Here is a 72,089-nt window from a genome sequence, read left to right as displayed (position 1 = left end):
ATTTTGTCTGGTACTAGTACTGCAACACCTGCTTTTTTCTCCCTGTTGTTTGCATGAAATATTTTTTTCTATCCCTTGACTTTTAGTCTGTGCATGTCTTTGGGTTTGAGGTGAGTCTCTTGTAAGCAGCATATAGATGGGTCTTGCTTTTTTATCCATTCTATTATTCTGTGACTTTTGATTGGTGCATTCAGTCCATTTACATTTAGGTTGATTATTGAAAGATATGTACTTATTGCCATTGCAGGCTTTAGATTCATGGTTAACAGAGGTTCAAGGTTAGCTTCTTTACTATCTTTCTGTCCAACTTAACTCACTTATTGAGCTATTATAAATACTGTCTTATGATTCTTTATTTCTCTCCCTACTAATTCCTCCTCCTCCAGTCTTTATATATTGGGTGTTTTATTCTGTGCACTTTTGTGTATCCCTTGACTGCTTTTGTGGGTAATAGATTTTATTTTTTGCCTTTAGTTAGTATTTGGTTGGTTTGCTTTCTTTGCTGTGATTTTATTTTCTCTGGTGACATCTATTTAGCCTTAGGAGTGCTCCCATCTAGAGCAGTCCCTCTAAAATACCCTGTAGAGGTGGTTTGTGGGAGGCAAATTCCCTCAACTTTGGTTGTCTGGGAATTATTTATTCCCTCCTTCATATTTAAATGAAAATTGTGCTGGGTACAGTATTCTTGGTTCAAGCCCCTTTTGTTTCATTGCATTAAATATATCATGCCATTCTCTTCTGGCCTGTAAGGTTTCTGTTGAGAAATCTGATGATAGCCTGATGGCTTTTCCTTTGTAGGTGACCTTTTTTCTCTCTCTAGCTGCCTTTAAAACTCTGTCCTTGTCCTTGATCTTTCCCATTTTAATTATTATGTGTCTTGATGTTGTTCTCTTTGGGTCCCTTCTGTTGGGAATTCTGTGTACTTCTGTGGTCTGAAAGACTATTTCCTCCCTCAGTTTGGGGAAGTTTTCATCAGTTATTTCTTCAAATACACTTTCTATCCCTTTTCCTCTCTCTTCTTCTTCTGGTACCCCTATAATGTGGATATTGTTCTGTTTTGATTGGTCACACAGTTCTCTTAATATTGTTTCATTCCTGGAGAACCTTTTATCTCTCTCTGCGTCAGCTTCTATGAGTTTCTGTTCTCTTGTTTCTATCCATCCATTTCCTCTTGCATCTCATCCATTCTGCTTTTAAATCCTTCCAGAGTTTGTTTTATTTCTGTATTCTCCCTCCTTAGCTTGTCCATCAGCGTGGTTATGACCTTAATATTAAATTCTTTTTCAGGATGATTGGTTAGGTCTATCTCCCCAGGTTCCTTTTCAGGGGAGACTGTCTGGGTTAATCTGTTCTGCATGAAATTCTTCTGCCTTTTCATGGCAATAGAGATAGTCGTGGGTAGTTCACACGTGTCAGCTAGGAGAATGTCACTTCTTGCTAGTTTGTGACCTTCCTCTCCTGGGAGAACGGTGTCCTCTAGTGGCCTTTGATGGGAAGTTGTGCACAGACGGGGTTTCTGATTCTTGCCCAGCCTCTGTGAAGGAAGCTCTGCACCCGGTTGCTGTGGGCGTGGCCGCTCTGAGGCTGCCGCTCCACTGTGGCAGGGCCACGCCAGAGCGGGAATGAGCAGGAGGCTGTTTATTACTGTGAGGGGCCTCGGAGCTGTGCTTCCGCCTAGGGGGTTAGGGCACCTGGAGTTCCCCAGGATTCCCAGCTGCTAGGCTAAGTGTCCCAGGACGTTTCCATCCAGCTGTGGGGTCCTTGTCCCTTTAAGTCTTTCAAAAAGCACTCACTTTTCTTTGTCCCAGGGGCACTGGCTGTGGGCACCTGCTTGCAGGTTTTACTGTTCCATTTCCCTAGTATCCAGCACACCACACACTGTGTGTCTGTGCTCCGGTGCGGATGGCTAGGGCTGGGTATTTAGCAGTCTTGGTGTCCCTCTCCCTCCCTACTCTGACTTCTCTCCTCCTGCTGGGAGCTGGGGGGAGGGGCACTCGGGTCCCACCGGGCTGCGGCTCGTATCTTACCCTCTTTGCGAGGTGCCAGGTTCTCACAGGTGTAGATGTAGTCTGGCTGTTGTCCTATATCTTCTGGTCTCTCTTTTTGGAATAGTTGCATTTGTTGTATTTTCAAAAATATGTATGTTTTGGGGAGGAGATTTGTGCTGCTCTACTCACGCTGCCATTTTGGCTCCTACCATAACATTTTGTGTCCCTTCCTTCATATTTTGAGATTTCCTTTTTCCCCTCTTCCCATAATTAATCTGTTAATCTCCTAAATTTTCTCAGGTTGTTTTTGTTTTGCTTCCCTTTTTCTCTCCTGCATTTTGCTATAACCTTTGTCCTCTGTTCTTATAAGGAAATATCCTCCTTACACATTATGTCTTGTCTTTTTCCATGTTTTACAAGAATTTCCAAATTCACTAGCTCTACCCTTTACATAGTTCCATCTGTAAATATTGGAGGTGTTGCAGTCATGAAGAACCTCACAGAGGACACCTTCCTTCATAAAGCGGCCTAGGCATGATTTTTTCTCTATATGTTGTTAAAAGCATTATTACCCTACATTTGATATTCTAGCTTTGATTTGAATGACTTAATAATCCTATATTTTCTTATCTCTACTTAGTGGTTAATCAAATTCTATCATGATTTCTTTTTTACCACATGGCCTTTATGTAGTCAGTGATTAAATAATATGAGGTAATTTGGAAATTAACTTGGTAATACAATAAACACAGAAACACTTGTGCATTTGTGTACATACTTTTGAATAATCTATCTTTACCTTCATCTTCTGTTGATTATTTTTTCACTGCATAATGAAAAGTGCCTCTGTTGAAGGTCACCTGTGCTATTCATTGGCTGATACTTTTTTAACATAAACTAATTTAGACATAATAAACATCTATATACTGTGTCATCCTATCATTTATAAACATTCATCACACATTTTTTTTGAACCCTGAACTATATAGACATCCTGGAGAAAAACACTGAGCAAAAAGAGAAATAACCATGTCCTCTACTAGAAGAAATAGATAACAGTGAAAGAACAGACCATACAAACATATAATCTTTAACATGATAACTAGTAAAAAGGGTGGCATAGGGTATATGAAGCACCAAGAACATATAAAGATTGAGCTAAATTAAATGAACCTTAGGAAAGGCTTCCCTGATCGAGAGAAGATTAAAGTGTTGTAGGAAGAATAGATGGTACTAAATGAGGAACTGTCTCAAGCATTTAAAAAAATGTGGGCTCTGTGTAATTTTAATTTATCTTATTTTAGATTCTAAAAATTATTGCTACCAAGAATTGGGTCCTTTTTCCTTTTTCTAACCTTATTAGCTTTCATATATATAAATAAACTCATATTAGTTCAAATAATTTTCACTTGATTAATGCAGAATTTTTCTTAACTATACTATTTTTATTTTTATTATGCTATACCACAGTGATGATATTATGCAGTCTATTTTAGTTTCCTATTTCTGCATAACAAATTACCATAAAATAGTGACTTAAAACAGCAGACATTCATTATCTCAGTTTCAGTAGGTCAGAAACCCTACTGCTCAGGCCCACCAGGGTAACCCCGCTTATTACTAACCCAAGGTCAACTGATTAGTAATCGAATCATGGGATTGATACCCCATTGTATTCACAGGTCTGGCCTACACATAATGAGAAGAAATTATGCAAGGTGTGTCCTCCAAGGGAAAGGAAACTTGGAGGCCATGTTGGGATTCTGTAACCACAGATCGTCTTTACACTCCAGTTTTAATAGGAAAGCCACAGTATAACATGAGTTCTTGGCTTAAAATGAATAGCTTTCATTATGTTGGGAAATACCTATGTTTATTTTTTGTAAAGGCTTTTATTAATCTAAAATATATTTGCATTTTATTAAATGCATTTTGTCATTTTTAGAGATGATGACATATTTTTTCCCTATTTTACCTTTTAATTTTATATGTTGTAATGATTTTAAAAAGTAATTTGGTAAATTATTTTAACTATCTTTGGTAAGGGTTTTGTTGTAGTATTTTTTAGGAGTCTGAATCAGTGTGTATACATTTTCTATAGTTTTCTGGGTTTTCTTATATTTTAAGCTCTTGATTACTCTTATTTGATAAAATTGAGAAACCTTCCATTTTTCTCATATTTATAAACAAGTTAAATACTATTCCTATATATCTATACATGATCTTTTCAAATTTTAAGTATCTTCTTTATCTTTTGTTCTATTTTCTCATTTTAATTTTAGGTATATGCATTTTCTTTCTTTTAAAGTTCCCAACATGTGCATCAATTATCTATGACCATATATCAATAACAAACAACCAAAAATCTCAGGGACACACAACAGTAAGCATTTGTTTGGCCCATGAGTCTGCACCTTTCAGGTTATCTGGGTTTGGCCCAGGTGATCCCATGTATACTCCCTTATGTGCCTGTGTTTAGCTGTGGGCCACTGAGGCAGGGTTGTACACATCTGGCAGTTTGGTTGGGTTTGTACACATTGGTTGGATATTGGCTGATCTAGAATGGTTTTAGCCAGGAAAAGTAGGGCGATTAAGCTTTGTTCTATGTGTCATTCATTCTCCAACAGGCTAGTCCAGGCCTGTTTTCATGGTCATGGCAAAGAGCAAGAGCAAGTAGCTATAATCAGGCAAGCATATCAAGCCTCCCTACATTGCACTCTCTAACTCCCATTGGCCAAAAGGAAACACATGGTCATTCCGAGCAATAGAGTGGAAAGCCCTGATAGTTTGCAGGGCAAGGGCTCAGAGATGAGCAGGGTAAAAAAACTGACACCATTAATGCAATTAATCTGCAACAGCCTACAGATCGAATGAGAATAATGGAAGCTCAATTTAAACATGCATAGTAACAGCCAAGCTGGACACTGATTTTAATTTACTCACTTAAGATTTAGAAGCCTATCTAATTCCTTTTAGAGACTGAAGTGAACTCAGATAAAATGAATTTTTCTTTGGCTTTTAGTCCCTTACTCAAAATCCTCATTGGTTCCCTGTCTTAGAGTAAAAGCCGAAGTTTTTTAATGGCCTCCATGTTTTTTATACGAATTATTCCTTGGTCATCTGTCTTACTTGTCTTCTACTTCTCATTTTGTCAAACTAATGTTTTTTTTCAATTCCTCCAAAATACCAAACATGTAGCACTGTATGACTTTTGCACTTGCCGTTGGCTCCTTTGGGAATGCCCTTACCCCACCATCAGCGACTTCAGGTTTCACTCAAAATACCTTTTTGGGAACATTGTCCATCACTACTTCTCTTGCTCTATTTTTATCCTTAACTTTTATGACAATCCAATATGCTATATACATTACTGATTTTTTTTGTTGTTGTGTGTCTACCACCACTATAAGTTCCATTAGGGAAGGGACTTCTCCCTATTTTGTTCACCACTGTACAGCTAAAGCACAGAAGGGTGCTGGAACATAGGTACTTAATATATCTATATATTTTTTGGTAAATGATGTGTCCACAACAGCATAAGTCAATGTGAGTTCTTTCATTTTGTTCAAGGTTTTGTAAAGCCTTCATATTTCTTCATGCAAGTTGTGATCCTACCTCAAATCCTGGCTATAGCTATCAAACAAAGCATGGTTTTGAGCAATTTCTGAAACAATATAAATGTTTTGCAAATACAGGACTCATATAAACATCATCATATTTCCTTGGGCATGGGGTCCTTTCCCAAATATAGTCTGTGTTGAGTTTTAATAAACTGCCTAAATAACTCTGCAGATGGCAGATACCTATTTCACAAATTTTCTGAATTAAAATTATTAAATTGGTATTATGACCCTCAATTATATTAAATCAAGAAGGCATTAAGACCTTCAAGCAACAGCAATTGAATTACATTCCAGGCACTCTGCTAGGCAGTGGAAATAAAAAATGAACAAAACATGTTTTCCACCCTCAGGTCTAGATCATATTACAGAATCTTTTTTATTTAAAGTAGCTTTATCTTGTGTAAAAACAAATGTAACACCTCGTTAAGATTAATATTAAAGTTATTATTTTACTTAATCATATTTCTCATCATCCATATTAATTATAGCTTGTTGGCTATTCTCATCCACTATATCCATTTCATTATAATAAAGGATTTTGCTCTTTTTTCCCCCCATATTATATGTGTTCTTTTCTTTCTTGTCATTTGTTATTGTCATCATTCTCCAGTTTCATTTGTCTCAGGGTTGATTTGAACACTATTGTGTGCTTTATTACCTTTTCTTCCTGAATGTCTCAACTTCTTCAACATTACATACCCCTTTTACATTTTTCAAGCCTTTACACTTTGACTTCCAGTCACATGTGCTTATCTCTGCTTCCTCCCGAATGACTAAGTTACACTAAAGAACATAAAATGGTATAAACCTACAAGGACAAAGATTATGGGAGAAGAGGCAGTTAGAAGGTAAATTTGGAAGCAAATGGAGAAGCGATAATGAATTCAGCCAGCTGGGAGTCCAAAATCCTCAGCTGCTTGGATAGGAGAATGCTGAAAATAAAGCGAGTTATTCCATGGCAAGGGACCTTTAAAGGCTTCAAGGCTTGGAGATATCAATTCCTGGGTGGGTGAGAGGAGTGAGTACAGGCTGAAAATAGGGTAATTATTTGCAAGTCATATGATCACTCCATAATCCCACCTAGCCAGTGAGTGCCCCTAGGCAGATAACCAAAGGTTCACACTCTTGAGAACTTTAGTAGGACAGAACTGGCATAGACCAGTGTGTTGGGAAACAGAGACAAGATATGTGACTGAAAATGGAGATTGCATTAAAGGTCTGAATTCCTAATTCCCATTGTTCTTAGAAGGACTGCAGCCAGGCTAAGTTTCCGCAAGCAGAAGTCTACTGATTCTTTTCTACAGAAACTGGATAACCACAGGTAAAAATACTAACCTGTGGGTGCCCCTGTTAAATATTTTAGTCCCTTCCTCTGCCCCCCGTCAATCACTAGACAGCGAAGCTCATGTCTCAGCAACCACGAACCTGCAGAGCTAACAATCACTCTTAAATATGAATAGAAACCTAGTACATTGTATTATTGCCAAAATATTCACTGGCCCTCTCCATGAAACCCCTTCCTTGGGAGGATAATTCATTTCATCCCATTGACAAAACCTTATTCATGTGATTTGGTTTGGTTAATGAAATATGAACAGAAGGGATGTATGTTCCCTCTGAGCTGAAGCTTTAGGAGCTACCACGTGGTTTCATTGTTTATATTTACCTCCTGTAGTCACACCAACAATTTCTTACACAGGGGATCAAGTAAATAGAGGAGAAAGATAGTATAAGAAAATTTTGATAATTGAAGAATATGAAATACTATATGAAAAATGCCTCTACAGTCCCCAGGACCATGGATAAAAGTAGATCCACACAGACACATCATGACATTTCAGAGCACCGTAAGTTAAAAGATAATATAGAATCTATAGTGTTCTAGATTAAAACAAACCATGATCACTATCACCACAGGTCATTTAACAACATTGAGAGGCAGGTTCAAGACAGACTTCACCACAGCAATACTGAAAGCTAGAAGACCATGGTAAAATGCCGTCAAAGTCCTTAGAGAAAATCTACTCCAGAATACACAGCCAAAATGTCGTTCAAAGAGAAAAATATACATTTCTTGGACCTGCAGGAATGCAGAAAACAGACCTTTGTATACTTTTCCTTAGATAATTAGTAAAAGATATCCTGCACAATGAGGCTTTAAGACAATACATGTGAGTCAGTAAACAAGGCATCAAAGTGGGAGTAAGGTGAATGAAAATCCAGATACCAGATGAAGAGCTGATTTAGAGAACCATCACACTGACTTGGAAAAGGTGGACAGAGAGCTCCAGGAAGGTTTCTGTGAAAATGGGAGCATTGAGATTCTTTCTTATTAGAGAAGAACTGGATGGTATTGCTGACAAAGCAGGTGGCAAAAAAAAATTGAAACCTAGCAAGTGAAAAATAAACATATATACAAAAAGGGATCTATATACTATGTTGCTATTTAGCTTTGGATTTATAGTACAAATGATATGTCTAGCTCATGGTAATGAACACTGATTTTTTTTTAACTAAAACTTTCATGTAACTATATTGGAATGGTAAAGATAGATAAATCGTGTCTATAATTTATTCAGATCAATTCATAATATATAAAATTCACAAGTCAATTAGAGTAGAAATAAATATTTTACATAGGATTAGAAACTTAAGTACTTAAACAAACAGACAAAACAGTTAAAAATGATTATCTTTAGACAGCAGAGTTAAGGAGTTGAATAGAGATGGCTTCATTTTATTACAAGCCTTTGAGTATTGTTGGATTTTTAAACTGTGCATATTCTTTTTTAATAAAAATATCCAAGACAAGACAAAATACCTCTTAAAACTTATAGTATGAGAAATTAATGCCTCTTAAAAACACTTAGATGCACATATGAAGTGTAAGATAGTTGGCCTATGTTTAACATTATGTGATGTAAAAAGTCCAAATTTACTTTTCTTAATAATCAATGTTTCAAAATGTATACAATTTTTTTGGATAATTCTTATGTTACTACTTGTCAGTTATCACTGAATTCATGTATAAACTGATTGGAAAGGTGTTCACTAGAGCACTATTTTGATTACAGAAAAACCATGCCTACTTGAAGCATGAGCAAATATGCCCAAGCTTTTTTTAGATATCTAATTGAAAATATTAATAAAATGATATGTGCTATGAAGGATAAATACCAGGAAAAAAATATGACACAATGGAAAAAGTCAACATTACAAATATATTTTGAACTAATCCAATGATGCAGTATGAATTTTACTGGAAACTAACAATAATAACAGCATACATGGCATATGACTAGTAACTATTGAACTCTCCAGTAAAAGCAGTTCTGAAAGACATCCAACTGATGATTTGTAAGAAAGCAAAAGAATTTATGATTGAGAATGGATTTGTCATGGAATATGTTACTATATTAGCAATGATGCATACTGAGGATTAAAATCAGATGGGACCATACAGAAAGTACTCAATCTGAAAACACAGATGTCTCTACTGAGATAATATGGACCTTCAGCCTGTGTTAAGAGCTGTTCAGAGAGCCCTGGGGGAACCAATCCAAGCTGTGGTTTCCCCTCACCAGTGACATTTAGCTCCCTACATTGGTGACTGTCTTCCCCATATAATGAACCTGCATGATGGCATACTATTTACAATTAGCTCCTTGTTCCTTGGTATCTAACAGAAGTCCAATAACCAGTATTAAATTTGAATGCCCAAGGGAACATTTCCATTTTAACAGTTCACAAAATTTAGCCTAGCAGAAGTGGAACTTTTGAAGACTGGAAAAAATATTTATCTGTCTTTGTTAGAAACCTTAATTTGTATGCTTTCAAGCAAATTCAGTTCAGTCCAGTGATTTGTTTGTCAAATTTAGATTTGATTACTCATTCCCAGGTCAAACTCCTAGCTCTAGTTTCTTCTACATTTCCTTGTGGGTTTTCGTGAAAGCTTGGAGAAAGGGGATGGGGGTAGAAATAAAAGGTATTCTTCGGGTTCCATCTGATTCTGAGTCCACCTCTGTCTTTGCAGGTCTGATTATCTCTCATGTTTGTTCTCACAATACATAGAACAACACTCAGTGTTGGCTTAGGTAGATGGCATTTCAGATCTATGACGTGAGCGACCCTGTGACTGTACAGCTAGTCTGCTTCCCCAGAAAGGGGTTCATACACACTCATCAGCAGCTATCTTCTTTTAATACCAGTCATTCTTTTCAGGCTAGTATATTAGCTCAAGCTCCTTGAAACATGGCTGTATCACACTAGGCTCACAAGCATGCCAAGGCGAACTCGGTCCTCCACCCAGTGTTTCTATCTAAACATTACAAATAGGCAAAAGTGCTATTTTCTGTGTAATTGCTATACACCAACTCTTCAAAAAAATTACTTACTTTTTTTATTGCTGAGTGGTATTCTCTGGTATGAATGGACTATGATTTGTTTAATCATACATTTGTAGAAGGATATCGGGGTTATTTACTGTTTTTGGCTATATGAAATAGAGCTCATATGAACATACATGTACAGGATTTTGTGTGAACACAAGTTTTCATTTCCCTGGGATAAACTCCTAGAGGTACAATTTCTGGGTTATAGAGTAGTTGCAGGGACTGTTAAAGCTGTTTTTAATAAGTGTTTTAAAAACTACTACACTGGCTGCTAGAGTGGCTATATAATTCTACATCTCTATACTCTCCTTGAATGAGAGATCCAGTTTCTGTGCACTCTGCAGCATTTGTTGTTGTGACTATATTTTATTTTAGCATTCTGATAAGTAGGCATGTAATGATTTCCATTGTGAATCTTAGTTGTATTTCCTTAATAGCTAATGATGGTGGAAACATTTTCATGTGCATTGCATCTGTATGTCTGTTATGGTGATCTGTTTGTTGCTCATAGTATTTCCTTATCCTTTTGACATCTTCAAGGTATGTTGGTAATCTGTGTCTTCTTTTTCCCTTGGCAATTTTGTTATGTTTGTTAGTTTGTCATTTCAAAAAGCAAGATTTTTTTTCATTGATTTTTATTATCTTTAAATTTTTCTTTTATTATTGTTTCTTTTATTATTCATGAATGTTTTAAAATATATCTTGTGTCCTTTTACTTTCAACCTACCTATAAGACTGTATTTGAAGTGAGATTCCTGAGTTTATTAACCCAGTCTGCTAATACCTGCCTTTTAAGTAATACATTTAGACTATTTACATATAATGTAATTATTGATATGTTAGAGTTTACACCTTCCATTTTATTTCTTGTTTCATGTTTGTTCTCTTTGTTTCTTATTTCTCTCTTTTTTTTCCCTGTATTCTGTGGTTTACATGAATAGTTTTAGAATTCTCTTGCCATTTACTAGCAATATTTTTGAGTGTATCTCTTTGGTTGTTCTAGGTATTATATCAATAATTTATCACAGTCCATGGGTATCAGTTTTTTACCAGTTATACTGAAGTATAGCAATATACCCTCCTTTACGTTCCATTCCCCATCTTTGTAATATGATTGTTTTAAGTATAACCATGATACACATTTAGAACCACACTGGAGAGTGTCAAAATTTCTGATTCAACTGTCACACATAATTTAGAAAAATTAAAAGGAGAAGTAATATATTTATTCATATTTTTACTCTTTTTTGTTATTGTTCCTTTTTATTGCAAATGTCCCAAGGATAATACCTCTTTATCATTTCATTTCTGTTTAGAGAACTTCCTTTGTACTCTGCTAAAGTGGGTTGGATAATGACAAATTCTTTTAGTTTAAGGTTTTTTGGGGAATATCTTAATTTCTCCTTTATTTCTGAAGGATATCTTCACTGCATGTGGAAATCTGAATCTGCAATTCTTTTTTTTTTCCCAGCGCTTGAAAAATTTCATGCTACTTTCTTCAGGTCTCCATGATTTCTGATCAGAAATATGTTGTTTCTCAAATTGTTTTCACCTATGGTAAAATAGTTCTCTCTTGCTGCTTTCAAGAGTTTTTCTTTAATTTGCCAAAGTGTGACAATGGTATATTTTGTGTGAATTTCTCTTTGTTTCTTTTGTTGGGAGGCCACTCAGCTTCTTGAATCTGTAAGTTTATGACTTTTGCTAAATTTAGAAAGTTTTCAGCCATTATTTCTTCAAGTAATTTTTTAGTTCTTTGCTTTTTCTCCTCCTCCCAGGACTCTGATGACATAAATGTTCAGTCTTTTGTAGAGAACTCTAGGTTCCTGAGGGTCTGTTTATTTTGTTTTTACTTTGTGTTCTCCCCTCTAATTTTTTACTCTATTGTTCTGACTGGGTAATTTCTATTGTTCTCTTCAAATTCACTTATTTTCTCTGTGCCCTGCAATCTACTATTAGACCCTTCCACTGAGTTTGTTTATTTCAGTTGTAGTTTTGAGTTCCAAATATTTGCTTTTTCTTTATATTTTCTATTTCTTTGCTGAGACTTTTTAAAAAATGTTTTTATAGTTGATTTTTATAACACTTTATGACAGCTGCTTTAAGATATCTGTCAGATAGTTCCAACATCTCTGTTTTCTTGGTGTTTGCATCCACTTGTCTTTTTTCATTGATATTTGCATTTTGCAATGATGAATAATTTTTATTGAAAACCTTATGAAGCTTGGGAGATTATCATAAGTAATATTTTACAATTATCATTTTTTCAGTATTATGTTATGAGACTTTGGATGTTATTTTTATACCCTCAGTTTTACCTAATTCCCTCTGACACTGATCTAGTAGAGGAAAGGAAAACACTGTCTCCTGTCAGGTAAGGTAGAAATCTATGTTCCACACTTGACCAACAGCTGATGAGGGAGAGCTCATTACTTCTGGGGAGGGATTCCTGCTAGGCCTCTGCTGAGACTGCCTCTAGGCTGGGGAGGGCAGTAGCCTTTTGTTGCTGCTCTCCATATGGCATCTACTGACACCATTGGGCTGTGGCCTAGTTAATGCTGGGTAGTGTTAAGTGTCCTACCTCTTCACTTGGCCTCCTTTGATATCACCTCAGCAGCAGAGGGAAAGGGTAGAGATGCCTTATTACTACTTCAAATGAATGAATATCTTGTGTCTTTACTCAGCCTTATTGCAACTTGGTGATGGTAGAAGTCTATTTTCCCACTCTGCCTTTGCTTGTAGGATGGGAGGTGGAGTCACAGCTTTTTCTGTGTCCTTTGGCTAGAGAAAGCAGTATTGTCTAAACATTTTCCATCTTTAGAAAGAGGCCAGATCTCCATTTACTTCCCTGGAGAGAATAGGCTGTTGTTGAAGCTTGTTTTATCTCTGTCTATTTCCATTTCCAGGTTGTCAGCTTCACCATATTGTTCCTTGGGGTCCGAGGTTCCTAACCAGTCTACCTTCTTCTCTCTACCTTTCAGAATGTATTAATCTGCTTGGGCTGCCATAGCAGAATACCACAGACTGACTGGCTTACACACAGAAATTTATTTCTTCACAGTTCTGGAAACTAGAAGTCTCAGATCAAGGTGCTGACAGGTTTGGTTTCTCTTGAGATCTCTCTCCTCGGCTTGCAGATGGCCATCTTCTCATGATGTCCTCACATGGGTGTTTCTCTGTGTGTATGTAGTACATCCCTGGTGTCTCTTCCTCTTCTTATAAGGACACCATTTTTATTTGATTAGGACCTCACTTTTATAATCTTGTTTAATTTTAATTACCTCTTTAAAGGCTCTGTCTCCAGTTATAGACATTGGCAGATTAGGGTTTTAATATATGAATTTGGGAGATGCAATTCAGTCCATAAATCTCTGCATTTTGAACCCTCCAAATTCATGTCCTTAACATGCAAACTATATTCACTCCCTTCCTAATATCCCCAAAAGTCTTAACCCATTCCTGCATCAATTCTAAATCCAGAGTCTCATCTAAATATCATCTACATTAGATATGGTTATGATGTGAGTTATGACTCACCATGAGGCAATTCCTCCCTACTTATGAACCTATGGAACTGGAAAAATTATGTGCTTCTAGAATACAGTGGTGGAACAGGCACAGTATAAACATTCCCATATTAAAAGGAGCCACCAGAAAAAAGAAAATGGTCCCAGGTCCCAGCAAGGCAAGTTCCATTAGAATCTAACGCTAGTGAATAGTTCTCTTTGGCTCCATGCTCTGCCCTGGGGCCACCAGAATGGCAGCCCTAACTTTTGTATGTTGTATGATTGAATACAAATAGGTGCTACAAAAATGTGTTGAATGGATGCTATGCATGTTCCTTAGAACAGCTCACATTCTACCAAGGGAATGCCCTGGAGAAACGAGGATACAGGATGTTATGGGTTATGTGTTGCTCTTCTTCCAGATGTTTGTCAGAAGAAAACAAATGATTAATTTTGCTTCCATTCTGCAGTTTGTTACTGTTGAAATACATATGTCAAACTTAATAGAGAAGAAGCTTGTGACATCTTTGTGAATGATATTTCAATTTCAAAAATCCCTTAGTGACTTCTTAGAGGATGTATTTAGAAGAAGGAAGGGAGGGAGGGGGGATGGGAGAAAGAGAGAAGAAGGAAGACAGAAAGGAAGAAAAGAGAAGAGAAGAAATAAATGGAAGTGAGAGAGAAGCTATTGCAAAAAGATGTCTTTTTTATGACATAATGAGAAAGAGTGTGAACCAAACCATAATCTTGGCTCATGTTGCAGACGGCTTCAACAAAGTTTTATAATCCTACATGTCAGCATTAGGATCTGTCCTGAATTCCTGGCTGAAAATCTGTTAATACTTAAAGAGTAAGGAAAGAAACTTACAATTTAAATAAATCTTAGTCATTTTTCTTCAGCACAGCTAGTCAAAGCTTGGAAATGTGTTGTGTTCTTTCTTAACAGATAATTTAGAAAGCTCAAATTTTCAGTATGTTGGACATTTCTAAATATATTATTTTTTAAGTGTAAGAAATTGAATACTCCTGCTGTATAGACTTCACAGTGTATCTGAATGAAGAATTTTCTGTCTAAATGGACTCCATTCAACAGAATTTTGTTCAGCTTCCTGAAAGCTGTGTCTGTATCATATCCCCTGCAACTGGTCCCTCTTGCATACAACAGCTTGTTTTGATGGCCCTGCTGGCATACCTCTTCCTCACTTCCAATTGTAATTTTTTTCCACACCTTAGAATCTTACGTCTTACAGAAGGATGTAGGTGGAGGCTTCTGTTGTGACATCATGATCTCAGTTATGCAAAATATGACATCTTACCTACTGTGTCAGACATGACTAGCTTCTCATTTGTTTCAGAATTGATCAGTATTGATTCCAAGCTACTATGGCCTCAAACCCTGATGTCACTTCACTTACTGGACATGTTTTCATACCTCTTCACTTAGACCCTATCAGCGAGGGGAAATTTTCTCCCTACTCCTCTTGGTTTTTTGGCTGGTCTAATAAATTAATATAGGATACATTAGCAAGAGAAAAAGAAATTTCATTACTTATGTACAAAGGCCCATGAGGATATGAGACCCAAAGACGTGACCGAAGCAGGGAACTTTTGTACCTTTTAGACAAAGAAACAATAAATTTGTGAAGAATTGACAAGACACAGAAACTTAGGCTTCCGTACTAATCAGTGAAGAAACTAAGCAGAGTTTGTTTACATAGCTTTCTTGGCCCTGAATTCCTTGTCTCTGCAGATAAGGATGTTTCTCTTCGTCCCGATGCAGGGAGAGTATCTTTCACATAACAGAATTATTTCCTGCTTTCATGGGGACTGGAAGGAGGGTCAGAGTATCCTTCTTACACCAGCTGTTTCTCAATTAACTTTAATTCAAAGTAATCATTATGCCAGTGTGGTGTATTCTGGGGCAGCCTGCCCTGAACCCCATCAACCACACTTCTGGCTGCAGCTGTAGAGATATACAATTGTTCAGTAGACTTAGAGCAATTGGCAGTGCTGACGCTCTCTGATTGCTGTATTGCCATACTTGGGTTAGCCTTTCCTATTATATCCCAAACAGGCAACGCACAGTTTTGACCTTCATCTTTTTGAAGAGTAGGAGGGGGGAAAGAAAGTCAAAAATTCTGCTGAATTTCATTTGCACAGTAACAGCCACTTTATGGTTTTTTCCAGAAGTTTATTTCTTGAGTTTTTATTTTGGTAAAATCATCCCACTTTCAGTTCAATATTATAATCCCAAAGAATGGAGAGTCCAGAAAGTCACTTTCATCTGTCATTGCTTTGTTTAGCCTTCATGGAGAATTGTAATTCCTGTAACTATTTTGATCTGTACTATCTCTATTTATTTATTTTTCTAGGCTTTTGCAAAAGACAAATGTGATTGTACTGTGAAAATGTTAACTATGATTTATACATGCATACCTGCTCTAATTACACCCCGATAAGCATTGGAGATTTGAGCTCTCCCTCAGTTCTGTGATTCCCTAATTTCTAGCCCAATCTAGCTTTCAGCAAGGCAGGCAGAGCCAGTGCCGCTTATGTTAATAGCACTGGGGGTCCTCAGCATAAATTGCTTTTGGGGTGCTCCTCAGTGTACATGAAGCTGTATTTAATGTTATGATTTGTAGCCAACAACAGAGGCACTCAACGATTTTGTAGCCTGTGCTTGGTTATTGCTACAAGGGAGCTGAGGGGCTTTTAAATAAACTATGTATGATTTCCTACATGAGGTGCTGTTTAAGTGCTACATATGACAGGCAGTTGCATTTAAAGGAAGCCCAAATGCATCAGTTGAGATTTACAGAGCCAGTCTAAGAATCAGCTCCTGAGTGTGGCTGAAGCAGTGATGGACTCGGAGAGGCCACTGAATGAACTAGAGGGTAGAGGAGGTCAGGGAGACAAAGAAAAAATGTGTGACAGGTAACAAAGTTTTGTAGAGATTTTGTTGGCAGACCCAGAATGAGGTCAGGGGAAAGGAGGGAGCTCCTAGAGAGAATGTGAACATTATACTCTACAGAGTGAGTTGAGATGCAGATGGCCAGAGCACACTGAGGTAGAGCCCCCACTGTGCGCAGTCCACGTGAAATTAGAACATCGTTACAACTGAATAACAAGAAAAATTCTCATAAGTGGCCATGAAAGATATTGATTCTATCAAGTAAGAAAAAAGCACACAAAATTTGTGTGAAAGGCCCCAATATTTAATTTGCACGTGCATCTGTGTTTTACACATGGTATTGCTAAATAATTGTTGTAAATATATATCTCTTGAAAGGTACTTAAAATTGGAATGCCCATGTTAAAATGGAAATACCGATTAATTATTTTGCTCATTACCTAAATTAAAATTTTGCATTTCCATTATAAAACTGCCACACCAACTTTATAGTTATCTTAAAATCTTAGAATGTCTAAGGTTTTGCCGGCCTGTAGGGTTCTTGTACGCTGTGATTTTCTTTTTTCTTCATGACTTAATATTTTTATTTAAGAGTAGGTAGAGACTTATGCATACTTTTTATTCCATATCCTCAGTTTTGATAAAATATATCCCCACCACACACACACACACAACACACAATGGTTTCTTTTATTTTATTTCTAACTCATTTTTCTCTTTTTAGAAATACATTCTTTTTTGTGCTAAGTACATTGAGTATTGAATGAAAGAGTACAGTTTCAAATTATAAAGCCACTCAGTTTATGTGGCTTTAGCATTTGACATTATGATCTGTAGATGTAGATATCCCTTTCTCTTTCCATTGGAAAGTGAGTCTGAGTCACAGGCCTTATCTTTATATCACTAGAGGCTAGCACAATCCCTTATATATAATAGCTACTCATTCACAAGACTGACTGAATTTTAAAGTTGTAGCTTGTAAATATCTTCACATTTAAAATCATTGCTCTCTTTTAGTTCCTACTGTATGGAAGGTGCTCTGCATCTATGAACTTGGGCCCCAAGGACTTATGACGAATTTAAATTAGAAATACCTTCCCAAACTTCAGTGTTGGGAGATGGAGGAAGAGAGGGAAGAAGAGGGGTAATGGGATTTTATGGCATCTATTTCTGTCCAATGTGGGAAACTCATCTTCAACCTGGACCACAATGGAAAACACTTTCCACTGGAGAGAGTTCAGTTCTCCTGACACTCCAACAGTTCATTAGATGATGCTAAAGGCATTCAGAGATCAGGATACCAAGTACTCAGAAAGAAAAAAAGACAGCTGGGCACAGAATTGAAAGACATTAAAAAAAAATAAAAAGGAAAGTTGTCTCTTAGGTAATATGTAAAGTAGGAAAAATATTTCTATATAAATGTATAGAGAAGGTTAAAGTGAACTTTGAGCATCATATAAAATACAACGAAAAGGTCTGTACCTACAAGAGAACATCAACAAACTAATGAATTATATCAACAGTACAGGGTACCCACAATAGGAGGAAACCTATTATTCTATGTATGTAAGGTTAGACAATGCAAAAATGAGGCATATATATAACTGGAAAAGAGCTTTACCAATTTTAGGCAGAGGTTACCCCACCGAATATAATTTTTATAGATGTGTTTTCTTATCAATATATTTGCTTCTTTAAGGGAAATCTTGGTAAGACAGTTGTAATCCTTATTTCAGAATGGTGATTAAATCGTCATCTTCATATCTTTTTTGTTATCTTTGTAAGATCTACTTTAAAGAAGTCTCTTAAAAACTGTTAGAGATAACTATTTAGACTATTTGGCCAGAGTTCCATAGCACAGAATAGACAAAGCAGAGTTAACAGCTTCACTCACAAAGAAAGTTGTTTCAACAGAATTTGTTAATAGATTGGTTTTCAACATGCTTTACACTCATGGCATCTCCCAGAAACTCTGTGAATACAGTCCCTCCTCTTTTCTTTCATACCCACTGGGAGGTATTGTGCCCTGCACACACTTTATTGGCCAACGAACTGCAGGATTAAAAAAACAAAACAACTCCTGCCAAGCTGCTGCAAACACAAGGCACAGTCGTTTAAGGGATCTCTTGAGGAAATACAAATCATTGCACTTAATGGCCTGACTATACAAACAGTCACCGAATGGTGTTTATTTCTGGATCCAAGGCCATAAAATTTGTCAGTGGCCTTCCATGCAGGAATAGCCTGCTAGAACATTTCCTTGTGTGATCTAACTCCCTCAGTTTCCATAGCTTCATATGAAAATGAGTCCAGTGTTTTGTAAATGGCAGAAAGCAGCCTGAGTCTGACATCCAACAAAGACTTTATTTTCTACATTTACATTTTTAAGAAATAGTGAACCTCTCTGGTATGTTCATTTTATGATAATCAGGCACAAAAGAGAGAAGGACAAAGTGGCAGAGGGAAACAGAAGTAGAAGAGGAAAAAATATGTGGACTAAAGTTAGCAAATATATTAAGATTTAGCAAATTGGCAAAGTAACTGGTATCACTCAACCGAGCATAAAACTAGACGCTTATCTGATTTATCTCAGCGAATGTTTTTCTTGCTGAGATTTCAAAGACAGTTTTATGGTGCAATATGTTTTTCTAAATTCTAGAAATCAAGCATCCTGGGATATTTTTCTCTCTGAAATATTGTGATTAGAGTTGGATACACATGGATCAATTTGTGCTTGGCTCCTAGAGAATATTCTGAAGCTGTCACTATGGCATATTAAAAATATGCTGTAGCGAATTGCTCAGATATTTGAACGTTTGTGATCAATCTTATCTATTCACTCTTATGACTCTGGCTAAGCTTACAATCAGTGGCCCCATAATTATATAACTTGACTGCCAAGACTCCTAACTGCTGTCCCCGTATGGACAGCTGATGCCTTGTAAACCCAATCAATAACATAGTGACATTTTCCTCACTAGCATCTGATTTGTACCCCATCTCACCTGGTTTGTTTGCTTCTAAGAATATTGTTGCTGACTAACTGTGTGACCTTTGTTTCTTTTCTATAAAATAAGCATAATAAGTTCTTCACAGGGTTGTTATGAAGATTGAGTGAACTAAAGAGCCCTATATGTATAAGATAGTCACAATAGGCTTTCGTTCCCTTTCCTTTTGTCCTCTTTCATAAACGTCCCATTTCTTCTTGACTATATTTTTATTGCTCTTATGAGTCCCTTTGTTTAAATAGAGGGACATATGTATGTGATCTGGAATGAACTGAACTGAAAGTGAAGTCCTGAGCAAACTGGAGTCTAGCTATGACTTGTTAATGGGTTTCCACATCTTTTTGAGTATATAAACCCACAGGTTTCAGGACACTGTTTAAGGCTTTAATTACAAAGCCAATTCAGTTTACTACTTATATAATTTGTTACATGAGACTCATTAATAATCTAATCTTAACATTTTATGTTCATATACACTTTAATCTATTGAACTGTTTCACAATCATATTTGGAAGAAACTTTGGTTTTGTATAACATTGAGAGTGCAATATTATGGTTCCTGTGAAAAATATTGATGAGATTAACCACAGAATTGTTTTTGCAGAGGCCAGGGTGTCTTTAGTAGGGTTATGTTCCTGGAAATCAAGATATTTTGTTTTATGATGTCCCTAATATAATTGAGAACATTCGGTAAACAATCTATAAACACTCTTAATTTTGCTGGTGGCATAAGTGATTCCTCCACTAGCAAGCAAATGCTACCTAGTTATTAGAAATCCATACACACCAAGATACCCCTACTTTCTACATTGTTTTATCCTGAGGTCCATTCCAGTGGCCTCTATTTGACTTGTGATCCTAATACCATATGAAAAAATCAGCATGTACAAGCAAGCATTTTATTTTCCTTAGGTTGAACACCATGTTTTCAAAAGATTCTCAAAGCAGTTCTATAACTTTCTACCTTTATCACATAGTAAGGAACCTCAATCGTTACTAGTTAAGTACCTAATAGATGCCAGGCAGATTGTTAGAAGCTTTCATGTTACTTTATTGTTTCATCCTTACAACACTCATGGGATATGGGTGTTATAATATTTTAACTTGCTTAGCTTGTGAACAGACTCACTGAACCCAAAGTTTCTTTCTACCATATTTGACACATTGGGCCTCCTTATCTAGAATGTTAATTATAAGCGTGTTGGATATCTTTATGTCCCCCACAATGGTAAACATACAGCCACTAAGTAAAAGTGGCGACACCTGTGCTGCTAAGATTGCAACTGCAAAAATGACAAGGTCACTGCAAAAAAGTGACCAGGGCCCCAAACTCACATCTCCATGACTCAGGCCCATAGTGTAAATGAACAGATTGCCAAGTATAAAAACAAGGACATTGCAGGGCAGATTGTTGAATTATTGAGTGATTGGTGGCTGCTCAGGTCTAGGCAACTGTTGCCTTGGAGGGATACAGTTTCTGGACCTTCAGACTTCAATTTATTTTTAAAGGCATCACGTGGGTCAAATGAAACCAGCCTATGTACAGGTTCTTGCTCTTGTACTTCCGTTTCTTGTCTGTACAAGATGATTCCATCTTATTTTCTATAGAATGACTGTCATCCTATTTTTTAAAGCATAAACTTAAAAAAGTTTAGTTAATTATTAAAGCAGTCAGTTGTTAGAGCTCTAGCCTGGTGTTTCATAGGCAGTCTGGTCTAGTACAGAATTTGTTTCATTTACAAAGTAAGAATGGTTAATTATAAACTTATCATTGAAGACTTTAAGAAAGAGAGAGATAGGATTCACTCTGCACTTTAGTAAAAGAACCTTGATAGTGGGAAGGTGATATGGAAGGAATGGTATATTAGGGCCTTCATTCATGGTTGGAGAAGACACAGCAGGGCCAGTGGGAAGAGAGCAAGCAGACTGGGCCCGCCCTGAGGGTACAGACGATGTTGGTAAGCTATTGGATGTGGGGAGTGAGTGAGAGAAAAGAGAGGATTCATGGGTTATAAATTCTATTATCAGATTATCTGTGTTCACATCCCAGCCCTGTTACTAAACAGCAATATAAATATTGCTAGGAACAAGACAACAGGCCCCAAATGGAGTTGTTTATGCCAAAAGAGTAGAGTCTGAAACCCGTCAATCAGGATCTACTGCTCAGCAGTAGTGAGGTTATCTGCCCAATAGACCCCACCCATTGCCTTCAGGAGTGTGACCTTGCCACAACTGACTCACTTTTTGCTAGTGTAACTTCCTTGCCCTTCTCCCTTATGCCTATAAAAGTCTTTCATTTTAGAAAAGTCTTGGCAGCTCCTTCCTATCCACTAGGTAAGATGCTGCCCAATTCATGAATTGTTAAATAAAGCCAATAAGATATTTAAAATTTACTCAGTTGAATTTTAGTTTTTAACAACATTGAGATAGTTAACACCTCCATGCTTCCTCATCCAGGTGTTAAGAGGATTAAATGAGCTGATGTAGAAAATATGATACTTGAGCTTAGCACACTGTGAACTTCTAAATCAATGTACACTTTCCCAGAAGCCTCTAGGAGACTTCTGCTCAGTTACGTTTTACTGGAGCTGTGTCAGATGGCCAATCTTAACTGCAAGGGTGGCTGGGATGGGTGAAGATTCAATTAAGCATCTTTGCAGCCCTGATCAAATTCAAGATTCTGTTAGTGAGGAAGAAGGGGCTTGGATCTTGGATAGACCTTTACCACACACAGAACGAGGCATCTTTATGCAATGATTTAAAAGGAATTTTGCTACAGGGAAATTTAGGACTGACTAGATGATCTCTGAAGTAATTCTTCAGTCATTGGATTTTATCATTTAATCTAGCTAATTTTCAAGAGCATCATTATGTAGTTAATTCAACATTGTCATTGGGCAATAACATTTTATTAGGAAACAAATTAGCAAAACAATAAATACAAAGTAATTGCATTTTAGACCTCTGCTGGTTAAATGTTATAAGATGTCTTAGCATACATGTAAGCACCTGTTAATTCAAGGTTTTATTCCAATGCTTCTCCCCTTTACCACCATCTCTCCTACCCCCAAATAACATAAATATCTATGGCTGGCCATTTATGTTATTTTTTTTTTGGTTCATTTACTTGCAAATTTTTCAAAGGCATTAATGCATTGTGATTCATTTTATAAGCAAATTGCTAATGTAGCTACTTCACAATTCTGGTTTCTTCCAGTATAATAGCCATGTGTTAGAATGTTTTTTGTTAAGATGTCAGCCCATTTTGTAATATCTACTATTATCATTTATTATACTGTACCATATAATTTATGTATACAGAAGTAATTATTACAAATTAAGTTTCTATTAACTCAGTAGGTTGCTGTGTATAATAGTTAGGAACTAAGAGCCTTAACTTTCTATTGTATTTTTAAATAACAATTAATATTTATCAATTAGCAAAAATTACAAACACTGCACAAAATTTAATATAATCTATTCCTTGCCTCAGTCAGCATGCTTCTGAGAGAAAATTTAAGAAAAAGAGAGAGAGAGAGAAAAACCTTTCTGTACAAAGCCTTTTAGAAAAGGGTAGAAAATAAATAGTTGAAATCCAACTGAGAACTTCCAATGGGAGAATACTTTCTCCAATCTTTTGTTTGACAAAGAATCAGCAGGTAGAAAAAATTGATATTAATGTGACTTTAAACCAAGTATTTGGGCTGTGTTTTACTACGGGCATATTGGCTGAAAACATACGCTACACAGAAAGCCAGGACCATTCCTGAAAATTGCTATAATTTTACATGAAGCAAACTTGATCACACAATAAAGGGGACTGGTTGTCTAATGTTAATAATACATTATAATGCACTACTACTGTACTGTAATGTAGTATATGTGATGAGTTTATCAATTTCTCCATCTTCAGTTGAGTAAGTGGCCACCCTCAGATAAATATAAATAAAGTAGGCAGGAGAAAGAGAATAAATTCCTTCTCCTGTCTACTTTATTCCAATGGAGACCTGGAAGAAGAAACAGGAGAGTAAAACCTAAGTGAGGGATCAACAGGGAACCATAAAAGAGAGAAACTAGAGAACAGGCTTCTTTTTTTTTGTAGTCAGAGAACCGAAGGAGAAAAATGGTTTTCTTTTGAGTGGATAGTGGAAAATGATTTTGTTTATTGACCTCCTTGGGGATCACCTGAGAGAAATGTGGATTGGTAAAAAAAGGTGTGCCAACATAATCGATGATAAATGACGGTCAAAATATTGTGAGGTTGATCTAAGTGGGGAGAACATAGGGTATTTCAGTGTTACTGTAAATTTTATATATTTTTTTAATATCCTTCATCTGTTGCCCATACTCCCTCCTCCCCTTCCCTCCCCTATGGCAACCCCTAGTTTGTTTTCTGTGTTTATGAGTTCACTTCTGTTTTGTCTATAAAAACAATGTGTATAGTTTTTAGATTCCACATATACATGAAACCATATGGTATTTGTCTTTCTCTTTCTGACTTATTTCATTTAGAATAATACTCTGTAGGTCCATGTGTGTTGTTGTAAATAGAAAGATTTCATTCTTTTTTATGGCTAAATAATATTTCATTGTACTTATGTATCATATCTTCTTTATCCATTCTTTATCCCCTCAATATCTATTGAGGGACACAGGTTGCTTCAAAACCTTGGCTATTGTAAATAATGCTGCAACAAGATTGGGGTGCATATATCTTTTTGAATTAGGGATTTTTTTTTCCCTTAGGGTAAACTCTCAAATGCATAATTACTGAGTCATATAGTACTTTTATTTTTAATTTTTTGAGGAACCTCCATACTGTTTTCTGTAGTGGCTGTACCAGTTTACATTACCACCAACAATTCATGAGGTTCCTTTTTCTCCGCGTCCATGCCAGCCCTTATCTTTTGTTTTTGGATAGCCATTCTGACTGGTGATATCTCATTGCGGTTTTGATTCACATTTCCCTGATGCTTAGTGATGTTGAGCATTCTTCCATGTATTTTTTGGCCATCTGCATGTCTTCTTCACAAGACTTTCTATTCAGGTCACCTTCTCATTTTTTAATTAGATGATGATGATGATGATTGGTATTTAGTTGTATAAGCTTTTTATATATTTTGGATATTAAGCCCTTGTCAAATATATCATTTACAAATATATTCTCCTATTCAGTAGGTTGCGTTTTTGTTTTGTTGGTGGTTTCCTTTGCTCTGCAGAAACTGTTTAGTTTGATGTAGTCCCACTTGTTTATTTTTGCTTTTGTTTCCCTTCCCTGGGGAGACATATGCAGAAAAAAATTACTAATATTGATATTCAAGAGTTTACTGCTTATGTTTTCCTATAAATTTTATTAATAAAATATTGGAAGAATATAGTTAGACCAGACAATATGTATGAGAACATTTGAGCAATTGTTGAACCACAAGTCCTACACAAAAATATGAATAAATGATATTTAACATAAAAGCCAGCCCTTCTTCAAGGCTTAGGTTGTAATTATTCCCATCTATCTTTAGTAAGAACAATAAAAATCAATAGTACTAATGGACTAACAGTTACCAAAGGGAAAGGGACTAGGGAGGATGGGTGGTAAGGGAGGGTTAAGGGTATAAGGGGCATTACGATTAGCACACATAATGTGGGGGGGGCATGGGGAAGGCAGTATAGCAGAGAGAAGACAAGTAGTGATTCTATAGCATCTTACTACACTGATGGACAGTAACTGTAATGGGGTATGTCTTGGGTACTTGATAATGGGGGAATCTAGTAACCACAGTGTTGCTTATGTAATTGTATATTAATGATAACAAAATAAAAAAAATCAGTAGTACTAAAAGGATAAATTGAGTTCATATGCATGAGACTGTTATGTTTTATCTTTTTTCTGGGTTTTTCAAGTTAGGTATCTCATTTATACTTAGCAAACAACATGTCGTAAAATCCTATGATGAGAGACCTTTTGAAGACTCAAGGCTTTGCAATTAAGAGGAAAAAATGTAAATCTTAAGAATCTTCAGGGTCATCATTATTTAGGATAATGGTACTGAAATATTATGCTGCCAGATAATGACTTAGATATTAATAAAAATGCAGATTTACAGTCCATGTCCACAGATTATTAGTTTCTTGTCTGGAAATCCATATTTTTGGCAAGATTCCTTAGTGACACTGATGAAGTGGTCTTTAGGTCACAATTTGAGAAATGTAGTCTGGGACATGATATCCAAATGTTTTTTATTGTGGGCCCTTAATAGTTAAAAACATATGAATATTCATCACAAAATATGTATGTTTTAAAAAATAACATGCATGTACTTCTGTCAATGTATAGAGTACTTAAATATTTTTTAGGCAAAAATAAAAACAGAAGTCCAAATTCATATTTTTCCTACTACTATTGAATATCTCAAGAGACTGAGTGTGGAGACACTGGTTCTTAAGGAGGCCTCTCTGCTTGACTGAGGCATATCCACAAAAACCTGTAGCAAACATCATACTTATAAAGAAATCATAGAGACGTTCCTTTTCACATTTGAAACAGGGCAAGAATATACACTATTAAATATTGTACCAGAGTCCCTAGACAGTGTAGTAAGAAAAAAAGAGTGAATCTATTAAGGTGTAGAAATTTTAAAAGAATGACAAAATTGTTGTTACTTATTAATCCTATTAATGGATTGTCTTTTTAAGGAAAGCAAGAGAATTTAGAAGCAAGTTATTGGCCTTAATATAATTCAATAAGATCATTGTATTTAAATTGGTTGTATAGAAAACAATTGCATTTCTCTACCAGTTAGAAATATATTTTTAAAGAAACAGTCCTTACGGTTAAAAAAAAGATGGCATACCTATGAGTAAATCAACGAAAAGATACCCTAGACTTCTATGGAGAAAAATCAGAAAACTTTATTAAAAATATTAAAGGGTACCTACATAATCTGAGAGATATATACTAGTGTTAAGAAGGAAGGAACTCTGCTTGGTGTCACAGGGAAGTCAGATACGGTGAGACAAGAAACCAAAGTCAAGAAAGCAAAGTCAGTTTGAATGAACTCTTCAGAGAGTAATAGAGCGGGCCTGCCTAGGTAAGACAGGCCCGGATGCTCATTCCAAGGCTTCTTTAATGTGCTTTTGGCGGGGCAGAGCAGTCCTTGATTGACAGCGCTTAGCTCTCCAGGCCTGTTCTGATTGGAGAAATGAGGACAGGGGCTGTGCTGTGCCTGTGCTTCTGATGTTTCTTACCTGGGGAGACCCTGGACATTTCCTGAGTCACTCTTGGACCCTGTGGCTTCATCTGATTAACTCTCTGAGTCATTTCTGGCTCCCCGGCTCTATCTGATCTGCTCCCTGAGTCATTTTGGGGGGGCCCTCTTTCCTTTTTATCCTGTCCATTTTTGTCTTTCTGCCTAACAGTATCATGAATAGGAAAACGCAATCTTGTAAAGATTTCAATTCTCAAATTGGAATTACAAAGTCAATGCAATTTCAATTAAAAATGCTAACTCTTTTTAGAGTTTTATTTTATTTTTGGCCAACTAACAAATGAATTCCAAAGTTTATATGGATAGACAATGGGGAAAAAAATAACTGAAATATTCCTGAGGTAGAATGGTTGGGGAGGGGGGGCTCACCATATTGATGATATAAAGCTATAATAATTAAACTATAGTAAAAAGACATTTTACTAAGAAAGCAAGGATATACAGATATAGTTTCAAAATATATCTTTAGGTCAGAGAAGTCATAGAGATACACATAAGTGGAAACTTTATTTCAAAGAAAGGAGGTAATTCAGTGAAGGGAGATCTTAACCTGAAAATGAAGAGTCACAATGACAGCCTCAGTGAGAGGCAAGTGAGCTTTTATTGTGGATCAGAGAATTTCAATTCAGGGAGTACAGATTCAGTAGTGTCCAAATAGTGTCCTGCTTATAGTCCAAAATAAGGGGTTTTTATGAGGAAAAGGAAAGAGCAATTACATGAGTTAAAGGAGAGAAAAAAAAGTTTTCTGTGGGTGGTAGCGAGCCAAGCTACTTGGCGTTGTGCACTGACTACAGATTCTGGCTTCAGAAATTCCATAACTTAGTCCTGCCATCAGGATGTCCATTCTCATGCTGACTTCTCAAGCAATTGCTCTAAACAGTTGCTGGTTTCCCTATCCAAAGGTTTTAACCCAGTTGAAAGAAAGGCAAGTAAGGCCAGTTTCTCTGCAGTGGCTGCCCAGGCTCCGTTTTAAAATGGCTTCTTCAGTCCTGTCGATTTTTCACAGAGGAAAAGATGAACCATTCAGTATTGGGCAGTTGGTTCCGAGGCAATTGGTTAATCATTTTGAAGAAAAAAAAATCTTCCATATTAGTTTTCTAGGGCCACTGTAACTCAGTACCACAAACTAAGTGGCTTAAAAAACAGAAGTTATTTCTCACAGTTCTGGAGGCTAGACATTCAAGATCAAGGTGCCCCAGAATTGGTTCCTTCTGAGGGATGTGAGGGAGAATCTGTGCTATGTCTCTTGCCCAGCTTCTGGTTATCTGGCAATCTTTAGCATTCCTTGGCTTATAGAAGCCTCCCCCTGGAGCCTAATGACCTTATTTTAAGATGATTACCTCCATAAAGACCCTATCTCTAAGTAAGTTTATATTCTGAAGTACCGGGGGTTAGGACTTCAACATATGAATTTTGGAAGGACACAATTTGATCCACGTCACTCCTTCATACCATTCACAGGAATCATTTCACTATTAAGTCAAATATCTAATTTTGGAAATTAATACTTTAAAATATTTAGAAGAAAATATATGGAATACCCATATGACCTTGTTTAATAATAAAATATAAACCATAAAAAGATATGCTGATAGATGTACTTTCAATAGGAAAAATTTAAACATCTCCACATCAGAATAGAAAGACAGACCACAAACAGAGAACATATTTTCAAGTTATGTAACTGGCAATGAATTAATATCTGTATGAAAGAATCCTTTGACAAATCAATAAGAGAAAGACAAACCAGCAAATAAATGGATACAATATCAATGTAGATAATTCAAATAAGAGAAAAATTGAATACTCAAAAAGTGCAGTAAAAAAGCTGTTCAACCTAATACTTAGGGAAATGCAAATAAATGTCATGAAAAAAATCTTATCTCACATGTATATGACAAAAACTGGAAAACTGAAAGTATAAAGTATCAGCAAATACATGGAGTGATGGGGACTCTTATATCATGCTGAAGACTGTGTAAATTGCTATATCAATTGGTCCTCACAATATTTCATTAGGTGTTTGGTGTACACCCCTCATACCAAGCAACTCCTTTACGTATGCATTTTAGGTAGATCTTTATGTGTGAACATGGAGACACATGGTACATAGGAACATTATTTTAAATAGACAAAAATTAGGAAGCAATTGTGAATAAAATAAAATTCAACCAAGTAAATATAAAGATCTAATTGGCTTTATTCAACAATTCATAATTGGGCAGCTCCTACCTAACAAGTAGAGGAGAGGGCCAAGGAGGTGTATAAAATAGAAGGATTTTACAGGAGCAGGAGGGCGGGACAAGGAAGTTAAGAGGATGATTTCAGGCAAGGTTACCCGCCCTTAGGGAAGGCAGGGGTGTTATCAAGCAGATAGCCTTACTAGTGCTGATCAGGAGATTCCAGGCTGGCTGGTTAATATTCTACTCTTGGGGAGAGGCTGACACTACAGTTAGGTTGGGTATTAACTCTTGCTGGGCTTAGCAAAAGTGAGTCCATTTGGAGGCCTGTTGTTTCTTCTTCACACAATATAAATGTCCATCCATAGAAGAATGGAGAAAATATAGTGTATCTTTAAAATGAGATACTATTCAATTATTGAATGATTAGACTACAGTCTTATGTGTTTAGGATAGCTGAATTTTTCCTATACAATACTGACATATTTAAGTTGGAGGGCAATGCTGAAGTGGAACAGAATTTGCCACCCCAAAATATGCCTCTCTGGCATATAAATTGTTTAGGGCTGATTATTATTAAGAAACAGGAGACACCAGGAAAGATCTGAAAACCAAGTTACCCTTTTGTAAGAATTCACATGTATCAGGGAAATCTCCATTTGTCAGGGTGCCTTTCTCTCTGCTAGGAAGAGGATGACTCTCCATCTCCAGAAACTCATATCAAGAGAGAACACAGAGACAGATCTGCGAGACAAGCATATTCTTGTTTACTGTGCTTTTCCTGGCCATCTCCCAAACTGGTCTTCCCCACCCCTCACTCTCAACATCTGTCTTTTATCTTTAGCTGAATATGGTATTTAAGGTGATGACTTGGGCCATTTCAGGTAGTGAGGGTTTTTTGGGGGGTATCTCCCATGCATATAGGAGGTAAACATTCATACATTATGTTTCTCTCCTGTTAATGTGTATTATTCTTAGCCAAGAATCTAGAAGGGGAGAGGAAAAGTTTTTCCTCCCCTACAATACATATAGTAAGATTTCTTTATATAAATGTTGAAAGTATGCCAAACAGTATAATCTACTATGCATGAGTATATACAAGTGTTAAAATCTAAAGATTGTTTGGAAAGGACTAACATCAAACTCTTTTAGTTATTTGCTCTGGAGGGAAGGTAGGGAGAATAGAAATTGAAGTAGGGGCATTCAACTTCATTTTAATGTTCTTATGTATCCTTGGTGGTGGGTAAATGTGTCCTTTTAGATTGTCCTTTACATCTTTTTTGTATGTCTGAAGTACTTCATATTGAAGAAAGACATATCCATATTGAAAAACTAAACTGGAAAACGTAAGTAAAATGGAAAATGGATCAACTTGTAAAAAATAGCCACAGTATGAAATGGGAGAAGAACGATCTGAATAAGACTAGACAAAGATAAATGAGGGAAGACAATAAAATGTATTGGAATCTATTTCAAAGACTGTTCACAGAAGCAACTACATGTTTTTAGAAATGTGGACAACAAACAAAAAACAGTGACAGAATCAAAGAGTGCTTTACAGGAGAAAGGTGGTGCAAGAAGGTGGGCAGGGAGATACAAAATAGCAGGAACTTACTGGGCTGTAAATAAAAGCTATCACCTGAGCTGATCATATACCTTGGGTGACTGTTGGGACGATGTGAATATGCTTGCACTCCAGGTTGGGCAGCGTCCCCTTCTCTTCTCCTGGAGTTCAGCGCAGTTAATAAGGGGCCTGATGTGTCTCTGATTGCCCAGTTTTCCAGTATTTGTACTGAAAGTCCCAACTCCCAGGGAGTCTGACAAACTGGGATGGCCAGTCACTTTTTTCAGGTGAACTTGAACAGCAGAGTATTTTTTACAGAAATCAGTTATTTTATTCTTAGAAAAACTTCATATTATTTCCAGATGTACACATTCTAGCATCTTTCTGCAATTTCCAGTGCTGGTGATTTTATTAATTTCATTCAAATAATTTGCATGCTCAGTTTACAGAGACCTTCAGTCTGATAATCACATTCCTAAGGTTGTGCTCAGCATGCTTCTTTCCATGTCTGCACCTCACTTTCCAGTGGGCGGCTCTCCATTAGGTGGGCTTGCTCCTTGCATCTTTCCCGTGCACTTGGGTGATACTTCCTCCTAACAACAGAAACAACTGCCTGCCCCCGCAAAAAGGAGGTGGGTATCAAGTTTTGGCATTGTTTAAAAGTGGCCCTGGTTATTGCAATGTGCCAGGGAAGTGAACTGCAGTCTTAGAGGATAAAGGAACAATGTTGACCGATGATGATACCTTGGAGGTTTCTTTAGGGGCTTTATTCATATTTATTAGGGGGAAATAACTTCCATTCCAGAAATGTCTTTACATATTGGTTTGGGGATGACAATTGCTGTGTTTATGTATATATTTGGGACCTCATTAGAATTAGAATATTCCACAATTCATTTAATATATAAGAATTTTTTATTTGATTTCTAGAATTAGAATTTGCAATGTTGGATTGTATTAATGATTAACTGGCAATGCTATTTGACTATAAGCCTCTTGGGTACTTCTAAAGCAAAAAGAAGTTTTGATTAATGTCTCTTTTACCAGAATTACATCAAAGAGAGAGAATATATAAGAATTTATTATTTTCATTTAACAAAATCAATGATGTACAAAACCTCATCCCTTATTCTTTCTTATATATTCATTCTATGGTACCCAATAAAACTAGCTATGCTAAATGATTAATTCCTAAATTTAAAATGGAATGTCTGCTACAAAACTAAATCATGGCCTGTAGACTGCATGGCATAAATCCTTCACTGGGTGCTATAACCTTTATCGTTTTTGAAATGTGCCCCTATCAAGAAGCCCTCGGGCAAATGTACAAGGGACCCATATGACATTTACATAGCCACTGTGTCAGATTAGACTTTGTGATCCTCCCACATCATTAGGCAAAGCCTGAACAGAGCAGATGCATGACAGATTGCCCAATGCCTGATGCATAGCAAATAAGCAGAGCAACAGTAGGGCTTTATTCACACTTGGGCCCCATGTCCAAAGTTCCCCTGACAGGAGGTGATCTTCAAGTTCAAGCCCTTCGAACTAGAAGGTGCAGGACCTGCATTCAGTGCTAATTCTTTTCCATAGCACATAATCATCCATTAACTAGCATGATCTTCTACTCCCCAGGGCTAAAGAGCAGGCAGCAAATATTTTGCAGTTGGCATATTCCTGGGTAACTGAAAGAACCCACTTAAGTTTCATTACTGATAGATTTCTTTATGCTGAAAGAAACTATGTTCTCTTTGGTCCCTAGCAGTGGAATTTTATTTATTTATATTAGAACTAAACAAAACAAACCAATTTTTGATGTTGTCAGCATATTTTCCTAGAAATCTCATGTATAAAAGAACAATACATGCTAGTGTAGAAGGAGGTAAATTGAAAATCCTTAGTTTCTTTTAGGTAGGAACTGGTTGGTTGATGTTGTTGTAGGAGAATTTGTCTATTTTTCGTTGGGACTTGACCTTTCCATCTGTTTTAAAAATCACTCATGAATTGCAACGACTAAGAGATAAAGTGGCAAGAACCCGGGATACAGTGACTAGAACTCCAGGAAAAGAGTCAGCAGGTCTGAGTTCTGGCCCTAAAGGCAGAGCTAAATACTTATTCAGATTTGAGCAACTCCCTTGACTTTCTATGTTTTATTTTCTATGCCTACAGGATGACTGTAATTTATCATCCAAACCAGGACATATTTGGGAGTGAACAAGGGTGCTAACAATAATTACACCAGGATGACAGGACTGAATCTGGACTGCACTGGGGAAGCCAGGGGCTGTGGTCACCTTGGTTATCTGTAAAATGAAACTGGCATAAGTGATCTGTGATATCTAGATTAAAAGACTATGATTTTACTTCAACCTTTCTTTAATGATGTAATATTGTTTAGGTGCTCCTAAAAGCCAAATAGGGGTAAATGAGGTAATGAGTTAAGTAACCAAAAGTCAAACAAGAAAATGAACCTTCCTTTTATACTCTGAGGCCATCTCTCTGTTAATATTTAGAGAGGAGAGAAGATAGATTTCTTATCAGCCTTTTAAAAAATATTGTGTTATTTCAAAAATAGTAATTTTATTCATAAGAACTTGCCAATTTTTTAAAATGCTGAATTTCATCATAATCAACTTAGTGACTGAATTACCCTTTAATTCATCATTTTCCCCTCAGGTATCACACTTTCAATATACTATCTGCATAATAATTTTTCTCCACCATCACCACTGTACATATGCATGCACAAAAGATCTAGGAGTGGAAAAGTAGAGAGTACTTGCAAACTCCAAGACAGAAGTTCCCAAGAAGTGGGAAAATTCAGGAAACAGCATAAAAACTTGCAAATATTTAATATTAATCAAGTAAATAGGAGGGAAGTAAATTCAAGAGCCTAGAATATTTATGCCCCTGTTCTAGGTATTTCCATTTCCCAACAGACAGGTTGGCAATGGAATAGCCTTCCAAAAGCACACTTCAGGGCTCTGAAGGAGATAAATTGAGAGAGAAAAATCTCATCCTGTATTGAAGTTTATTGGCAAAGTATATAACTTTGAAGAAAACAACTTTATAGCAAATTACATCATACTTTTTTTTTTGAAGATTTGTATTTTTTTACAATTTACAGGACACTTTCACACACATTATCTTATTCCAGGAATAACAACTTTGTAAATACTTATTATCCTTCTTACATTTAAGAAAACTAAAGCTTGGAGATGTAAAGTGACTTGCTTAAGCATATATAATAGACAAATGAAATTCCCTATTTGATCCCAGATTGAATAGGATTTCTGGAGACCTTGGGGAAAAAAAAATTGCTCAAGAAGATATGGACCATCCTGTGTGAATTTAAAGTGCCAGACAAGATAACTGTATGAAGTAACTGAAGAAACTTAAAGCATTGTATTTTGAGATCACAAACGTTCCCCTAGGTTAAATAGTTTAATTCTGTGTAGAAAGAATTGCAATTTTACAGAGATTCAAAAATGCCTCAGGCTTAATTCAGGAATAGAGAACTCTGCCTTTCCAAAATAACAATTACTACAGCAAAAGATTGCAAAACTCTCTACTGATGTATAAGAACATAGTCCCTCTCTTGTCTATTCTGGTGCAACCAAGCCCTCCCGACCTTGCAATTTGTGTAATTTTCTCAGCTGAATTACTAATGAGAGTTTGATTTTTTGAGAGGGCTCACTGAACTACACAACCACTATAAAATAGACTTCCTATAGGAAGGAAACATTTGCAAAGAGGTTCGGGTAATGTAAAATAGAACAAGCAAGTCATTCAAACATCATCCCCTACATTTGGCAGATAAAACAGTTAAATGATTCTCTGCAATACTAAGTTGAGTATGTTAAAAATAACTACATTTTTTCCTTGATGACTACAGATCTTATTGTGCCTCAGGGTCATTTTTTAGGACTTTGTTTTCATTCTGTAAGACCCTTGATGTGGACATTTAAAACAACTGGCCTTGGCACATAATATGAAAGTTTCTTTTAGCAAAGAAAGCCCAAAGTTTGTCAACTGCTGACATTTCCCTTGCTACTAAAAAAATATGAGTAATTACAGATTCCTAATACTGGGATCTTATTGGATTTACTGTTATGAATACTTCAGTAGTAGAGACTTCTTAAAGAGGACATGAATCTGCTTTTGTATTTAAATACTCATTGCCTCCATATTTAACATTTTTATCATTTCCTGTACTAGAAACTTAGAGAATTGTTCCCAGCTGTCCAAGATGACCTGTATATTATACTGGTTTCAAGTATACAACATAGTGAGCCAATAGTTATCCATATTATTAAATGCTTATCCTAACTAGTGTAGTTACTATCTGTCAACATATAAAGATACAGCAGTATTATTGTCTATATTCTTTATGCTCTATTTTCATCCCTGTGACTAATTCGTATTAAAACTGAAGTTTTGTACCTCTTTATCCCTTCACCTCTCTTACCAACCCATCTCCCCCATGGCAACTTTTCTTTGTCTTTTCAGTCTATGCACCTGTTTCTGTTTTGTTCATTTGTTATGTTAGGTTTTTAGATTCTACATATAAGTGAAATCATATGGTATTTGTCATTCTCTGCCTGGCTTATTTCACATAGCATATTACCTCTAGGTCCATCCATGTTGTTGCACATGGTAGGATTTCTTTCACTTTTATGGCTGGATAATTTTCCCTTGTACCACATCTTTATCCATTCATATATTGATGGACATTTCAGTTGCTTCCATATCTTGGCTATTGAAATAATGTGGCAATAAACTGATTTCCTTTTTCTTAGAGGATTTACTTGAGAAAATTTGTAATTTTGAATTCCTTCTCTACCACTTTGAGCTGTAAATCTTTTAAAGCCTTTTGCCAGTTTTACACTCAGGACTGTCTTTCTCACTGGCCTAGGAGATATCCCTTTGAAATACAATCACCAAGGAAGAGAGAGCTAGTTATTTCCCAGCTTCTGGTGGGAGGGAAATATCTTAACTTTATTAGGCTCCTTGCTCCAAGTTGTATGTGCGTCATGGTGTGTATATAGACCCCAGACAATAATTTTGCTGATCCTGTTAGCTACTTTTAATTCTACCTACTGTAGACTTTTTTGATAGAAATTAAGTTCATGCTATCTTGAAAAGGACTTATAACTTATGCTAAAGACAGTAACTAAAAGATACTTGGAGCTCTCTGAACAAAGATCCCTTAGGGACCTTTAGAATTGAAATGTGAGGCTGAAATGTGCTCTGGGGACACATATCATCATGTTACCTTTCAAACTATAGCTCAATAGCAGGAGCTTCATTCTAACCTCTGGTTGTTAAATTAGTAGACAAGTGAGTTATTCTGTTGTATTTTATGTACTTGCTACATGGTAGAATGTAATAGCCGAAGGTGGGCTAGGTGGAAGAGAATGAAAAATTAAAAAAATAATTGTCTTGATCAGTGTAGGTGGTCACTGTTGTTACTTATTTCCTTAAGTTAAAGAGAATGAGAAAAATATAAACATGTGGCAGAGCAGTACAAAGGCAATATAAAGAAAGTAAGTTGTCTCTTCTTCTAAAGGAAAGTCAATGTAATCTATTCCTTAGCTCTGCATCCGGCTCTACACTTGCTCCGTGGGTAATAAAAACAAAACAATATCTCCAAGTAGGCAAAACCAAGTTTTTGAGGTTTCTTACCCTCATGCAATATGGAGGTTACTAGGAATAAATACAGCTTGTACATTATTCAACCAAACGTGGGTAATGGCCATTACCTGCTGTTTTAGGGGGTGTTTAATAAAGTATATAGGAAGTTGCATGGTGTTTCAAGTCATGAAATGACTTACTATACTGAATGTTTTAAACAGTCCTTCCATCATTATAATGCACCAAAGAACGTTAATCCCACAGGGAACCCATAACCACTGGAGGAAATATAAACACAGAAGGCTCAGGTTTATATAGAGATAGAAAGACATGTATCCTCCTATAGCCATTTGTCTTAATAAGTGATATAGTGACCCTTCTTTATCAACCCTTTGGATTTTTATTTGTTTTCTAGTTGCTAATAGTACAAGGTCCTTCCCAAAGAAGTTTTCTCTGACACCTTTTCAAGTTGACCAACTCTCCGGGTTTTAGGTCGTACAAGAATTGTTTGGGAGAAGACTGAGGAAAGGAAAGGCCTCCTGCAATTTTTGATAATAATACTATCTGTATGCCATGGGTCTTCTACCTTATTTGGCAATACTTCCTTGCAAAAGAGGAGAGTCTAGGATTAGAGATGATATTCCTAGATATATGAGTCTACCTATTACTAATTTATAAAAGCAGAATTGTGAACCTCCAAAAGATATTTCTTACTGTTGTAAAGTGCAAAGGAAGGGACATGAGGTGAGGAAGTTTGTCTTTCTTAAAGATTGGCTAACTAATATGCAAATTGAAGTTATCCTTTCTTCTTTGCCTATAGATCAGATTATGCACAGCAGAGTTTTTGAACAAGCTACCATGCCTTGTAGAACTCTTTAATGACATTTCTAGTAAAATGAGCACTGCTATTAATAAAAGGTTAGATTTGAATTTCCTAAGTAGGAAACATGAAATCAGGTACTTTTTTAGCCACTTTAGAGTTATAGCTCTAAAAAAGGGCACTGAATATAAATATACATCAACCAGAGCATACTCATACTCCTTTGCAGGAAATCATTTTATAAAGTCCACTTAGAGTTATTCAAATAGGCCTGATGATGTTGCTGCATCCATGCCCTTCCTTTAACGTTTTATCAGGATTGTGTTTTTGGCAGGTGAGAAATATACTGGAGACAATATGTCCTTGTGGTTTGGGGTGATCTTAATTGAATTGTTTCAGGTTTCCCCTTGAGGTCTTTTGATTATTACCAGGTTCCCTCCTGGGAAGCCTGAGATATCATCATATAATTTATATCCAGATTTTCCTAATATTTTTTGCCTTTGATGTTAGGATAAAATTTGGCTCAATAATGGCCCCTGTAAACTCACTGCAGAAGCATAACAGGCTTACAGGGGCAAGAAATTTTGTAATGTCTGTCTCCTGGCGTAAGAGGGAAAGTTTGGGAAGAGGTGCATTGTGATGTAAGGCAAGGAAATGAAGTCATCTTGCACCTTTTTGTCTACCCGGTCCTTCAATAAAGCCAGCCAAATAAATGACCCCAGTTGTGGCTGCATAGACTTGAAGAACTGTCCAAACTCTGCCTGAATTTCTGACCCACAAAATCATGAGAAATAACAAATCTCTCTTGCTTTTAGCCATTACAAAGCCATAGATAACTAAAACAAATTTAATAATCTGTAACTTTTTTTGTTTACTTAACCTGTTGTTTGATCAAAGATCCATGTAATAATATTCTACTTTGTTTATGAACTTACCAGTTTCTATTTGAAATTGAATTAGTATCTTCTTGACATTTCAAAGACGTTACCATTAGCTGTATAAATAATATAAAGAGGTTAACAGTTGTAAAGTGCTTTCATTGTAACTGACATGCTTCTAAGCACTTTACATATATATTAAACCCTCACAGCAACCCTCTGAGGAACTCCTGTTTTAACCATGATTTTCAGGTGCAAATTAATGAGGCATAGAAAGTACTCTTAACTTTTCCAAGGCCATACAGTGGGAAGGAAGCAGAGCTGGGATTTGAACTCAGGCAACCTTGAAACCTCTGTCAAGGCTTTTCTCTTCATGGTTGATACTCTGTTTTCACTAAATTTTTTTTTTCTTTGTACAAATCCATGTATTTTCTCTTTTTTTGAGAATCATTACATTTCTGATCTATCAAGGATTCCTTTGCTTCCTTTCTATCATAGCTACGTTTTGTTTTGTTTTTCATTTTAAGATGTCTTTTTCATTATGTCTAAAATGGCCAGAGTCAGATTCTAAGGGAAACTTCACCACTTCTACCAGAAATCCCATTTATTCAGGTATATGCTTATCCCTGTTCGATGTTTTGCATGTAAATATTGCTTTCACTCTAGTTAATCTATTTGATAGTGCATATGGCTCTGTTTTACTGAAAACATTAAACAGCTAGTCTTCAAGTACCTGCCAGGGAGTATGATCTTGATTGGCTGAGGTAAGCAATATTTATATAGCACATTTGAAGCATAAACTACCTATCCATTCATCTTAATTCTCTAAAACAGAATTTGCAAACTACTGGACAAGAACTGGTCTTTATCTCTAGACCTTTGTTGGATCCACATAGTTTATTATTTTTCCACTGCATTAAGTGTGTTTATTAGTTTGGACATGCTCTCACATATTTTCTACTCCCACTTGTTTTACCCTAATTTTCCTTATTTGCCTGACTTTGCATTTTATTTTGTGATTTCCACTCTGAAACTTACCCTTTTGTGAAGCTAGACACAGAAAATATTACATATAGAGACCACATTAATGTCTCTATTGAAGTGATTTTAACTTGGGCATAAGAATATCAAACTTCATTATAAGAACATATTAAAAACAGTTCTATAGCATGTAACATTGTATTTACTGTAAGCATGTTTCTGATATTGTTTTTGAATCATATAATATCCTTTCCAGGAAAATCCTTAGGATAAACGTATTTCAGTACTTACAGGAATAATTTTCCTTCCCTGAACAATTTACTTGTTTCTACACTACAGATGCTGTGACTTGTGCTACTGATTTTATTGTCTTTGCTGCTCCTAGAGAACTTAGAACTAATTTGTTGTCTTTCTTGAGCAGGCATGCAGGGCCTCATTGCCTAGATTTTGTGTTTTCACATTATTCCTACGTGTGTTGGTTTTCTACACTTACCATTCTTGGTTACATTTTCTTATTATAAATGCATTTTACTGTGCAGCATTTATTAGCTATGTAATTCTCTATAAATGCTATTTATGTATAGTAAAATGCCTACATAAATCAGTAAGTAAATATTATGTTTTTCCAATTACATGTTATGGGTTCAAAGTTTATATGCTTTTGAGTTAATATCCTATTGCTATGTATTTATACTTGGAATAGTGGACATCATTTTTTTCCATCAGAATCAAGAATCTGCTACCCAGATTGGGCAAAACTTATCAATAGAGTGTCTATTAAATTCGATTTTGAGATAGTTATTTATGTTTAAATATGCTATGTATTAAAGTAACAAGGGAATTAAAGTCAAATAAATAATTTTTATTTCTAAACTGAATTTCTTTTCTAGATCTCTGCCTTTTTTAAGGAACTGGAGTCTCTGAATGTGGCAGCCTAGAAGGAAACCTGAATGATTATTTGTCTCTAGGTTTTGTCCTTCAAAAATAAATATTTTTTGTGTCTTAATGCTCTCAACTATATAAAATACATACCTATGGCCCCTATATAAAATACATACCTAGATAATTTTGATTAATTTGATCAAATAAATAATTTACTGAAGAGTTTGTTTGGTGATACTACTAACTTGAGATATTCTTCAAAGTTTTTTTTTTCCCCACCAAATTTGCCTATAGTTTCATTTAATTGGCTTAACTCACCAGTTGTCTGAGTTCAATTGACTGCTTAGAGCATATACCAGTCAACTGAAACTGTCTTTGTATGTATTTTGATTCTGTCTGCCTTGTCTATCAGTGAACATATATGAACTCAGTTATGCACACCCAAGAGTATAAGTCACAGCAATAAAACTAATCAGTACCTGTGTGTCCTAAAGAAATTAAATTTAACCCAAGTGCCCCATATTCCAGGCCCTAGAATAGTGGCACATTCTAAGAAATACAGAACTTTACACAAATGTACAGAAGTCATAGTCACAGTGTCTCAAAATGGGCCTGAGAGATCATGTAGGCACAAGTTCTCACTTTAAAAATAAGAAAATTCAGTGATTTCCTCTGCTTTTCAGTGTATTAAATATTAGAACTGAGGCCCTATCAAATTCCAGACACTGTGCAAAGGGTTATGCTATTCTAGTAGGCCTGTCACCTACCTGACAGTCTCTGGAACTCTGTAAAACATTAAAACATATATTTGGGCAGCTTGATCAATTTAAAAAATGTAATTGCTGGTGACAGACATATTTGCTAAGTAGGAAGAAGGAGGTAAAAAGTTATTTTCAGAATTTGGCCAAAGATCTGTAGTTTTTTTCCCCTAAAGACATCAGAATTATAAATAAGACATTGCTTTATCACTCTTTTTCCTAGAAATATTTTGAAACTGAATGTATGCACACATTCAAGTAATCTGTTCCTCACTTATGTATCTTCTTTATCATAGCACAGTTTATGAAACCTAATTCATAACTCCAAATTTTATGTCTTTTTTATTCCTATCTTCAAAGTCATTTTTTTCTTGGAACAATGGGTCTCAACTACATAGTTCCAGTACTAAATATCATCCTGTCTAGTGGAGTCTCAAGTTAGGTTTTACCAAAGGACAAAATGCAATTGCATATCCTTATTAAGAGACCATGGAGAAGAAAAGGGAACATTTTAACAAGAACAAAAACTCAAGACAAATGAAACACTTGACTCAATAAAGGTAGCACTGAGGATTCGGTAGTATTGAAAAATTGCTTTTTTTTAAATTTTTGCAAACCAACTATTAACTGAAGGAAACTGAAAGTAAACTATAATTTATTGTGGTCATGCAGGGACACTGTGTAAACTATCCATATGTACCCCTCACATCTTTTAGGCCAGTGACTTCAAATACTTTACTTGTCAAAGCTATTCCAGAGGAATAAATAATGTAATTAATAACTTTGGATTTCCCTGTATCTTCCTTTGGTTTTCACTGTTTCTTAAGGTCATTATTCAGTAAGGATCTGTGAAGCTGAAATTATGGGAATGATGTGCATTCATATGTATAATGCTGTTTGTGTTTCATCTGTAAAAGTGTCAAAGAATAGCAAATCTTGGATTTTATTTTCAAATAAGAAAAACTAATGGGGCAAAATAGTACTGAATCCCAGAAGATTACATAACACCATGAGGATTCCAGCTGTCACCAGTGTAATGCCCTAATTAGTTTTGCTGGAGGGGTGCAGTGTGAGGGAGCTGGTTCTTGGTTGAAGACTGTAGCCAACTTAGAGCACAACATTTATATTGTCTTAGGTAATAGCATCAAGCAGCAATATGAACACTGGGTGTAATTTATGTGACCATTTAGAGGTTAGGTTTTTCTGCTGAAGTCACATTAACAAAAATTCCAGTCATTCTTAACATGACAGCTCCTGTATATATTAATAATAACATTTTAGATACATTATTTTTCCCTACAAACACCTCCCCAGCTACATCTTCCAGAAATTAAGTAACTAAAAATAAAGTTAATGGGTTCAGGTAAAGATTGCTTTTCAGTATTAAATGACAGGAAAAGGATACATAAATTGAGATGTCTATTCAAGTAATCAATTCACTCTTAGAACAGGCTTTCCCTGCATTGTTTTGTTTTCTTTCTGTTAACTGATACCTTGATCAAATATAACAGGTAACAAAACATAAAAGTACTTAAAACTATATGTTTGTATATGTGATGTGTGTATAGAGCCATGCTAATTGCAGACTGATGGCTGCCTATGTGGGGAAAGTGTGTGCAGTGAGGTGCGGGGTGGTGAGGTGGATGCCACATAAATGATAGGGATGTTGTGTTCTCTTCCCTTGCTGGTATTCTTTGATTCTCCCAATTGATAGAATAAGTTACTATGTCACATTAGCATCTATTAAGAGTAAGTATGAAGCATCCGATATCTTGAAGATAGAATGACTTCCGAATGGAATTCTGATTTTTTTTCTTTCACTGGTGGTTTGCGTGAAATGGAGTAGCCAGTGATGTGACTTGAACCTTTCCTTCTCTGGCTGAAGACATCAGAGTCCATCGGAGTAGAATTCTCTCAAAAGAGCAGCACTGCTGTTCTGATAACCACAAAGTCTAAGGTAACATAGCCTTAAACCCCTGTAATGCTATTCCTAGAGGGGAAACATGAGCTAGGCCTATATAGTGACCAGACATAACTGGAAGAGGAGTGTTGATCATCCAAAACAGTCTAGATTGTGTTGCAGTAACAAACTGAAAACCTGGGTGGCTTATAACAACAAAGGTTGGTTTCTTGCTAAAGTTCAGTTCCACAGCACCTCTTTTCTGAGAACCAGGCTGACACAGATGGTCATCCCGGAAAAGGAAGAGACTATGATGAATCATGTGCTAGCTCTTAAAACTTCTGTCTGAAGGGACAGAGGTCACGCATGCTCCAGATGAGTGACCATGACCAGTCACATTGCCACACAGGAAGTCGAGGGAGAAATTAAAATTTCCCTCCAGGGTGAAGTAGCAGTTACTATGAATAATAATGCAATCTATTGCTGTAAAGATCTCTATACAAGGCCCTATATGAACTGGTCCTTTGTTTTTTATTCTAAACCATTTTCTACTACTTGTTCATGCTGTTCCTGCCACACTACCTTCTTCATTTTCCCTTTTCTGCCACAGGGCCTCTGTACAGGTTGCTTGTTTGGCCTAGAACATGTTCCCCCAAATATCTACGTGACTCCCAGGCTGGGTTCTTCAGGCCATTAAGCCTACCTTTTCCATGTGGACTTTTCTGTAAACCCTGTAGAGAAATGCAACCACTTCCTTGATATTTCTTATCTTCCTTCCTTGCTTATTTTTCTATGCTCTCTAACATACTATATATGCCATTTATTGTCTAGCTCCCTCACTAGATTGTTAACTGCATGAATGTGGGATGTTTTATTAAAATCTGAGCCACCATCATCTACAATAGTATCTGCAATGAAGTAGCATATGGTCGCTGGTACTGAATGACTGAATTCATAAATGAATGAGGCATTTTATTCTCAGTATAGCTGTTGCCTGCCAACTTGGCTGTCTCTTGCTGAAAGCAGTAGCTTTGAGATCCTCCTCTCTTCCCAACCTAGACTTCTTTTCTCCTAAACTTGATTTCTCCTCATCTACATGAGACCTTTTTGAGTTATGGTGATACAGAGAAAAGTGATAAATTGAATATTTTGAGGTACAGAGTGTTTTCAGTCTTTGCCAGTGAAATACTATGTGATTCTAGGTGACTTATTCCAATCATCTGGGCCTCAAGAAATGTGGAAAAATGAAGAAAATGGGATTTACAATCAAGATATTTGAATGTAAGTCCCAGCACTACCATTTACCAGCTTTTATTATCTTAGCAAGAAATTCTGATTTGGTTACATTCTTTAAGTCTAACTTCCACCACCCTTTTTTTTTTTTGCAAAATTAGGCAAGGGAAATGATTTGTCCTAGTTACTAAGTTCTTGGCCTTAACCTCCAAACCGTCCTCTGTATTTGCTGGGCTGGGATCTGTACATCACATGCCTGCCTTGCTGGGTTGTCATGTTAGGTTCTGACAGTAGTGAGCACTAGAGGGAGACCTCAAGCCTGGAGGGAGCAGGGACTGGCTCCTGTGCTTCCCAGGCTGCAGGCGGTTCCTGTGAGGCACGCCTGCAGCACTTCTTTACCCTGACTATGGTGGTGCATTCCAGTGGCAGCTGGAATCCTGTTTGCTGTTTGCCTACCACTTCCAGAACCAACCTCAGCCACCTTTCCCTGCTCCAGACACCAGCACCAGTCAGAGTTCTTACCTCTGAGGTCTGGGTCCCTGCCCCATAAGGTCCATCTTGGAGCAGCACCACCTCCTTAGATATCTGAATTTCAGCTCCACAGGACCCCTCCTGTAGGCTCCTGAATTGCAGTCTATTCTCTTTATAAAATAGCTAAGGGCTTTATAAAACAGCTACCTCTGTTTACACCCTTCAGTGGTTAACATCATTACACCTAGTTAAACCTTCACATTAAATTCTCTCTTGTTTTCTATCCCCTGACAGACTCCTGACTGAGACACTATCTGTCCTATCAAAGTTGTAGGGTTATTGTAGAGGATAAGATGAGATCATGTCTAGAAAACACTGGACAACTCAGTATTGTCTGAAAACTGAAGTGACTGTTTGGGTGTGGGCCTCATGCACCTCCAGTAGCTTCCCCAAATGACACATAATCAGATAGCAAGTCCAAGAGTTAAAAATATTTAAATCAGCAAATTGTAACCCACTCACTCATCTGTAACTCAGAGGTAACAAACTTCAAGACCGGCTGTTGCTGCTTCTGCTCTGGAAGAGTGGGCAACGGGGGTGGCACAAGTCATACCATGGGGGAAAGAGGGCACCGCTGGTTAACAGAACATATCAATCAGTGTCTGAGGCTTCAGAAGGTAAAAGTAGGTCTGGAGCCCAGTTTCAGGCTGGAGAGAGGGAGATGAAGTGGAACAAATTATTCTGGAGCAACTGTGCTGGGGGTGGGGACAAGAGGTTGGGCTGAGTGAGGTCAGAGGAGGACAGAGATGGGGAATTGGAATGTGTTGGAGCAAATCACTACAAAAGCAAGGTGATCTCATATTCTGGTTAAATAATTTGTATTGCTACGGCAAGCAAAACCCAAAACCCCTGCAGCACTATCTTGAGTGAAGCAGCCATATGCATGTTCCCTGTGTGAGTGGTCCTGAGGGCTGTGGTGTTCATTTGGAAGTCAAGGTAAAGGGAATTTCCTCATCAGTCAAGTGATACATGGTGCTAATAACAGAGTTAGTGATCCATCGTGTTTGAGTACAGATTTTGGAACTAGACAACTAGATCTTTTCTCCTGCCTTTGCCACATACTATCAGTGTGACCTTGAGTAAGCTGTATAACTTTGAGCCTCATTTTTCTCAACTGCGAAGTGCGGAAGGTGAAAATTGTTTCTACCATATTAGCTTCATTGGCAAAGATTTAGTAAGTCAGTATATGTCAATCCCTTAGGGTGGTACCTGAAACATAGTAAGCAAAAAAATAAGTAAGTAGCTATTACAGATTTAATATTACCTCAGAGGATTGTTATCTGTAGTAAATGTGGTAATGCATATGAAACACCTAGTGTCGTGCCCAGTGATCATTCAGTAAATAGAATGTAATCAGGCTTGTGAGGCTGTTTGGAATATTAGCAGTTATTCCTTAACATAGAAGGTTCTTATGGGTTTCACTATTTCTGAGTAAGAGATAACCTTTCAAATTCTATTTTTGTCTTCTGGGTTTACTAGACAGGAGAGGCATAAGAAAAATGATACTGTACTGGACATCATGAAATCTCTATTCAAAAACCAGTTCTGTCACTTTTTTAGCTGTGACTAAGAGTAAGTTAAATTATTCTTCTGCATTGATAAAGTTCCCAAGATAACACACTTTTGTGGGATTTTGATCTTTCTTGTTTTCCACAAGCAAATGTCAATTTGTAACCTATTTCAGTCACCACTATCTATTATAATGAACAAAGTCTGTAGAACTTAACGTTAAGGAAGAGAAAATAATTTTGTTATAATGGAGCACACTGAACTTAGGTGTTAATAGAATGGTTGAAAAGGAGATTTGTGGTTGGATATTAGGGATATGGTTTGAGAGGATTCCGGGTTTATTCCTGGCTAGGCACGTTTGGCCTCACCCCTAGTTGCCCAGACATATCTGATGAGAGCCTTGAGAGGGTGTGCACTCCAGCCCCTGCTGTTTGTACTGCACCTGCTGGAGCCTCAGACGGAAGGACTGTGCTTGGCTTGACTGAAGGAGGCAGAGATCTCACTCTGTAGTGACCGTCAGCTGTGAGGCAACACTCTTTCCACACTAACTCCACTCAGTGAGCACCGTGTCCAGGCTGGGAAGATGCATTTAGTGCTTTATCTTCCTTTGGGCCAGGAACCTCTCTTTGTCCCCAGCTTGGGGTAAATGAGCTAGTGGAAGGCAGGCAGGAAGCTTGCCCTGTTCCTGAGAGCTGGTGAGTCTGTTTATCCTGTGTTACTTCTTTTTCAATTAGAGGAAAAACAATTTATGGTTCTAAATTTAGAGCTATAAAATAAATGTTTACATCTTAAACCCCTGTCTTATAGGTCCTGAGCTATAATGATACATACTTTCAAGAATTATTTTAAGGACAAAATAAATTACATATGATAAGAGTATTCAAAAACTGTTCCTGTTGCCCTTTTTTTCTTTTATGAGGAATGAGAGAAAAGGAAAGGGAAAGCCTCCATTTATATCTGGACATAGATATAAACAAAATTTTTTTAAATGAAGCTTTGAAATGTAAACAAAACAGCATTTGCAGTATGGTTGTATTTTGCATGTATTCTTGCAAGGAGGGATGACTCCTGCTAGAGAAGGTATAAGAACTATGTCAAGCCAAACAAGACACTTTTTTAATACAAAGCATCTGGCAGTTTTCTCAACTAACTTGGAAACAAGGAGCAGGCACAGAGTATGGGCTGCTGTCATTCCTTGGAGGGAAACCTAGGAAGTGGTTGTTTTATTAGAATCCCCAACACCTGCCATGGAGAGAAACTCAAAGCTTTTTACACTTTTTCTCACATTAGGGGGAATAACAGTGGTGCTGTGGGAGTAATCACTGTAAATAGTCTGCAGTCATAATTCAGCAGGTAGCTGAAGATGCCTCTACAGGCTTTGCACTCTCTGGGGTCATAGCACTTAGACTGCTGGACCGTGAGTGACCTCCAGGGGTTTTGGATTTCTAGTCTACAAATCACATCCTTAAGGACCATGCAAATCACCAGTGAAGGACATCAAACTTAGTTGCCATGTTTAATTTTAATTGGAACACTAAGTACATCAAGCCTTCCATAATATTCTTCTTCTTGTGTTTAGTCAACAAATATTAATGACTACTTTAGGAATTTTCTCCTTATATGCCCATGACTTTAATCAAAGAATATTAGGAACAATTGAAAAACATGTTTCAGTACCATACTATCTGAAAAGCAAGAGATAAAGACAAACCTTAGATGCTTTCTCTAGTTTGAGACAGTTCAAGTTCTACCCTGAAGCCTAAAAGTTTCCATTGCATAATAATCATCATTATCAGTAATAATATTATTAATTTGCATTACATAATATCAAATCATGGATCAGCTAGCACCTAATTATTTTATAAAAATATGAATAATTGTTAAATTATTTCCAAGCCACTTCATTCTGCCTTTTAAGTACATAATTTTAAATAATCCCTCTTAATGCTATGTCATGCTTTTGAGTGTTTTTTTTTTCTTTTTAATATATTCTAGACATTGAGCTAAGCATTTTGCAACTACCCTAGCATGTAGAGAGGAAGTAAAACAGAAGGCATTTGGAATGAGTTTTCTCCTCTCTAGAACTCGTAAAACTTAAGTCAACCATTTCCTTCCCGAAACCTCTCATTTAATCCCATTATCATTCCTCTTTATATGTGTGTAAAATAAGTCCTGGGAGTTTACTCATGCTGATAGCCATACAGCTAGTATGGCTAGCTGGGTTTTCACCAAGGGTCAGTCTGCAAAGTGGCTGGCTCTAAACTGCTCCACTAGAGGAGGCACCTGATAGATTGAAGGAAAGAAGCTTTGCTGCCAAGTGACGATCTATATAGGTCGTACCTTTCCCGGTATGTGTATCAGTACACCCTTGAAAAGCACTGTTATAAGCGCACTATTGGTGCATTTTGTCTGTTTCTTCCTTTTCATTGCTGTATAAATTTTCATTGTATGACTATGCCACAATTTATATACTCATTCTGTGATAGGCACTTTGGCAGTTTCCAGTTGAGTTTATTACTAATAGTGCTGCTGTGAATATTATTTTATATGTCTTTGTGTGTAGAAGGAAATTCTGATAGTTAATACACCTAGAGTGATAATTGCTGGGTCATAGAGTATCACTGTTCATCATTAGAAGATATCACCAAACACTTTCCTGAAATGTTGCACTAATTTACACATATCTTGGTTGAAACTTGGTAATGTCTGTCTTTTTCATTTTAGACATTCTGGCGAGTTTATTTACAGTAATATCAAAATATTGTAACTGGCATTTCCATCATGGCCAATGAAGTATACCACCTTCTCATGTTGGCCTATTTTGCAAATATCCTCTTTTGCAAAGTATCTACGTAAATCTTTTGGCCATTTTTCTATTTGTCTTTTTCTTTTATATTCAGTACAGTCCTTTTATTATATGTATGTACTTAGGTTAGTTGCATTTTAAAAATAAGCATCTAAATGAAATAAGAAGTAAAGAAATTTTAAGTGTGTTTGTAAAAATAAAAGTTATGACTTAGATGGAAAGCAAGTGGCTGCTGTTGCTTTGGGCCATAATCTAGGAAAGCATTTGCATTCCCATATCCTGTAGGAACCCACTTTTCTTGTTCTTGTTTATAATTTAAAAAAATGTATAGGTCATAAAAGATTATACATAGGGCTATGTCAGGACGTTACTCCAATAAGAAAATTGGAAGTTGTATGTTTTCATTTTCTACATCCTCTAATGCTTTGAAGGGGACTTATTATGAATATACTATTGTATTTTTAAGACTGTAAATAATTTTTTGAAAATGATGGTCTTTTCACTCTACCTTCATGTCTTAATGGGTTTACTTTGGTCAGATCTCAAAGAAATTTTCAATGTGATATTTGCAAAGTCTACTTTGTTTGCAAATTCCAAAACTAAAACATGCTCCTGATTTATGACTTTTTTCTCCATATTCTCCATAAGAGCTCTAATAGTTGTTCAGAGTATTAGACTTATGCTAACAACATGCCATACTGTTAACAAAATGTCAGAGTGCCAGAGTGCTAATATTCCTCAAGTTTCCCACTTTTATTATATTTCTTCTTTCTTCTACTTACTCTACATTGCTAAAAAAATACTCTTATCAATTAAGTCACAGAACATAATCAAAAGTAAAAGATTAGGCGGAGCCAAGCTGGCGGTGTGAGTAGAGCAGGGGAAATCTCCTCCCAAAACCACATATATTTTTGAAAATCAACAAAGTAAATTCTTCCTAAAAGAGATACCAGAAGACACAGGACAACAGCCAGACCACATCCACACCTGCAAGAACCCAGCGCCTTGTGAAGTGGGTAAGATACAAGCCCTGGCCCGGTGGGACACAAGCGCCCCACACCCCAGTTCTAGGTGTGAGGAGAGGAGTCGGAGCGGGGAGGGAGAGGGAGCCCAGGACTGCTGAACACCCAGGCCCAGCCATCCGCACCAGAGCGCAGACACAGTGCATGCGTGAGGTGCTGGAAACTAGGGAAACAGGACAGTAAGACCTGTGAGCGGGTCCCTGCAGATGTTGCACCCAGGACAAAGAAAAGCGAGTGCTTTTTGGAAGTCTTAAAGGGACAGGGACGCCACAGTCAGATGGAAGCATCCTGGGACACTTAGTCCAGAAGCAGGGAATCTGGGGAACTCAGGGCACTCTAATCCCCTCCGCAGCAGGGAGCACGGAGGGCCCTCACAGAGATAAGTAGCCTCCTGGCCTTTCCCCCTCCAACGCGGCTCCACCATATCGGAGTAGCAGCCTGAGCCAGGCCACGCCCACAGCAACAGTGGAGATTAACTCCATAACAGCCGGGCAAGAATCAGAAGCCCTGTCTGCGCGCAGTTGTCCAGCACAAGCCACTAGAGGTCGCTGTTCTCCCAGGAGAAGAAGGTCACAAAACAACAAGAAGGGAAGTTCTTCCAGCCGTCACTCCAGCCAGCTCTGCAAACTATCTCATCACCATGAAAAGGCAAAATTACAGGCAGACCAAGAGAACAGAGACAACACCAGAGAAGGAGACAGGCCTAACCAGTCTTCCTGAAAAAGAATTCAAAACAAAAATCATAAACATGTTGACGGAGATGCAGAGAAATATACAAGAGCTAAAGGATGAAGTCCGGAGGGAGATTACAGATGCCAGGAAGGAGATTACAGAAGTGAAACAAACTCTGGAAGGATTTATAAGCAGAATGGATAAGATGCAAGAGGCCATTGATGGAATAGAAACCAGAGAACAGGAACTCATAGAAGCTGATGCAGAGAGAGATAAAAGGATCTCCCGGAATGAAACAATATTAAGAGAACTGTGTGACCAATCCAAAAGGAACAATATCCATATTATAGGGGTACCAGAAGAAGAAGAGAGAGAAAAAGGGATAGAAAGTGTCTTTGAAGACATAATTGCTGAAAACTTCCCCAAACTGGGGGAGGAAATAATCAAACAGACCACGGAAATACACAGAACTTGCAACAGAAAGGACCCAAGGAAGACAACAACAGGACACATAATAATGAAAATGGCAAAGATCAAGGACAAGAAAAGAGTTTTAAAGGAAGCTAGAGAGAAAAAGGTCACCTATAAAGGAAAACCCATCAGGCTATCATCAGACTTCTCGACAGAAACCCTACAGGCCAGAAGAGAATGGCATGATATATTTAATGCAATAAAACAGGAGGGCCTTGAACCAAGGATACTGTATCCAGAACGATTATCATTTAAATATGAAGGAGTGATTAAACAATTCCCAGACAAGCAAAAGTTGAGGGAATTTGCTTCCCACAAACCAACTCTACAGGGTATTTTAGAGGGACTGTTCTAGACGGGAGCACTCCTAAGACTAAACAGATGCCACCAGAGAAAATAAAATCACAGCAAAGAAAGCAGACCAACCAAATACTAATTAAAGGCAAAAAATAAAATCAACTACCCACTAAAAGCAGTTAAAGGAAACACGAAAGAGCACAGAATAAAACAACCAACATATAAAGAATGGAGGAGGAATAAGAAGGGAGAGAAGAAAAGAATCTCCAGACAGTGTATATAACAGCTCAATAAGCGAGCTAAGTTAGGCAGTAAGATACTAAAGAAGCTAACCTTGAACCTTTGGTAACCACGAATCTAAAGCCTGCAATGGTAATAAGTACATATCTTTCAATAGTCACCCTAAATGTAAATGGACTGAATGCACCAATCAAAAGACACAGAGTAACAGAATGGATAAAAAAGCAAGACCCATCTATATGCTGCTTACAAAAAACTCACCTAAAACCCAGAGACATGCACCGACTAAAAGTCAAGGGATGGAAAAATATATTTCAGGCAAACAACAGAGAGAAGAAAGCAGGGGTTGCAGTACTAGTATCAGACAAAATAGACTTCAAAACAAAGAAAGTAACAAGACATAAAGAAGGACATTACATAATGATAAACGGCTCAGTCCAACAAGAGGATATAACCATTCTAAATATATATGCACCCAACACAGGAGACCCAGCATATGTGAAACAAATACTAACAGAACTAAAGGAGGAAATAGAATGTAATGCATTCATTTTAGGAAACTTCAACATGCCACTCACCCCAAAGGATAGATCCACTGGGCAGAAAATGAGTAAGGACACGGAGGCACTGAACAACACAGTAGAACAGATGGACCTAATAGACAACTATAGAACTCTACATCCAAAAGCAACAGGATACACATTCTTCTCAAGTGCACATGGAACATTCTCCAGAATAGACCACATACTAGCTAACGAAAAGAGCTTCAGTAAATTTCAAAATATTGAAAATCTACCAACCAACTTTTCAGACCACAAAGGTATAAAACTAGAAATAAATTCTACAAAGAAAACAAAAAGACTCACAAACACATGGAGGCTTAACAACATGCTCTTAAATAATCAATGGATCAACGAACAAATTAAAATAGAGATCAAGGAATATATGGAAACAAGTGACAACAACAACACAAAGCCCCAACTTCTGTGGGACTCAGCGAAAGGAGTCTTAAGAGGAAAGTATATAGTGATCCAGGCACACTTAAAGAAGGAAGAACAATCCCAAATGAACAGTCTAACATCACAATTATCAAAACTAGAAAAAGAAGAATAAAATGAGGCCTAAAGTCAGCAGAAGGAGGGACATAATAAAGATTAGAGAAGAAATAAACAAAATTGAGAAGAATAAAACAATGGAAAAAAATCAATGAAACAAAGAGCTGGTTCCTTGAGAAAATAAACAAAATAGATAAACCACTAGCCAAACTTATTAAGAAAAAAAGAGAATCAACACACATACACAGAATCAGAAATGAGAATGGACAAATCACGACAGACTTCACAGAAATACAAAGAATTATTAAAGACTACTATGAAAACCTCTATGCTAACAAGCTGGAAAACCTAGAAGAAATGAACAACTTCCTAGAAAAATACAACCTTCCAAGACTGACCAAGGAAGAAACACAAAAGTTAAACAAACCAATTATGAACAAAGAAATTGAAACGGTAATCAAAAAATTACCAAAGGAAAAAACCCCAGGGCCATACAGATTTACCTCAGAATTTTATCAGACATACAGAGAAGACATAATACCTATTCTCCTTAAAGTTTTCCAAAAAATAGATGAGGAGGGAGTACTCCAAAACTCATTCTATGACGCCAACATCACCCTAATACCAAAACAAGGCAAAGACCCCGCCAAAAAAGAAAATTACAGACCAATATCCCTGATGAATGTAGATGCAAAAATACTCAATAAAATATTAGCAAACCCAATTCAGAAATATATCAAAAGGATCATACACCATGACCAAGTGGGATTCATTCCAGGGATGCAAGGATGGTACAACATTCGAAAATCCATCAACAACATCCACCACATCAACAAAAAGAAGGACAAAAACCACATGATCATCTCCATAGATGCTGAAAAAGCATTTGACAAAATTCAACATCCATTCATGATAAAAACTCTCAGCAAAATGGGTATAGAGGGCAAGTACTTCAAAATAATAAAGGCCATATATGATAAACCCACAGCCAACATTATACTGAACAGCGAGAAGCTAAAAGCTTTTCCTCTGACATTGGGAACAAGACAAGGATGCCCACTCTCCCCACTGTTATTTAACATAGTACTGGAGGTCCTAGCCATGGCAATTAGACAAAACAAAGAAATACAAGAATCCATATTGGAAAAGAAGAAGTTAAACTGTCACTATTTGCAGATGACATGATATTGTACATAAAAAACCCTAAAGACTCCACTCCAAAACTACTAGAACTGATATCGGAATACAGCAAAGATGCAGGATACAAAATTAACACACAGAAATCTGTGGCTTTCCTATATACTAACAATGAACCAATAGAAAGAGAAATCAGGAAAACAACTCCATTCACAATTGCATCAAAAAGAATAAAATACCTAGGAATAAAACTAACCAAAGAAGTGAAAGACCTATACCCTGAAAACTACAAGGCACTCTTAAGAGAAATTAAAGGGGACACTAACAAATGGAAACTCATCTCATGCTCTTGGCTAGGAAGAATTAATACCGTCAAAATGGCCATCCTGCCCAAAGCAATATACAGATTTGATGCAATCCCTATCAAATTACCAGCAATGTTCTTCAACAAACTGGAACAAATAGTTCTAAAATTCATATGGAAACACCAAAGACCCCAAATAGCCAAAGCAATCCTGAGAAGGAAGAATAAAGTGGGGGGGATCTCACTCCCCAACTTAAAGCTCTAATACAAAGCCACAGTAATCAAGACAATTTGGTACTGGCACAAGAACAGAGCCACAGACCAGTGGAACAGAATAGAGACTCAAGATGTTAACCCAAACATATATGGTCATTTAATATTTGATAAAGGAGCCATGGACATACAATGGCGAAATGACAGTCTCTTCAACAGATGGTGCTGGCAAAACTGGACAGCTACATGTAAGAGAATGAAACTGGATCACTGTCTAACCCCATACACAAAAGGAAATTCGAAATGGATCAAAGACCTGAATGTAAGTCATGAAACCATAAAACTCTTAGAAAAAAACATAGGCAAAAATCTCTTAGACATAAACATGAGTGACCTCTTCTTGAACATATCTCCCCGGGCAAGGAAAACAAAAGCAAAAATTAACAAGTGGGACTATATTAAGCTGAAAAGCTTCTGTACAGCAAAGGACACAATCAATAGAAGAAAAAGGTACCCTACATTATGGGAGAATATATTTGTAAATGACAGATCCGATAAAAGCTTGACATCCAAAATATATAGAGCTCACACACCTCAACAAACAAAAAGCAAATAATCCAATAAAAAAATGGGCAGAGGAGCTGAATAGACAGTTCTCTAAAGAAGAAATTCAGATGGCCAACAGGCACATGAAAAGATGCTCCACATTGCTTGTCATCAGAGAAATGCAAATTAAAACCACAATGAGATATCACCTCACACCAGTAAGGATGGCTACCATCCAAAAGACAAACAACAACAAATGTTGGTGAGGTTGTGGAGAAAGGGGAACCCTCCTACACTGCTGGTGGGAATGTAAGTTAGTTCAACCATTGTGGAAAGCAGTATGGAGGTACATCAAAATGCTCAGAACAGACTTACCATTTGACCCAGGAATTCCACTCCTAGGAATTTACCCTAAGAACACAGCAATCAAGTTTGAGAAAGACAGATGTACCCCTATGTTTATCGCAGCACTATTTACAATAGCCAAGAATTGGAAGCAACCTAATTGTCCATCAGTAGATGAATGGATAAAGAAGATGTGGTAAATATACACAATGGAACATTATTCAGCCATAAGTAGAAAACAAATCCTACCATTTGCAACAACATGGATGGAACTAGAGGGTATTATGCTCAGTGAAATAAGCCAAGTGGAGAAAGAGAAATACCAAATGATTTCACTCATCAGTGGAGTATAAGAACAAAGGAAAAACTGAAGGAACAAAAGAGCAGCAGAATCACAGAACCCAAGCATGGACTAACAGGTACCAAAGGGAAAAGGACTGGGGAGGATTGGTGGGTAGGGAGGGATAAGGGCGGGGAAGAAGAAAGGGGGTATTATGATTAGCATGCATAATGTGGGGAGTGGGAGAAAGGGGAGGGCTGTGCAATACAGAGAAAACAAGTAGTGATTCTACAACATTTTGCTATGCTGATGGACAGTGACTGTAATGGGGTTTGTGGGGGGGACTTGGTATAGAGGGGAGCCTAGTAAACATAATATTCTTCATGTAATTGTAGATTAATGATAACAAAAAAAAAAGAGAAAGAAATGGGGGATTACTCCGATTGGATAAAACTAACTGCAAATCAACAATTAATGCATGCTTTACATATCCTTAATTTTGATCTTTTAAAGGGTGTCAGATGATTAGCTATGGAAGTACATTTTTCTGATAATATTCCTTTCTCTTAAAAAAAAAAAGCAGTCCTGTGTGGTGATCTCCAATAGGTTCTTCACAATGGTATAAAGGGCATATCAAAGTGTGGGTAAAGGGTTTGTTTGTGTTTATACAGAGGATCAAAGCCTAATTTGGCTACCCAGAAAACGAACTAAGATACGTTATGAAGAAGAACTTCCAACATCAACATTCTCTGGAAGAGTCATTCCAGAAGATGATCATCACAAAACTTCAACAAAGATCCTGGCGCTGCTGCAGTTGTAGCTGCAGTCATCCCACCCGTTCCTGGACTTGCCATTGGAATGAAGAAGGAGATATATAAGCTGGCCTGTGCATACAGTAAAACAACAAATTTGACTGGATCTATACTGTCAGAACTCAACCAAGAATTAGGAGAAGTGCAAGTTGCAGTGCTCCAAAATTGTGCGACTATGGACTATCTACTGTTAAAAGAACATATGGATGTGAACAGTTCCCAGGAATGTGTTGTTTTAATTTGTCTGATTTTTCTCAAACTATTCAAATTCAGTTAGACAATATCCATCATATCATTGATAAGTTTTCACAAATACCTAGGGTACCTAACTGGTTTTCTTGGTTTCACTGGATATGGCTGGTAATTACAGGTATGCTTTTGTTATGTAGCTATATTCCTATTATGTTAATGTATGTGCACAATTTAATTAGTAGTTTAAAACCTATACATGCTTATGTTACTCTACAAGAAGATATGTCAAAGAAATAATCAATCTTCCCATGTTTTCTTCTGCCTGCTACTTCTATAGCTTTTCTTCTTCCTTCCTAATTACAACCCTTAGGTAGAATTCATGCCTCATATCGAAAATTACCGAGTATCATAATTCTTCCAAGTGGTAAAGATACCTCAAGACAAATGCTGGGCATAGAAGCCACAGGGCATAAATATGCAAAGAAGTAAAAAGCTAACCTTTTCAAACAATATTGCTTCTCTCTCACTTACCAACTTTACATTTCCCTGTATGGCCCCGGAAGATGACTGGTTAGTCAGAGACGGGTAAGATTCCTCAAGGGAGGAACAACCTAAGACAGGCACAGTTGCAGGGGGTCATCAGGAGAGAAATTGGGGACCAACAGAGGGGAAGCATAGAATCTCTCCCCCCCGTTTTGAGAGAAATCTTCTGCATCCGTGGATGTTTTGTTGCCCTTGTCTAGCTTGGATTAATACTTAGTCTATAGGCACAGACCTGATTATCTACATTTGCCCCCCTACAGCACTAAATTATGTTTTCTACCTTTATCTTGCATTAACCTACCACTTCAGCATTTAATTAAAATAATAATAATAATAATAATGGAGAAATGTGGGATTCACATATAAATCAAGTATAAAAATCAAACAAATATTCATATCTGACTTGATTGTTTATAGTTCATGATGCGTGATCAAAACCGAAAGTTTCTGTGATATGACTGCCCTTGCACTGTTCACAATATAAGAACTTATTCACTATGTAAGACCTTGTTCACCATGTAAGAAGTTGTTTGTTATGCTTCAGAAGATTGGAGACTGTTCAGAATTAGGCTTGGGGTTGATTAATGACTGTGCATTGAGTCCCCTATACAGAATTTTATTGTTGTTAACAACCATTTGATCAATAAATATGAGAGATGCCCTCTCAAAAAAAAAAAGTGAAAGATTATATTAAACATACTTCTCTCAGAGTAGAATAATTCAAACAAGGTCTTCTCGAGAGCAGAGCATGAACATACTGTGGGAGAGAATATACTTGTCTATAGCATTGGTCTCCTAAAAATTGTGAAAGGAAAAAATTGTCAAGGTTTTGTCATAAATGGTGATTCATCAGCAATATTGTTATTTTGTTTTCACCAATTTAAAATTCCCACACACTTATCATGTCCAAAGATCTCAAAGACAATTTCCAGCTGGATATAATGGAACCCACACTGAAATATTAATCATATTAAAACCAAGATTCTGGGAATTATTACTTTCTTTTATGCAGAAAGTTGAGCTGCTCGTTTCTCCTCTTGAAGTTTTTTTAAAAAGCAGAAATAAAAAAAAGAACAAAGACTACAGAAAATGTAACGATATGATGATTGCAGTTAATTTTTGTCTCAGAGCACTACAACAAAAGCACCTTCTACAACTCAATATTGTTAAAATTTATTCTGCATACCTTCTTTTTAAGCCCATCTGTAAGAAGCACAAAAGCAAAAGGTCTTTGTTAACTGTGCAGGTTGGATTGTCCTGGGCTTTGAGAATGTGTTTTAAATAGAGAATGAATCATTATGGATGAGTGTATTGGTTTTGCAAGTATCTGACTGTTTTGGTACTAAATGCCTGAATGTTTTCCAACTCTCTGTACCATAGAAGCTTCCCACACATTGAAATGTCTTGCAGTTGTATTCAGAGTAAAGGAAAGCAGGCAAGGAAGTCTGTCCTCCAGTGAGAGTCCCTCTATATATAACATTCATTTGGCTGTCAAAACAGGAAAAAGGCTGCCTGACAAATGTGTAAATATCACAGTGTTTATGTAGGCTCATTGTCTGAAGTTTGTGTTTTACATTTACATTGAAACATGTTTATTGTATTTATAGCTCATATAAGGATTTTTTCATTTTAGATTTTTAAATGATGTGTATACTATTTTTTTGCAGTTATGAAAAGTCACATTTTATGTGGTAAAGATGAGTAAGTTGTCTTTAGTGAAATGGAGTTTTATATATTCAGTAGGTAGAAAATATATATGAGAAAGAGTTTTTATATTATTTGATTCATACCCTTTAGTAAGACTCAATAAAAAACATACAAAGAGAAAAATATTTTTCTCTTTTCCAGATAATTATCACATATAGAATGGTTAAAGGTCTGTCTTCCTCTGCTCCAAATGAAATTAAGTAGTGTACTTTAAGTTTGTAAACTTTGCTTGGAATAGATTGGTGCTTAAAAGGTATGCAAAAGTCTTCTAAAGGCTTCAGGTGCATTCAAATTCTGCACATATACAAATTCGGGGAATAATGTATGAGATAAGCAAAGTTAGGTTTTGGAGTCCTGTTCTCTCTCTTTCTGTGCGCTTTTCACTTCTTTTCTAGGGACCCTTGACTCCTGGATGCCCAGTAATCTATTCCCACAGTAGTTGCTTTCTCCTTGAAGAAAAGCTATGTGATTGATCAATTCTTTCAAATAAAGGGATGATGAGTATTTTTCATCTTAAGTTTCCTTGTGCTATGTGGATTTAAATAAAAGTTTCTCAAAGAATGTGCTGCTTAATCCAAGTACAGTTTAATACCTTAGTTCCTCCTTCCTTCCACCCTTCCTTCCTCAAGTAAGAACAAACTGGGCTCTTGTGTGGGCTGGAGGTATAGAGTGTAGGCTGAGGTATCTTAGTGAAGATTAAATTGAAAGCATTAAACGCAAAGAAGGCAAGAGCATGAATGTGCTGAAGACTCGGGTTTTGAACAAGAAAGGAATACAAGAAAAAAGCTTGGAGTCGTGTCCAGATTCAAGACATAGTTTCCAAGATTTCAAAGACTGAAGTCAAAGAATGAACACTGTAGAGTTATCTTGTCTTTAGGCTGGTAGCATCCAGGAAGAATTGGTTGTTACATTGTCCTAGACAAATGCCTTAGAGATTGCTAGGATTAAAACTCACACACAGCTTTCAGTCCAGGGCTGTGAACAGCTTCTCCTTCTAGTTTTTAAAGACCCTGACTATATTTGGTTCTTCCAGGAATGGTACCCATTCTGTCACAGAATCAAAGGACTCCTGAAAATCTCTGGTACTTTTCCACTTAAATAAAGCATCTATTTTTTGATATAAAGTTTTCCTGGCAACATGCTTATTTCTTTTCTTTGTTTATTCATTTATACACTGAAGTAATATTTATTTTATTTGTACCCACGGTGATGGGATACAGTGTTGAACAAGACAAATAAAGTCCCTGTTCTCACAAGAAGTGTTTGGACAATCAACAGTAAGGAACTTATACCACTCAATTCTAATTTTTAATGAAGAATGTTTCTTACTTCAACAGGTTTGATTATTGATAACTAAGGATCTAAGCTTTGTGAAAGGGCACATCCAAAAGAATTTATTTACTAATACTCAATAATATTTTATAATTGATAATACTAGGTACACCAAAATGTACAGAGTTCAATAAATACATGCTTTAAAAAGGATCAAAGGAAATTATTGTTAGATTACTCATCCTTTGTTAAATGCAGTCATGTATATTTAGGAATTTGCACCTGTATGTAGGTACTTGAATTAAGAATTCAAGATTAAGGGAGTCAATTTGACTTACTTTTTTTAATATGCAATTTTATAAGTATCACCTAATGTCTGGGGGTTTTATCTTTTCATGTCATTATATTTAAAAACAAAAGATTGTCATAAAATTTAGTGTTACAAGGTATATATCAAAGTATCTTCAAAGAAATTTCAAGTCACTGGTGAATCAAATCAGGTCTTTATACTGTTGGCTATTTGTGGCAATATTGAATTTTAATGCAGGGTACTTTCCTAGAAAGGTGGGATTCTTTTTTTATTGAAATATAGTTGATATACAGTACTATATTGTTATCTTTTGTCTCTTTAATAATAACCATTATAACACTGTGAAGGTATAGTTGTGGTTTTGATTTGCATTTTCCTGGTGATTACTGATGTTGAGCATCTTTCATGTGCCTGTTGGCCATCTGTAGATCTTGTTTGGAAAAATGTCTATTCAGGTCCTCTGCCCATTTTTAAATTGGATTATTTTTTTCTGGTGCTGATTTCTGAGTTCTTTTTTATATTTTGGATAATAGCCCCCTATCAGATATGTCATCTGCAAATATCTTCTCCCATTCAGTAAGCTTTCTTTCTGTTTCGTTGAGCTTCCTTTGCTGTGCAGAAACTTTTTAGTTTGATGTAATCCCACTTGTTTATTTTTGCTTTTGTTTCCCTTGCCTAGGAAGACATATCCAGAAAAAAATTAGTAATGGTGTTGTTCAAGAGTATTCTGCCTATGTTTTCTTCCAGGAGTTTTATGGTTCCAGGTCTTATATTAAGATCTTTAATCCATTTCAAATTAATCTTTCAGTATGGTATAAGACAGTGATCAGTTTCATTCTTTTGCATGTAACTGTCCAGTTTTCTCAATGAAACATGGGATTCTTTAAGAAAACAAAAGCTACTCTAAATATCTAAATAAATATGACATGATTGTGTGATAAGGCCTTAGACCTTGATAATCTTAAAAACTTTTTTAAAAGTCTGCTGTGGGGAATGCCTTCCTCAACTTTGTCTAACCGTTGCTTTCAAGATCAAGTTCAAATTTCATTTCTGACCACAGTAATATGAACAGAGTAAGTTCTTTAATACAGACTGAATGCTTGACCGATCAGTCTTGAAATAGAAATGTTAAAATTCCTTAGGAATTTATCAATTTGTCTTTTGACAATTTTTAATGTATTTTATAAAGCCATGATTGTTAGAGCATCTTAGTGAGTTTTTCAGTTTCTCATTAACAACCCTCTTAAAATCAATAATGACTTTTTCCTTTAAATATATTTTGTATAATAGCATTACTCCAGGTTTCTTTGGTTAAGTATTTCACCAAAATGTCTGTGTGTGTGCCTGCATGTGCATGTGTATGCTCATGTGCATGTGCATGTATGTGTAGATACAATCCCTTTGCTTTCGGTTTTCTGTATCAACATTTAGATTTTATCACGTAACTCTTTATGTGATAAAAATATAAACTGGCAAAGTAATCCATTTCTACATATTTTGATTACTAACATATGCTGACTAATATCTACTGCATTCTTTTACAACATTTTCTATTTACTATTCATTCTATGTGATTTCCTTCATCTGATCTCTGAAGGAATTGATTGAGCATATTTTTATTCTTTATTTTTAATCTTTTATAGCTATGGAATTTATAAGGGTAGAATGTATGAATTCTGCTTTATACTGTAATTATATATACATTAGTTAACAGAGTCATCTCTAAATCCATTCAATGTACTACTATTGCTCATATTAATGTTTTCTAATATGTCAGTTGCTGTTGTTTTTAATGTTTGCAGAAGTAGAGGTCCCTACCAGTATTTTTTTAATCTGTCATGTTCCATAATTCCTGACGTTTATTTCAAACAACTTAATCAAATATGACCTGGTAATATTGTTCCTGCTGTTTTCTGGACATACTACTTTAACCATGTCCTAGCTAAGCAAAGGTAAAGTTGTATTCTGAGTACACACTATGTTCAGTGCATGGCAGTGGAATACAGAGATGGACAAGATATGAATCATACACTTAAGAAGGCTTTAGCCAAGTATATATTGGCCTTTTTCATTCTACGTCAATTGGTATGTATTCCTATCGGCCATATTATAATACCTGTCATAGAGTCTTGCTTCTATGATCTTGCTCAGCCAGTATCTTTGAGTGGAAACTGAGTGTATGGAGTGCTGACAGAGTCATAACTTAATGGGCTAGGTCTTCATCAGGTGGGAGATATTAATATATACTCTTTGAGAGAGATGAATATACTGAACCCTCAAGCCCTCTACCATTTCAGCCAAGTTTTCATCTCTGAAGGAAGAATTCCAGGACAGGCATAACAGGCTGAATGGTCTCACTGCAGGTTTCTGGAGAGACTGCTTGTGTAGTCTCTTCAAAGAGGCTCTAATGATTTTCCTGCACAGGCGCCTCCATGGCACCACTGCCAGATGGAATTTACTAGTGGCTCCTCTCCAGGTTGAGTCAAGCCATGCTTCCTCTGTGGGCTATAGTTTAGGCTAGTTAGTTAATTAACAAGTGCTTAATAAACATCTACTGTGTGTGGAGCATTCTGTGCAATTCTGTTCTCTACTTATCTGCTCATACACCACAGCCCGGCTTCAGTCTACCTCTCTATAGACTAACACATGTTGATATTCCCTATGAAAATCATCATCTGAACCATTTGGCATTTCAGTATGTTATTACTTGTTTCTTTATTGCTATCTAAGTGTAAGCTTTAATTTCCCAGCACATACTATGCACAAAGACTTTGTTTTTCTCTTGTTATTATGGTTGAAGATTCCTTGATTAATTTATTGTTATTTAGGATATTATTTCTATAGATGTGTTTCAGAGAATACTAGTCCTTCAGATATTCTGGGGAAAAGGGTAAATGATAGTAGTCAGTTTGGTTGAGTAAGTTTGTGAAGCGGTGCACAGCATTTCCTTCCTCTTGAAAATACATAATACAATTTGAAGAAAAGACTGAAAATTCACGTGTTAAATATAAATTTTTAAGTAGGTATTTCCTACAGTTAACTGATTCCTTGTTTGATGCAATCAGGTATTATCTTCAGGAATTACATCTGAATGTAGTGTCTGAATTAAGAATTCGATACTGGAGGTAACAATTTAAATATGGTTTTGGGGTGGTTTTTACAATGACAGTCAAATACCTGGATATTTTAACTTTTCACATAGGTAGATTTTCAAATGAAGGCTCTCCCCCTCTCCCTTTATTGAACACCATTTAATATCCCTTACTACAAGCATTCTACAGAATAATTTTCAGGAAATACATTTCTGCATTATAGCCAATTGTTATTGCCAATGGTATAATGTCACGACATCTGGGAGGTAGCACCTAGCTTACGGCTGTGTTGATTGGGACATCCTGCAAAGATGTCCAGCAACTTCATGCAGGTGTGGACAAGAAAAACAAGGTTAACATCTATCACCCTAACAACAGTCAGGGTCCATTCAGTTATTGTTTTATCTCTGTCACAGTTATTTTCCTAAGTAAAGGGAGTATCTTCTGGTCAAAACTGTCTAAGTAACAACTCCCATGCTAGAGCCTTCCGGTAACCTCAGAAGACATTAAACCAGACAGTTGCCTTGTCATCAGACTGAAACTATAAGCAAGTCCACAACGTTATTTAGTCCCACTGGATACATTCAATAGAACGCTGTGTCTGAAAAGTCAGAAGGGAGAAAATTACTCTAATGGAAGTGATGTTTCTATGTTAAAGTTTTCAAAAATGGCTACAGAATTTAGGAAGACATTCAGTAACTGATGATGTGTCTTAATCCTGATTATGTTGGTTAGTGATTTTCATCAGTTTTCTCCATTGTAAAGTTTTGGCTTTTCTTTTTGAAATTAGTAAATATTTTATGAGGTGATACTTTGAGATTATGCAAATGTTTTATTTATCATACATTGACCAGCTAATGTTAGCACTGATTGCTCTTGTCTGTAATACTTATTACTAAAATGTTTACCAAATGGCAAATTTCTATTATTGCTCCTATACTTATTATTTGGAATTCTACTATAAGGAATAGATGTCACTTTTACTCCATTTATTTGTTTATGCATTCAATTATTTATATCAGCATATAAATGTTGGCTATTGGGAGCATCTTTATGTTGGTTTCTGTGACCACTATCCTTTTTGTTTGTTTTCACACTCCCTCACTTTATAGCACTCTAAGGTGTTCCAGACTCATCTTGTACTTTCCCAGCCCTATCAACCTTTTTTTTTTTCAAGTGGTTGTGTTTCTTTTTGCTTATGGAAACCAAAATCTAGGCAAATGATGTTCTCATACTGGGATGTCATTGCTGTTATGCCTTCTCAATGAAGACAACTAGAAAAGTATTTGTATAGATAGGAACCCTCATATATTACACATCTACATGTATTTCTTTCTATTCACATTGTTTAAAATAAAATCCATGAGTTCCAATTGATATTTCCAATTCCAATCCAGCATTACAGAGTTCATTCTAGTCTCTCCCTTCCCATATTTGTAACTTCTGTCTCTGATAATGAGAAACCAGGGTCTTATTATCCACAATCTATTTCTATAAGAAATGCTTATATAAGGTAATTTAAAAATTGCTAATCTACCCCAGTGAAAAATCAAATTTACTAACGGGAGTATAATATAGTATTTTTGCACAGTTCTTTTTTCTTTAACTTGCCAAAATATTTTTTTATGAAGTTACTCAGTCTGTTTTTCACTGACCGCTGCAGTGTGGCTGTTACTCATTTGGTCTTTCCCTCATTTCCACTTAGAGCTTCATTGTTTATTGGTTCTGTTCAAGAAATATTGCTATGATTCTAAGATGGAGAATTATATGAAAGTAGACTCAGAGAAGTTTTTCTTTCCTTTTTTTCCTCTTCTAACCCACTCTGATTCCCCCTTCCTTCCACATTGTTCCCACTACTCCTAAGTAATCTATTTGTTTCTGGATTTTATTGCCTGAATGGCTTTATGCACAAATGAGCAGATATGTTGGTATTTTCTTATTTACTTTCCTTTCTTTATAAAAGGCTACCTGATATATTATTTTGCACATTGCTTTTTGCACTTAAAAATAAATCCTGAAAATTACTCCCTGTCAGTTAAGATTTCCCTCATTTTTTCCACTGTGTATGGATTACTCAACTTTCTTAAGTGTCTATACACATAAACTGAAGGGAATGACTAATTTTAGTCACTGATCATGATGATTACTTACATTTGAATCAAATGCCATGGAACTTGCTACCTGAATTTTTACCTCTTCCCAGACCTCATGAATCACAAAAACATACATGTCTCTAACTTAGTCTCGCACACATGCTGTGGCTGGTTCTGATCATGCCCTTCCTTCCTGTTACTTCTTGCTTGAGCTGGCTTTTGTTTCATCTTGTGATCTCATGTTTGAATCTGATTCATTAGTTTCTGCTGCTCCCATTCTTCGCCTTGCCCCAGGCATCTTTCATCAGTATTGGTTCCATCTTGGCAGCACCATGACTCCCAGCCTGCGTGTCATTTCCACTGGCCCTGGTGGTCTTGTCTGTACAACTAGACATAGTCTAGTGGGTCTAATCCAGCTCTATGCCAAATTCTATCTCTTGTCTCTGACTTGTCTACAGCACTAACTCTTAATAAAATATGTGGGACACTGTCCAACTTGCAGAAAAAGGATGGGCTTTAAAATTTCGCACATTAAAAAAGAATAGGCTTACTTCTTTTTGACTATATCTTTGTAATGCTTTTACTCTATTCAGTTAGGACTACTAAAGCAGCTCCCTGATGAAATTCATTCATTATGGTAAACGTTTTTACTTTGTGGAAACCTACAGAAATAGAAAGTATTTTGAAAATAAATGAAATATAGACTATTTTTGAAGACTGTTCATAGCCAGATTCAGCAAATTTTGATAGCTTGGAAAAAAAGATTACAGCTCTGTGCTAGAAATTTCTTATCCTGCATTTCACCTCATTTTTGCAGATGCAGTGATTAAGATTCCAGGAAGTCTAACTCATCTGAAAAGCAAATCTTCTGTTTATCTAAATAACCCTGAACACACAAATCAAAATACTGGAATAGTATCTCTACATTTAACTGTCTTCTCACTAAAGTGTGTCATTCTGTTGACACACACCACAGTTCAGACATCAGACTTTTGAGTTATATGGAAAGCAGAGGACAGACATTAGAAGAAATAAGTAGAAAACATGTGCAGTGAATATTTGTGATAAAACAAGCCATTTCATTATCCACATGCAATTTGAGCCTTTTTACTACTTTACTACTTTCTCATCTTTGGCAGAAATCAATCTGTCTCTCTTTCACATCAATAGAACATCTCCTAGATGAACCCCTGAGGTGGGTATATAAAGGGTATCTGATTTTTCCATTAATGCAAAGCTATTAAAGCCATAAATAGGGCTTAACAGCATTCAACATTCATTGCAGAAGGGCTTCTCTTGCAAAGTAGTATACAGAAAAAAGAACAATTTCCCATTAATTCTGGCATTTAAAGGTGGGAGGTGATCTGAAAATTGTACCATGGAAATGTAGGTTCTAAAGATGAAAATGGCATAACAGTGGTCAGGGCTAAAGAAATTCACTTTTATTTCCGATAAAGTTAAATTTTGCTGGTACTATAAATGCATACACACATATTTGCTACTCTAAAAATACCCTGTGTATATTTACTTACCACAGATGTCTGATGAGTCACTGCACAATATGTTTGGGTTAGGTAAAAATGATTTAAACATCTAATAGAATAGCAACTAAAATAAATATAGTACTTTAAAATAAATTACAGAGGTTGAACATCCTGAGACATTTTCCAATTAGCTTTGCCTAGTAGATGAATGAGGTATTTATGATCATCTGTTTTTCTTCTCTGCATTTCTTATTGTTTGAGATCCTCATCTGAAACAGATCAGATGTTGGCTTGCTCTACCAAGCAGTCTCTGAAATAGCCCATATTCTTTCTAAATGTTTCTTTTGTTGAGACAATGAGTATAGGGGAAGTAATAGGTTATTATGAAAAAATGTTCAGGTGAACATAGTGACTAACTACTAAAACCTAAACATTATGATAGGTGTTAGGAAATACAATAGTAAAAAAAATCATGGTCCTTGCCCTCCCAGAACCTATAGCCTATTATAGTCCAAGTAAACAAATGTGTATGTAAAATAAACACAGCTTGTTAAAAGAGCTGTGAAGGGGCAGCAATAGGATGTGAAGAAGGTAATTAGTGGGGGAAGTGGTCAACTCCTGCAGGTAACAAGTCATGAAAAATGCCTCAGGAGTGTGAAAACTGAAGGACCCCAAGTTTTGAGGGGAAACCATATGAAAGCTAGCAGAATGATCTAGGTAAAGAAAGGAGCTTGTCAGGTTCAAGGATCTGAAAGGAGGCCAATGCAGCTAGAGTACAGTGCAGGGCAGTACAGCTAGGAAACGGAGGAGTGGGAGATGGGAAATTGAAGTTCTCCATCAGTAAGACGCATGTCAAAAGTAGATGACATCTGCAAGGATGGGGATTTGTAGGCAGAGATTGGAAGAGCAGTGTTTTAAGTTTTCAGATGTATAGCAGCTCTAGATGATTGCAAAGTTTGGGCTGTGACCTAGGGGACATGTGGCTGAAGAGGCAGCACTGTGAAAGTTGTCCAAAGGGAGGAGGTCAAGGAGTGTTAAGAGGCTGGTAAAGGGATTGTCCTCGTGGTCTTTGACAGCGGGTTAGCTCTTATAAAAAGCAAGACTGAGCCAAATGCTCTTCAGGCCATCATCACCTTCTTAACATACAAAAAGTATACGTTTGCTATTATGCTAAATCCAAATCTCTATAATTAGTATGTTCCTTACTAATTTCTAAATGGGCAAAACAAACAGCTTATTCAAAACAATGAAGGTCTTTAGCTTTCTTCACACGCATATGGGATAGTGGGAAATACGTTGCACTTTAACTGAAACTGTCATTTTTACGGTCAGCCACAAATAGTCCATGTTGTGGCAGAAACAAATAATCCAGTCTTAAAGTAATCAGAGACAGTGATTCCCAAAGTTGCCTGAGTGTAAGAATCATCTAGAATGCTTGTTAAAAATGCAAATCCCTGGGTCTCATCCCAGTTTTACTGACTCACAACTTTCTGGAACAGTATTTAAAATTTTTCATTTTTAATACGCACCCTAAATAATCTGGCAAGACTGGGAACTGTTACTATAGTGGAAACACAACACACTTTGGATGAGGAGGTAAGAATTCCAGGCCTATTTCTCTGCTAACCAGTTTTTGATCCAATGACTTAATCTTTCTCAGATTAGAAGTTCCTCTAGAAAATAATTATTTTGAGGGCCTTTCATATAAAATGTCCTACCATTAATACTTCTATGTATGATTTATGTGGGAATTTTTCCATATACATTAAATTAATAGTTAAAATCTTGTACCTTCAGGCAACATTAAAAAACAACTGAGAAAATTACAAATGATTTGCTTAAGAATCCTTGAAATTGATAAGAACATTTTTCTTACTTTCTGGTCACTTTACCACACCTTTGTGGAAATCATCTAAGAGATTTTCAAACTCTTCAATCTCCTTAAAAGTTTCCATTGAAATAACTAATGTCAAGAAGAAAACAACTCAGTTAAAATTAACATTCTTACACCCAAAATATGTTTATTAAAATCACTATACTTAGAGTCAAAGCAAACCACAACAGGCAACAAAAGAAATATAATTTTTAATAACATTTTAATTGAAACATTTTGTTTTAGATTTAAAAACCATGTTTGTCACTAGTAATATAATAGACTACAGCTCCTTAGACATCTATTATAGTATTTTTAAAACTAAGTTGTAATGTATTAGCGGATTCCAACCAAAAATGTTTTTCCTGAATAAATAGAAACACACAAAAAATAAAAAGACATCATATATAGTAAGTTAAGTGTTATTTAGTGAAATTTCCATTTTGGTTACATGCTTTTATTTATATACACATTTTTGTATGCTGAGTTTTTATATAAAATGAATTTCTCACTGTGGTCATGCTGTACTATATAATATACATTTCTTAACTGCTATATTATAAATAACGTTAATTAGGATATTAAATAAGACTTGTGAATACTGTGCATGAACAATAGGAGGAAAATAGCCCAGGCTCCAATGAAATATGAGCTGTAAGTCAGTGAGCTCTTGTTCAGTCTCATTTACAAGTACCCACTCCACCCAGTGTTCTGCCTCCAGATATCAGGGGACGAAGATCCACAGCACTGATGTCCAGAACAAAATCTAAATGAAGCACACATGACAGTTTTACAAGGGAGACTGACCCCCCTTTGGAATCATACTCAACGCTATGTTTACTATCTACATTATAGGCAGATTTGAACTGTCAGTGTCCACTACTTGCTATAAACATCTTTAGGTCAGAGATCATGAATTCTATTCAAGACAAAATCAGCTTATTGTAATTCGCATAGGGAAAATCTGGATTTCAACATGACTTACTAATTTTCTTTCAATGAGCAGTGATTTTTTTTAAAGAGAATTGACTAGAATTCCTTGAATTGGGCATATGTGGGTGCTCACAAATTCAAGGAATATATGTAGATGAAAAAGGACTTGGTTTCTTTGCCATGTCTTTTCCCTGAACCTGACACTCACAGCCTATGTCATATCTGGAACCCAGGACAAAAAAGCAAGCTGATGGGCCTCCAATGCCAACATGGAACTTGAAGTTCTAATAACTACATGTTTTTGAAAATTAGAACTACAATTTGCCAAGGTCAGAGAGTGACATTTTCATAAATTAATGCCATCAGACGCTGCTGGAATTTTCACAGTTGTCTTATTTTGAACCAGCAGAAGTTCCAATAGAGGTCATACTGATTATGCTGGGGGCAAATCTGAGGTCTTCCAGGGCATGTAAGAATCTTCTTGATAAAACTCAGATTTGTGTGTGTTTACTGAAAAGAAGCACACATATGTTTATAGTTTAGTGCCCTTTCAGGTGCTCTAAGATGTTTCTCTTTTTATATACTTAAAGTTACATGTCATTTTTTTGTTTTTATCTAGAAGTAATGATCTTAAATTAGAAATTTCATTTTGATAGAAATGGCAATGGAATAAGAAATGATAAAATGACAATGAGGAAGTGATGGGCTAAAGGAAAGAGAAAGAACTAATCTTCCACTTTGACTATGTATTAACTTCTGGAAAGTTCACACCTAGCTGAGCCCTGAACACAGGAATTGACTGGAAATTATTACATATTTGGTTTTTATCATTTGCCATTAGGTCATACATAAAGTATGTTCTGAAACCATAATAAGGATTATGATTCTAAATATTCTATTAAACATTTCATTACATTAAAACAAAAAAGATGGGAAAGGAGGACAACTCCTGTGAGACATGAGAAGAGGCACGTAAGTGAGAAATAAGAATAGTGAATTTTAACTGGGTTGTAGTTTCTCTAATCATGCCATTATCTACCAGTACTCATATCATCTCACTTAGCTCACTTTCCTTCCCTTTAAACCTCTGCAAAATGGATTTAAAAGAAAACGGTCAATCCCAGTTCATCATCACTGGTTGCAGCTGAAGTTTTATTGGCAAAAAGGATCTAGTGCAGGAATCTCCAGCCTTTTTACCAGCAAACCTGCTGTTCGTTTCATTTCCCTGAAATACAAAGCAGTACCGGGAACAAGCAGGTGGAGTATGCTTCTGGACAGTGTAAGATTCTGCATGAGCAGGGACCAGTAACTTCTGACCTGGCAGACGAAGCACTGCCTGTGGGTGCCTCCCAGCCCTGACCCATCCCTGGCCAGGGAACCTCAGCCATCAACAGGACTTTGACTTTCTTGAGCACTAACATTCCATGTATACTAAAATACACAGACTTTTAAATGATAACCACCAAACTGTCACAAAATAAATTAAATTAAAAAATAAGCAAACAAATCAAACAGCACAGTCCCTGGGAGTAGAATGTGAGGCATATTTGCCCTTGAAGATATTCCTCACTGAGCCCAGTTATCTCTGTTAGCATATATAATGTCTGTTCTAGTCTTCATTCTATGGACTTCAATTACTTTATTTTTCTAAATATGAATAGTCTTTTCCCTTAAGTCACATTCTGATGCATAGCTCTGTTCTGACACCTCTTTGTCTCATCCCTAGACAGATGCCTCTTGCTTGTGAGGCGGCTGAGAAAAAAAAATTTTTTCAAGTCAGAGCTGTTAAAGCAGACAGTGTTTCTTCTCTTGGACTCTCCTCTGAAACCTCCAAATCTCTAAGCAACAATAGGCTCAGCTGACAGTCCTGATCTGAGACATTTAAGAGGATTTTAGAAAAGACTTGGCTTTTGTTTGTTTGTTGTTTGTTGATATCTGGAATAAGGGGAGAGTATTATTCTAGCCTTTCAAACAAAAGGTCTCAGAGCTTGCTTGGAGAGTAGGACTGGGGAATGGGAGGCTTCCATCTCATCCCGCTCGTTGGATCATCACTGATATTACTCTGCAGAGTTTGCCAAATTGTGCTGTATCTCAGTAGCAAGTAAATAAAGGGAAGTAAATGACCAATAATTTATCCTGTACTTGTTATAAGTAACTCAAATTACCTTAAACAAACAAATGTGTTTCTCTCATTACTACATGCCATAAAAAGACAAAGGTATATGGAAATAATAATTTTCAGCTGCATAAAGAAAAATGCATATATTTGTATAATATTTCATTTTGAAAAACAGTAACACATTTAAAACTTAATCAAATGTTTCTTGTGGGTCAGGAGATAGTTCGTGTGATTACACATTTAGGGGGATAGTCAGTGATTTATCCAAAGTTAGTTGGGATTCAGAGCACAAAGAGGTATTACTATCTCTTTCACCTAGTTACAGCTAAAATACCGAGTAACAACACTCAAGCACACAATTAGGAATATACATTGTCCTTGAAAGGTGAGGACCAGCCTCTGCTCTTTGCTTTCTCAATTGCTTGTAGAAGAAACTGAAATAAAGATTTCCCACACATTAGCACGGGGAGCTTGGAACACTGTGTTGAAAAAGCTTTAAAGATTGAGTCCAAATCCAACCTTAGCATGGAAGACTCGTATGAATGATTAGTGATATTTGCACAGGAACTGGGGGTCGGGGAGGGAATCGGTCCTAGTGCCACATATTTGCCATCTCTTATTGCTATATTATTGCCAACCCATTGTTGATCCATTTTGTCATTCAGCCATCTATCCATCTGTTTTAAAATGGCTTATGAACTTCTAGGCTATA

Source organism: Manis pentadactyla, chromosome 3 (assembly GCF_030020395.1).
Source record: "Manis pentadactyla isolate mManPen7 chromosome 3, mManPen7.hap1, whole genome shotgun sequence".
NCBI classification, from domain to species: domain Eukaryota; kingdom Metazoa; phylum Chordata; class Mammalia; order Pholidota; family Manidae; genus Manis; species Manis pentadactyla.
Note: the sequence above shows the minus strand (reverse complement) of the source record.